Source organism: Wolffia australiana, chromosome 2 (genome assembly GCF_029677425.1).
Source record: "Wolffia australiana isolate 7733 chromosome 2, ASM2967742v1".
Classification (NCBI taxonomy): domain Eukaryota; kingdom Viridiplantae; phylum Streptophyta; class Magnoliopsida; order Alismatales; family Araceae; genus Wolffia; species Wolffia australiana.
Window position 1 is genome coordinate 1,056,711 of NC_135836.1, and position 72,089 is coordinate 1,128,799.

Genomic DNA, 72,089 nt, shown 5'->3' on the forward strand with positions numbered 1-72,089 from the left:
TTCTGTTTGTTAGAGAGTGCTTGTGTGCTTGTGGATTCAAGTACAACCCCTTGTGGACTCAAGGGTTGGAGAAGCTAGTTCTGTGGATTCAGGGCTTAGCTACTTCAAGTAGAGCAAGGCTTGTGGATTCAAATCATGTTCCTACATCGTTCGTGTACGAAGGCTGCATCATGTCCTCCATCTCATCACACGTCCTAGGATTTTAGAAAAATCCATCACACTTGAGTCACACGTCACCAACTCCATCATCCCATCTTTGTCCTATCATCAGACGGCATCATTGTCACATGTGACAACATTTTATGATCTGCAATTAAATAATACAATATTATGTTTTTTAAATATTTTAATACAATTTAAATATTTTTAAATTTCCACCTTCATACTTTAAAATTTTTGTCTCAAAAATCACCTGTGATGTGCGTCTCATCACATCACATGTCTGGGAACCTCCATCACTGTCACATCACCTACACGAGTATTCCATCACCGTCACTATCTTTTTCATGGAAGAAAAAAATGTCATCCATGGCGAATGACGTGACATATGAGATGTGTTGTCCCTTAGCTAAGAATGATCCAAATTCAAATTGCAATATCTGACGATGAAGGAGTTTTGCGCTGAAATTTTGGTGTGTTGCTTTTTTTTTCACTTTCCATCCATATGGTTGTGTCTTTAAAGAGAGCCTCAGATTTTTGGAAAAAATGTTTTTGAACTTACTTTCTCCAAAAGAGGCTGATTTAAAGAGAGTGAGGGTTTCGAAGGCCCATCAATGTGATCTTGGTGTTTTGAGTGATTGGAGAAAATCAATAGAGGGTGATCAACATAAAAAGCACCTTAATGCAAGTGGAACACATGGATCTAAGGTTAGTCTCTTGCCTTACATTGGTTTCTATTTTACACATATCTTTACTTAGATCTACATCCTTATTTTCATCATCATTTCATTGTCATCACCATCTTCCATCAGCCTACCCTAATACAGCCATTTCTGATCTCAATCTTGTCACCCTACTTAATCAACTAGTCCATAGTTCTCTTCTAACTCTCACAACCCCCTATCCATTCTTTTCTCACATCCATTGGATATATCATTATCATTTATTTTACCACTAGTCTGTTTTGCCATCATCCATCCACATCCACTGATTCATTACATCCTCTTCTCTTCTTATTGGTAAGTTTATGTGGCCAATGAATAACCTAAGAGGGGGATGAATTAGGTTCTCTATCTATATGATGCTTTAATTTTTAATTAGCATAGGATTTTTCTACCTAAGAAATGAGGTAGAGGAAATGGGAGACAAATATTTTTTTTAGACGGCTGAACATGGATACCAAGAAAAAGAAAAAGTTGATGAAGCTTTGTATCCTCACCCACAAAGGCTTCCACGGAATGACATCTCTTGATCTACTTTAATTTGGTCCCCAAAGCCTTATTGTGGCCCCAAAAGACTTAACCTGACTGATCACAAAGATCTAGAAATAGCAATATATTTCTGAACGAAGTCTTCTCCTCAACAACACTAAGTATGGAAACTACTTACATTGTAGTCAAGACGAACACAATTTTATATATTTGAACAAGAATACTTTTGTATCAGGAATTTATTCATTCATAGATAAATATTCATAAATATAACTATGATTTCCGTTCATTAATACCTCCTTGTTTAACGCTGTTCTTTTTTTAGTCCTCTTCTCGTCTGCATTTTTCTTTGGATGAAATTCTTGATTCATGTTTGACCTTTGGTGATTTAAACTCAAATATATTTTTCACTTGTACATCAAATGTGATGCTTCTACCTGGAATAGTTTCATATCACAATTTCACCAAACTGTTATAGCACACAAATGTTCAAAATTCAATCAGATAAATCTCAAGCGATCAATCTTTCAATGTTCTTTAGTTTACAGCCCAATCCCTTTATCCAACTTCAAACCCTTGTAACTCTTTCAAAAACTCAACCAAATGATGCGATTTAAACTTCTTTGGTTCTGTGTCGATGTTAGAAACTAATCATAGGTTAAAAGGTATGCTAAAGTTTATAAACTTATCACAATGTCAAGGACATGCGAAGTTCAGAGGTAGCCTTCTTTCCTTTGAATCTTCAAACACGTCGCACCAAAAACCATGATTCCAAGTTCTATGGAATTGGATTGATGTCAGAAACAGTGACCTCTTCAAAGAATGCCAAAAAAATGGCTTCCAAATTGCTCTAGGATTTGAGAGATCTCTCTTACTGTTGGATTGCAAGTTTCAAAGGTCAAGGAGAAGAGGCTTGAAATTAGTGCTGAAAACAGTATATATGGACCTAGGAATCTGAAAGAGCATGATGATAATTTTTCATAAGTCTAAAAGTCATATGCATTCACTGTGCCTATGCAATTAAAAAAATAATCATTTTAATTTTGAATTTTTACATTTAGAACTTTGCCATAAGTTCAAGGATTTCAGCTTTATAATCAACTTAAAATTTAATTTATGTTTACTAAATCATTTTAATAAAGATATCAGTATTTGATAGGAATATCGTTATGTAATAAACTCTCATTAAATCATCAGGAAATTGAGCCTTAAATACTCAAAGGTAGTAATTAGGCTTTTAAAGAATTTATTAAACAAATCAAATGAAGTCAATAAAAAAATGATAAAATATATTTATCTTTATGTCATAGAAAGTAGAAGCCCTAAATACATAATTTGAGTTGTTCACCGTATGATCAAACTAAGTAGCCTTGTAATATAAATAAGGCTGGTATTTTATCTTCACTTACAATCAGTCAACTAGTTCACGGAGAACATATTATTCTTTGATCAAAATTCTTATTGAGGCATGCATTACTGTTAAAAAATCATAAAAAGACACATTAAATCATTGTGTTAAAATGCCCTTAAAACTTAATTTTTATTATTCATTTTCCACATCCATCATCACTTCCCATTTCTCACTCTCATTTCCATTTGATCTATAAATCTCATCCTATCTAATCATCATGTTACTACTCATATCACCATGATAATATAATACTTATCAACACATCACAATCTCCTATTTTATATGTATCTCGTCTCATCCCTCTTGAATCATTATTTATAGAGTATTAAAACCCTAATATCCATTCCCTGTGGAGACAACCATCACTCGTCACTAACTAGTCAAATTATTTCATGAGTAAAGGGTTATAAATGATTATTGATTGGGTCAAATATCAAAAAAAATTAACACCCTAAAAGTGAGTTTATCAACAACCTCATTTGCATCTTTGCGAGTTCTTGGTTGGAACCCCCATGGGCTGGAGACTGAACCTATCAATTGGGTGTTATCGATCTGTCATTTATTAATCTATATATTCAAATAGTTAGTTAATTTATTAGGCCATTAAAGATTATCAGGCCACTTGAGTCATCACTGGACTGACACACACATGCCTAGAGGGTCCAATGCAAATGATCTCTTCAATATTGAAAGATAAAATTCTAGTTTAGGGATTCAGGGTCGTCACCCTTTTCTCCCTTATCCCTTTGGCTCATCTCCATTCCTTATGTGATAGAGTCAACGTAATGATGATGGAGCATGAAATTGTCCCTTCATGGTGGAAGGAGACTCAACATGCCACAACTTCTATGAATATATCTAGGAGCTGCACACTTGAGAAGCTCAATATGTCCCACTCGAGGATCCAAGGAATAAGGAATCAGATCTGCACTCAAGTGATTTGATTGATGCTTTACATTTGATTAATTGTCATTTAAATTATTTTATTAGTCATCTATTACAAGAATCCTTATTTTTTCATCCAGATCAAGGCCATACACCCCAACGCAAGTAAGAGGTATCGAAATAATGAAACTTTAGTTAACTAATATTTATAAAGAAGTAAATATAAGTTAATGAAAGAAAATTAGTGAAAATTATTTCAAACTATTCTAAGATAATCAAAACAATATTTATTACATTTAACCTAATTTATTCCAAATTTATAAATATTTTATGGAAATTTATAAAAAAATTAAATGAGAAATCATTAATTTTATTTAAATTACCTTAACTGGTGCTACTAGAGCATATCATGACAAGGCAGTAGAGTTTGGTAGCTGACATAGATTTACCATTGCTAGTGGCGACTAATATGGAGATTGAGATGTGCTGACAATGTAGGAAAAGTGGCATGTGTGATGATCAAAGATTGACAACGACAAATATTTATAGATCCAAAACCATAAATCAATAGAGGATGTAAAGATGGTTCTACCATTTAATTTGAACCCTAAAAGCACTGCTAGATAACTGTGTATCACGACTTGAGATTGGACCGATCAAATTAGTTGGTACTTCATCTCATCATCATCATATCACCCACATTCCACATAATTTGAAATTTTTATGAAATTCCTGTGTTATAATCTGCATTGGAAAATATTAGTCAATAATGTGACATGACATGCATAAATAACCAATCAAATTCCATCTCTAAATCAGTAGCTCGAATAAGATTGTGCTATGTGTACATGAAAAAATGAACTTTGGTAACTTAAATGAATGTTGTTACTTCGTTAAATCCAATAATGCCACGTCCATCTTTGAGATAAAGTTGGTGTGTTGAATGGATATAAAGGGTTTGATTTTCTCCTCTTTCCACATGTTATGTGCATCAAAGCGCAATTCTTACCAAAAATGGGTTCTTATTTTTTATTGGCTGTGCTTTATGTCAGATAAAAAATAACATCATTGAGGCTTAATCATTAGCGGTTTTCAATGATTGGCTAGCACAATCTTTTCCTCATGCCAATGATTTCTGGACCGCAATCTTTGGTTGCAATCCAAATGAATTGGATTGTGACATAGGATAGAGCACATGAAATATCTAACAATGAGTTTTACACCCAAAAAATATTTAAATAAATCCAAAAAAATATATTATAGTTTATTAAAATATTTTTTATGAACTTCACATCAGAAAATTCCATAAAAGTATTAGAATATCAGAAAAATTCAATAATACCATTCTAAAAACACATTAAACCCCTAAAATTATAAAAAATATAGAAATGGATATTGGGACTTGTAAAATTATTTCATTATAAATTATTTTCACAAAATCATTCAAAAGTACAATAAAATAGGGGATTTCAGAATTGTGTTGCAAAAATAGACCAAGTTATTTGAAGCAACATGGATTTAGAATCATTTTAATGCAATCAAATATTGAAAACACATGAAATTAGATTCAAAATATCATTTTTTTGAGATTATCAATTGTGAACTCGAAATTAAACACTTTAAAGTGAGTTCATCAAACAGTTAACAAGATTTTGTTGCTTGGTACCACTATAGTATTAATTAAATAATAAATAGATAACTGTACATAAGTACGTGGAGTATCTCCCTTGTGTTGAAGTATCCCTGGCATGGTATTCCATGATGGATATGGATCCATGGGCTGGGTTTTGAATGCGGAATCCACATGACAAACGACCTTCCCTGTGAAAAAACATTGGATCTCCATGAGAGACCACAATAAACAAGGGTGCTATTGGAAAGGTGCAAACCATTATGATGAAAATGGTACAACAAAGGATGGCTAAAACTGGCCGCAACGGAGATCATATATGTTCGATGCAACACCAACCTAACCTATCAAGTCACCAATGGCTAGTATACCAAGGTGATTTAAATGGATTACATGGGGAAACTGTCTTAGTTATTTAGTACGCGTAGGCATGAATCTAGGCTGGCCATCAATGAGAAGACCAATGAAATGATAATGTATAATCCTGTATTTTTAAAAAAATTATAAAAATATAATTACATAAATATAAAGATGCAGATAAAGATATATCTATATATTAATAGATTATTAGGTAGTAAAATTGTAGATAGGCCAATCGATAGATACGTAGACATTAAGACCGTTGGGTATATGTCCGCCCCCTTATCATGAGAAGGCAAGAAAGGAGGGCTTTGACTTCTCAATCCTTAAAAAAGGGAGCACGTAAGAAACATAAGCGTGCTCCCCCCTTTGTCGCTTTCCTGTATGAATGGATATTATGGGGCTGTCATGCCAATTACACTACTATGTTTATTTAAGTTAGTCGAATAAACTATTTATGTTCATTATAACTCCGTGTGATGTTTGTAATAATGTCCATGAATTGATAACTTGCAAATTATAAAGGGAAATTGATGAATATTACATTGCATATATGTGTTTTACTAGCCATATTTGCATGTTATCTAAGTAAATGGACTTACATGACTTGCACTATGATTTTATGATTGTTTTTAATTTTTTAGTATTTCTTACATGTCATTTAATGATGAAATATTTTTGCAGGGCATAAAATATTCAGCTAGAGGTCATTAATGATTTTACTAACTTTTCTGGAATTTTACATATTTTTTATATTTTTCTAACAATTATATAGCTCAAAATAATTTTTAGAAGTAACATAATATATTGTGAATTTTTTAAAAAATCATTTTTTCTTAAATTAGGTGGCTTACACGTCATTCATCTGAAATTTCAAACAAATGATTGGCCGCGCCAATCATTTGCTGTAGGAAACCATGGCATCGCAATTCCCAAAGCCATGTTTATCCAATCATAGCGTTCATCATAAGCTACTTATGGCATCGCGATGAGCGATGCCATAATTAACAAATCATTGTGGCTGTTATTACGTGGCACGGGTGGCTAAAAGAAAATGTATGTTTTGTTCTTTTCTGCATTTGGAATTTTGTGTAATTAATACACGCGGAAAATTGATAGCTACATGCAATAAATGCACGGGACGACTCATTATTCGGCGTGTATTTATTAAAAGCTGTAGGCTCACCATTATTTGTTTTTTTATTCATAATGAAGCTGATGCGGCAACATGACGGTTTCCTACCATTAAAATCGTAATACAGTGACCAATAATCTTTAAACATGTACTCTAAATATTATTATTTGATGGATAGTCGAGACGGACATCAAATTATTCGGATATAATAGCATTAGCTCATCCTACTTATACGGGAAGTATGGCTAATCATGTGGCTTCTAGAGACCGGATGCATGAACGGCTTCGGAGCGATCTCAAAGTGAGCATGTAAAGGGTGGAATAAGTTCCCAAAAAGATAAATTCGATGTTTTATTTTAAAGATTGATTATGAATCGATCGACGTGCTTCCCCATCCATGGAAACATGCTTTCCGTGGACGAACCAAGGCACAGAACCCAACACCCATGGGGGGCCCACTCCTTCCCTTATTTAAAGGGTTTTACCCCTTTCTAAACTATAACACAAAATATAGTCTCTGTAGTATGTTTTCATCTCTTTTGTCTTTTCATTCTCTCCACTTTTCCCCATTACTTTCTTCCTTTCTCCTTGTTTTTTCTTTGGTCATCCTTGAGTGTTTATTCCCTCGTGTTGGGGGTCAAGGAGTTTTTTAATTGTAGAATACAACAAGTGCACTCCCAGCGCCACATACCAATGATGTTGGTGTCATGCAAGGGACATACCAAGGTCTATAGTACCTTCTTATACGTCGTCACATTAACCTCGTCCGGATTGGAATTTCCATACATAACTAAAACATATTGGGATTTATTTCAACAAAGATAGATAGAAAAACAGATGGCTATGCATTAAGGTAGGTAGGCAAGATACTCATCTTGGCCGATAGTTAGGTACTTAATAGATTGTAGAAAGATGGATATATTTGTTGTGGAAAACTGACACACGATTCATCATTGCATCCATGACCGTATTATTGCACACTCTTGAATTCTTAGGTGGCAAAGTGTAGCCAAGCTACATTACAAGACGTTTTCTATTTATTCAACATCTGGGACATTATTGAGGAGAAGACATTAGGGTCTTGTTCATTCTCTCGGTTAGAAAACGCAGTTTCCAAATCCTGCAAAGAACCAATTCATCAAGAGTCAGCACTCATTTATTTTCATGCAAAATGAACCTAAAAATTGTGATAGTAATATGTAAATAATATTATGGACTCACTTGGACGCTGGTTGACGATGCGGCCAGCCCCATTGAAGTTGCAGGCAGAGGCTTCGCGGCCGTGCTTCTGATAATAGCTGTTCATGGCATAGGAAGCATGAGCCACCAATGTATTTGGCTCAAAGCACTGTGCCCCAGGCTGTATCGGTCCACAGTCAGCCCCTCCAGGGCCACAAGCCCAATCCAAAGCGCCTTGCAACCTCTCATTTCCCACCGCTTCATTGGCCACGCACCAGCTCTCACCTCCACCACCACCCCCAAAGTCAATATCATAAACTTTCCTCCCATCAGGATAAAATAACCCAAAGTTCCTCTCCTCCTCCGGCCCAGGCTTCAGATTCTCATTGAACAACGCAAACAAATAGAGATCGAGATCACTATCAGGATAAAGAGGCGTGCCCGTCTGCCCATTCAGCACCCTCCTCACCATGATGCTATTATGGGTCTGCGCGTTCTCCACGCTCGGCCCTCTCTCCCTTCCAAGCTTGCCCACTTCCATAGCCGACCTTCTTCCTTCATCTTCTTCTTCTCCTCCTCCTCGGATCCTCCTCCTTGGGGCTGTCGGATGCCCAAACTCTCTCAGCACTAACCTCTTCCCTGCGTTTCCCCTTCCCATGATATCTCCAAAGCCCAACGCAGCTATCCCCGTATAAACCGCATCAATCTGTGCGTCTATAAGGCTGAAGTACATCCGGCCTGTTATCGGATCTCTCACGCCAGAGTTTGGCAGGCCCAGAGCGTAGTTCAGATCGATCTGAGGGTTATCTATGTATGTGAAGTACGGGTAGAGGTTGATCATGAAGTAAGAGTCAGTCTTGGAGATGAAGTCGAGAATTTGTCTAACTGTCGGCTGGAGATCTCCTCTGAATCTCCCTTGAGAGGGGGGGAACGACCTGTCAAACGCGGAGAAGGCCACGGGAGTGGAGACCTTGACGATCCCGTCGAGTTTGAGGTTCTTGATAGCGTTGTAGACGTTCCACATAGCAGGGACGATGGCCCAGTTGAGATCTGACCGTTGATGGAAGACCTCGTTGCCCACGGCGACGGCTATGATGTCGGTAGCAGGGCGGTAGACGCCGATGTTTTCCCATACCCAAGTCCCGGCCACGTTCGGATTGTTCATTGCGGCGAGCCTGTCGTTGGGAATGGCGATGGTGACCTTGATTCCTGTGTTTGCGAGGGCGCGGAGTACTTCGGCGTTGGAGTCGTACATGCCCACTGCAGTTATGCCGTTGGCCTTGAGAAGTTCTACCACTCTCGGAGGTGAAGGAAGGTTGTTGCCGTCTCTTCCGTAGTCCACTCCCACTATCCCTCCCCATGCTGAAAACAGAAGTGAAAGTAATTTTAAGGTTTCTGTTGAAGAATAAGGGTCGGTTGCATTGTTTTCTTCAGTATAAATCACGAAATAACTGAATAGTATATATCTGGAACGATCGTATATTTAAGCATATATAAAAATTTGAATTTAGCAAAACGTACTTGAGATCCTTGCTCTCTTGCTCTTTTGAGTCAACAAGTTGCGATCTTAGTCTTCTTTGAGAGTAATGGTAACTCTCAAAGAAACATTTCACTTGTGACTCAAGGACTCAACCCTAGTTATAGGCAAGAGGAACAATTTCATACTGTACAACCTATGATGGAATATTCCGTATTTATTTTCTAGACATAATCAGCCTCTACTTATCATCGGATCCCCACACTTAATCAGGAAATATTTTAACACCAAAATTGGCAAAGTAAAATCATTTTATGGAGGGGTAAAATGATTGCTTAAATCTACGACGATACATATAATTGTCCATACAGGAAATTACTTCTCAACAGGAATAGCTTGATTCCCCGTAATAAAAATTTAAGCTATAGCTGATTGCGATAGCTCAATTTTCATTCTTAGTCTGGATGTTGTTGTTATTCTACACCAAAATACTCGCCGATTAAAGCAATTGATGTGATCGATCAAAATTCGATCAGTAAGATGAGATGATCAAGACCAATCCAGAGGATGGGAGGGGGATTGTGAGAACTCACCAGTAGATGAAGAAGTGATGATGAGAACCAGGAAGAAGATGGTTGTAAGCTCCATCTCTAATCGCTTTCCCTTGTAACTCGGTCTTCCCAGACCGAGAGAGACGGGTAAGGAAAGCTTATGCGAGTCTTGTTATAGAACGGACAGCCTGGCCTTACAAGTTTGACCAGAGATGGGATAAGATTATATCGGCTTTTTTCAAAGAGGCATACTTTATTCGAGATTAAATATTAAGTTCGAAAATGGGCTTATCTAAATGGGTCGATCTGCATCATTTCTGACGACTCGGGTGCGTTCTATTGGCGTATATTCCATGTTAATAAGTTCAGTCCTCGCTGCAACAGATCGTGGTCGGATCTTTTGCTGAAGTTCCCGATTCCGGCTGTATACTTTAAGTTAAGGGCAAGGATTGGTTGATAGACATCCGGATTTTTAGAGACAGAGAGAGAGAGAGAAAGAGAGAGAGACTTACACCGGAGGTGTAGAGATGAAAGCAAGAGAAGCACAGAGAGAAAGGGAGAGAGAGAAAACATAGACAGGGAAAGAGAAAGAGATAAGACGGTCGAGATATTCAGACAGATGTAGATATATTTAGAGAAAGAGAGAGAGAGAGAGAGAGAGAGAGATAGAGAAAGAGAAAGAGAAAGAGAAAGAAAAAGAGAGGGAGAGAGAGAGGGAGAGCGAGAGAGAGAGGAGAGAGAAAAAGAGAGGGGAGAGAGAGGAGAGAGAAAAAGAGAGGGGAGAGAGAGAGAAAAGAGAAAAAGAGAAGGGAGAGAAAGAAAGCGAGAGAAAGAGAGAGAGAGAAAGCGAGTAAAAGCGAGAGAGGGAAAGAGAGAGAAGAGAGAGAAAGAGAGAGGAGAGGGAGAAAGCGAGTGAAAGAAAGAGAGAGAAAGCGAGGGAAAGAGAGAGAGAGAAAGCGAGATAAAGAGAGAGAGAAGGCGAGTGAAAGAGAGAGAGAGGAGAGAAAAAAGAGGGGAGAGAGAGAAAGCGAGATAAAGAGAGAGAGAAGGCGAGTGAAAGAGAGCGAGAGGAGAGAAAAAAGAGGGGAGAGAGAAAGCGAGAGAGGGGGAGAGAGAAGAGAGCAAAAAAGTTGGGAGAGAAAGAAAGCGAGAGAAAGAGAGAGAGGGAGAGAGAGAAAGCGAGAGAGGGAGAGAGAGAACGCGAGAGAAAGAGAGAGAGGGAGAGAGGGAGAAAGACGGAGAGAGAGAACGAGGGAAAGAGAGAGAGGGAGAGAGGGAGAAAGATGAAGAGAGAGAGAACGAGAGAAAGATAGTGTTAAGGAAAGTGAGATGCCATGATGTATTCAAGAAGAGGGAAGTAGAGAAGAAGAGAGAAGAAGATAGAGGGGCATCTCACAATCCTAACTCAGATCAGATGCCATTAAGGTTGAAACGTTAGAGAACAGAAGAGAGAGATGAGAATCAGAGAATGGACAGGGCGACGGGCTGAGCCGCCATCCTGGGAGACAGATTTTACTAAATTTAAACGGATATGAATTCATTGTGTAAACTTAAACCCGTATTTTAACCCCTCAGATGATCGCCGAAATTCAATACTGAGAAATCATATGTTCAGTGGAGTTAAACAAAACCGCAGAAAGACCCATGGATTTATTCTACACTTGCATTAGACAGCTATGTTTTTTAATACATGCTTTGTTGGACCATTGACTAGAATTTGAACGATCAAAACACCGATAAAAAATATAAACTATAGTGATTGATAGTGACTGATCACCATCTCGATATCGAATCAGATCGGATCGCCGAGGTATATGCCGATCCTATTGATATGTCATATTTCAAGAAAAGTCAGAGATACAAAAGAGATGATATTAAGAATACATCAGTATAACTAGTAAAAAACTTCACATTTGATGTTAACGAATCAATCCCATCACAAATACTATGTCCTGGTTTAGCTACTGTATACTGCACTTATGAGCACGTGAGCTACCTTTGATATCAGATCCAACGTGCTCAAAAGACAATAATCCATTCCTGATATTCTGGCTAAGCCAATCTAGACCCACAAAGCCAGAAAGGTGATAAATATTAAAACGTTTCGACGAGGCTCCACCATGTATTGCCCAACAGAAGAGTAATTTTAATAATTTTCCTAGCAGGGCAGTCCTCCAAAACAAGCGTACACCTTACTGTTGCAAGAGATATATATACACACTTGTATTTATCTTATGAATATGTATATAGTCTTGCATATGACATGGAAATGGCAGTGACGTCCTCTAGTGGATTTAAAATACTCTCTGGGACTACCAAGATGAAGAACAAGTGAAGGATAATTTTGAGGGACAGTAGACCTTCTGACTATGTCTGCATATGAGGATAAAGATTGTGGGGTTCTATAATTCACATACAACCCAAAAGTGGTGATGCGCTTCCTTAAATGTCTAATATCTTCCTGAGCCCTTAATCTTGAAACAAAAAAGATAGATTTATATTTTATGAATTCCTATATTTGATGGCTTTGATAACGAGTCCGTTAACCATCCCAACAGTCAATTTTGCTATTATGTTGTTCACTCTCGTTGAACGGTTCGTCTTGGTTCATCTTCAAATTCTAAACATTTCTCTTTTTGGATTTTCCATCACGCGTGAACTCTTTCTTTTACCGATCCAGAAATTTAGAAGATAGTCTAGAAATTATTTAGAAATTTCAGGTGCGTACGAAACTAATCAGAACGTTGAAAAATATATATGACGGATAAGAAGCAGATCAGAAGTTGTCAGAAAAAAAAAATTGATGCATCTCGAATGGAAGATTTCAGAAACAGCAGATTGATATTGGTGAATGAATAATTTCAGATTTAGAAGGCAGATATAAATGGAAGATTCGACCAGATCGACGATTGGACCCATCGAATTCAGCACTTGATCTGTCCATTTCACCATCAATCCAATTATCAAACAAGTATCTTGATCGTGTATCGAATCCTAGTCATCAGTTGGGCCTGGTGACCAATTGACTGGTGAGACCGATCTTATCTAGAGAATCTTTCTCTACTTCTCTATCCATATCTGTATCTTCCAATTTATCCATCTCTATCGCATTCTTACTGTATCTATCTATCGTTTTAACAGAAGAATATGTACATATATTAATTATATCTATTGATGGCGTGATTTACGTTGTTCGAGCTGCCCCAATGGCAGACTGACGTTGAAATAATTACCTGAGTATTGTTTGTGGGAAGTCATAAACATCCTTCATGGGTGATAGACCGGCTGAAGAGTTTCCCTGCTTTGCATCTTCATCATGAAATATGACCGCAACCATAAACAGAATACGCCTGATTCTTTATTCCCTCATGAACAGCCATGAAAAAGCTACAATGTGTAAACTCTTTGTTGATTCTCCTCTATTGACACCGCATCTCTTAAGCCAATATCTGCTATGCTTCCCGAGCCTGCCATTCAAAATCACAGGTGAAAAAACTGAAATATAAGCAGAAATGAGGAATAAATTCAAATTTGTACATTTTTGCCATGTTGTCATTTTTCTAATTATAATATAAAATGTGATGTACATGATACCTTGAAGAATGTACTTATAATACGAAGCTCAGTTTTGCAAAAACTTTTAGAGAGTATATCAGCAAATCAAAAAAAGCTCCTCTATCAAGGAGCAATTGCACCTGAAAAAGTAGCCTCCCTATAAATCTTGGCTGATTATTCTGGCTAGCCATCGCCTCCTTACTTTGGCCAGCTAGTTGCTGATGGTGGCATAACTTAAGCACATTTAAGGTAGGGTAGTCCCATCGGACCTGTTTGATAGCTTCCTCTTAGTACATGAGCTAACTCTGATCCTCGAAAAGAATTGATTATACTATTCTCTAATAGCATGATAGCTACGGCATCAGCTACTGAATATTATCATTATATGTTCAATATATGGATTTTTTCTGACATAATGAGTCATTTGATTCCAGCAAGGTTGTCATTCTCAGGTGTTACTTATGCCAGAATTTATAAAGTAACATAATGCCCTTATGATCACAAAGGTTCAGGCCATGTAATAGTGTATAACACTCAGCTTCCATATTTATAACTTCAGAATAATAGTGTGATTGCCGTGTTATAATGATAATCTCTCAAAATACTTCCCCCTCCTGATTTTCTGGGACTAACTTTAGATGCCCCATCCACAACTTTTACACTAGCGAGGGTGGTGGTATCCATCAGATTAACATGGTGCTATAAATATAATAAGCTTGACCAACACTTTGGTTCCAATTATTAAATCAAGTATCTCTTTATTGGAAGTATTTTATGTAGACGTGGCGATATCTTCCATATTCTTCATCCACGTCTGTATACTATTAATAATGTACTAAAATCCTCTATTATTATCTTACCATTTTTATGCATTTATTTTCTTACATATTTCCCATTGTAAAAACATGCAAGAGTGTCAGTTTAGAGTACATGATTTACACTCTCTCACTTGTGAGAAAATATTACATCCATTGGATATGTGATAGGTCAAACCATAAAGGAAGTCGCAAGCATTGAGAAACCACCTCCATGTTAGTTTTTTTTCCATTTCCTATTGAAGAATACATGCTCTTTTTCTTCGACCCGTGGCTTCTTAAGCAACAGACATATTTCAAAGCAATATGAATTCCATTTTTTAAACAGATATCTTCACAGGAAACATATTGAAAATACAGTACCTTTGGATAAAATAATACCAGCAAAAATACCATTATAAAAGATTGAATCATAATAAGCATAGATGATTTACAAATAATGCCAGTACAACCATCTTTGGGTTTGTTTTTTTGAAAAAATATCAAGGCCAATTTCCTGTTCATGCCATCTTGATTTGTGATACTCCGAATGGCTCTATCTTTTTCATGTTATAAATTTATAGGTTTAAATCTAATCGGGGTAATTATATTTTTAGTAATTTTACATCTTTTAAGGTATTATTTACCAGTTCAGCTCATGGATATTCTGCATCTAGGGTTGGAACTCAGTTAGTAATACCTGGGAAGGTTTCCAAGAAACCTAATCTAGTCTAGTAATACCAGGCCCTGTCTAACCTTCCACTGGATTAATTCTTCCATTCAAATATTGTCCTTATATTTTGAGTTCTTTGAGGAAGTCACTTAGATGACACATTCATATCCCAGTTTCCAACTTTAGCCCTAACTATTGTTTTTACACTGAGTATCCTTCTCATGAAAGAGCCAGTTTTTCGATATAGTGAAGGCATTTAATTTTGAGTCCATTTTCCTCTTTAAAAAAATTAATTTTTTTTTAAAACTAAAATGTGAATAGAGATGATGTTTATGACAGAGTTAAATCAATATCAAGTCTCATCTAGGGGACAATTACTTATATTTACAACCCTCCAACTTCTGTCTAAACTGTCAACATGGAAAATATGGCAACCCAAAAAGGTAAATGAAAATGAACCTACACGGAAGGATGTGTTTATTTATATTTCATTTTCGTTCTCTACATGGATTTCAGCACATATTTATAAGGAACTTTTATCGTTTTTAATTTGGTGACCTAAAGTATTTTCAGATGTCTATAGTATTTTCATCATGTTTTCCAATGACTATATATTTCATATGTTTAGTAATATTTCTACCAAGTATTTCTTCAGACAAAATAAATAAACTTGGAGAGATTGGGTTTTGCTGTCTAAGACCTAGAGATGATTGGAGAAATGGGGAAGAGTTTCCATCTACAAGCATCGGGAAATGGTTATTTTCAGTGCAGGCTAAGAATCATCACAGTCCAAGTCCCGATCAACCAAATCTTCATGAAACATTCAGTAAAAATGTCAATTCCAACCAATCATAGGTATTTTCCATATTCAATTTCAGAACCACATTATTATAGTGTATTGTATTATGTATACATTGAGAAATCTCTTACACACAATTAGCACTTTTATGTATTGATTTCCCTTTTACAAAGCCACTCTTTTCCTCTGGTACTAATAAAGGTAATAATAGAGTTAACCTCTCATTAAGTATTTTCATGATGACTTGGTATGTAACATCGCATAAGAGAAGACTCAAAGTTTGGAAAAAGAAGTTATTGCACACTTAGTAATAAGTGATATGATTGTATATTTACAGTCTTTAGGTAGTTTTTTTAGATAAAAGAATTTAAATTCCATATAAGCATCTTTTTCAACAACTTTGCATCACAATCTAAAAAAGGGGAGTGAATTCTCCCCACCTAGATGCATTATCAAAATTCATAGCTTTCAATGTATTACAATCTCATCATTAGAAGGTAATTTAAGCAACGTTTCATTATCTATTAGAAATACATAATATGAAATAATTTCCAAAAATTTAGAATCAATATTTCAAGGTTGAGAAGTTAACGTATTTGTATAAAATTCTATAGCACCTCTTTTTAGACTTTTTGGATTGTCATTACACTCAACATGACACTCAAATAGAGTGGATCAAAGAAACACTGCTGCACTCAAGGCTGCTAAAACAGAGTTTGGAACAGAAATTCAGGGATAGTTACAATCTGGGAGAGAGGGGGTATAAATAGGGATCTCATATTCTCAATGTGATGAACCTAGAATGTGAGGCTAGCCAATTTGACAAGCCAATTTCGTGCCCCCCTTTATAGGAAAGTAATAGCAACCGCCACCTTGACTTTCTCAGTAAAAATAGGCCTTTCGTTTGACTGGACTTAAGGTCCTTTTGGAATCCAGATTGGGCATGCTCCATAGTAGGCTTAATTGTGCTTTAGGTACCTCTCTTCTCCACCATTGGTATACCATTAATAATCCAATTACCTAAGTCTTGTCATAAAATGAAGCTCCAAGGAAATCAAGAGAAAAATAAACCACTTGATTCAACAGAATCAGGGGGGGGTTAGTTCATAAGTCAAAACCCCATAAATTAGGACCCATTACAAAACTGAGTGTTAATTTAATTTTCAACATGAATATTTGATAATTGTTAAGCATATAATTGATATAAATGGTAATATAAATCATAAAACATGTATTCCTCTATACATATTTGATGTCATCAGTTTGTTTTTTTTATCACCTTCTTTGGGCCATGTTTTATTTTTTTTTTGTCTTATTAGCATGCGTCATTGTTCTCTATTAATCCCAACTATTTTCTTAAACTATTATATCATGTGTGTTTCATTAAATCCTAGCTATGTAGCATATATTTATGCCATGTCTATTTGATTTTTTCATTTCTCTATTCCTCTTAAAATATTTCTAAATGAAAACCTGTCTCATTTTTTAAAAAAAATACATTAATTGAACATAAGACAAAGCTTTGGAGTAACCATAGAGTAAGAATGTTTGATGTTATTATCCTGATGTTTCGTGATCATCTCTTGAAATTATGGATGTCATCTGCACAGCAAGAAATATTAAAACGTTAGGCATTTAGGCAGGATTAAAGAGCCTAATGTGCAGATAAATAATTTCATGCTTAGGGAGAGGATGTGTATCAATATTCATTAATATTCTATTGTGTCTCTCATATATTCTATTTAAACCTAGGTGACCATTACACCAATATAGTTGATTACCCTTATTCGTAGGCCACTTATTAGCGATCTTGATTGGTGGGGTCGAGTATCAAGGTACTCATTTGGGTAAAATATTTGTGTCTGGGGGAAATATTAAAAATGTTATTATGTTTGTCTTGATGGTGAAATTGGCTTCATTGATTGGAAAGCATCATTGTAGATGCAATGAAATTTATAATTATTGATTTTAATCACCCCTATGCAATGAAAGCATCTTTACTTACCCCCTTTACTTTTATATTCTAAATTTGATTAAGGCCCTTAGATTGACTTTAATGTGAAACATTAACTTAGCATCAGAAATTTGTTTGGTATTTGAATTGCTGCAAAAATCTTTAACTATTCCAATTTAGCTTTGATATATACACTAACAGAATTAGTTGATCCATATTATAATTAATTAAATATACCAAATGGAGTAAGAATATTTATGTTACACACATTTTGCACAATGTAGATTATGATGATGTAGATGTGTCTACATTAAGAGTAAAATTTTAAATAAAGGTGGGGAATGTGGAGCTTCTTGCACTAGTAGAATAATGTTGACCGAATTTCATGGATACTGTAATTAGATCTACATTGCCAATCTTACTATATATGAAATAAACATGTCCAGGCCACCATGTCCAATCCTTCCCTCATGGAAGAAGTTTGATATATTTCTCACAATTATATTCCAATTATCAAAAAAATATATAATTAGTTGGATGCCCCAAAAACAAATGAGAGTACAGTAACCTATAATTAGCACATTTTCAAACGTATACTATTAAAATTTCTAGCTCACGAGCCTCCCAAAAAATCATTAAAATAGAATCCTAAAAACAGTTCAATCACAATTTTGACTATTAAAACTGATGGATTATTTTGATGTCAAATTCAATATTTCAGAATGGTATCCATTATCCATTCCAATCTCATCAGCAATCTCATTATCATTATCAACTAAACAATATCAATATCCAGTTTTGGTATTCAGCTAAAATTATTTAGAAAATTTAGCATTTCAGCATTAAAAATCAATATCTGTATAGATTTCAAAATCTTATATCACCCGCATTCTTATTTCTTAGATAAAAGAAATCATCAGTATTCGATAATGGATATTGCATTCAGGTTGCGATATTATTACCCAACAATATGTTTCACTTCAAAAAGATTTAGCCAATGGCCTAACAACAATAATCTAAAGTTAGTAGGACCAGATAATATTACATCAAACATTAACTGGCTGCCTAACAATATCTGCTACCACCTTATCGATAACATCTAAATTATTGGGTTATTTATGTGAAATATACACCTATTTATACATTAAAATAATGTAAATGTGTGTTATCAAACTTTAAATGATTAAATCTATTTCTAGAGTGATATTCTGGTGTTTTGGGGACTTAATAGTATTTTAAGGATCTTTTTGACATCATATTTTAAAAAAAAAAATTTCTGACTCAGAATATATTTTTCTAATGAACTATTAAAGTATGGCGACCAATTAAGAGTGACAGCAATGTCTAGCTGTGCTAATCATAACAAAAAAGTGCAGTTATGGCATTGTGAATTGCCACATCATAATGCACCGATCATGATCTAACATTTCTATATTTTATTTGCAGCAGGCAAGGCAGACTAATAGAAAAAAGATGTAACTTAAATTGAAATAAATGCACTGGAATAATTGAGAGAGAACAGAATAAAAAAAGGAAAGAGAAAATTAAACAATTGTTGCAGTACATGTGGTGCACACTAGTACTCCTGCAATCGAAAAAAGGAAGAATAAACTTTGATGTGACACGCCAAAACACATGTCGGGTCAAGCAATGATTGGGGAATATTCCCCTTTTGCCGATGTGAATGACACACATCAGTTTCTCATTCACTAGAAAAGAATAAAATGAGGTAAAGGAACAGGATCCTGTGGTGTGTCATGCGACAACGCACCGCCACATCACAAGAATTAAAAATATTTTCTTTAGTTCTATTTATTGTAGGTACCCATGGATATCTCAGAGTGCATGGTCATGGAAGAAGAGACATTTCCAATCACTAGTTACTGAAGATTAGACATCGCAACCATCAACAGTAAATGAGAAAGTGTGACCGTCGATGTTCAGGAGAGAGAGAAAATGGACGGTGATAACACCCTAAATTCGGTTTTTATTTCATGCTATTAGCACAATTTTGCATTTAAAGAGCTTAAAATGGGGTTGTTATCATATATTTACATAAATTTAATGTTTCCAAGTGATTTCTGATTTTTCCCTAATTTTTTGTTAATTTTATGAATTTATGAGATTTATTTGAGCTTGAAATAATTATTTTTAAATGAAAATGGCAGGTTTAAAATTTAATTTTGAGTTCAATTATTATGGGGATGAAATACTGAATTTTCCAGAATTTTATGGAATTTTCTAGAATTTATTTAAGATTTTATTGGATTTTTTGAGATTTATTTAAGTGAGAAATGAATTTTTAAAGAGGAAAAGGATATATTTATAATGAGAAAATGAGTTTTAAAGCCATTTCTACTCTTCTAGGGGCTTTTTCGTAAATTTCAGTTGCAATTATGCCCTAAAAAACAGCTCTCGGTCGTGTATGCAGGCGTAAATCTATTATTTAAACAGTTACAGGGTTTTATTACAATTATTTACTATTTTTTAATGGTTTTTATGATAAATCAGAGGAGAGAGAATGCTCAAGGGGCATTTACAAAATTATTTTTGGGCATCGTTCAGCAGCAATTCCAAGCTTTCTAAAGGGCTTTTCTACAAAAAAGAGAATTAAAAATGCACCCGCCAATGAGAGGACGGCACATCATGATGTGTTAAAAAAACAAATGAATAAATAAATGAATTTAAATCCAATGGCTTAAATTGGTTTAAAATTTAATTATTAATAACTTTTGATCCTGAAGTCCGATTGAGATATTTTTTATGGATTTGCTCGTCTTGATTCCCTCTTTCTCTCTGTATGGTTGGCTTATTCAGATCAAGCCTACATTGATAGATAAAAATAAATTACTAGACGGGGGTAAAATGAAGATTTTGACCATGTAACCTAAGTATAAAAGCTAAATTTTGAGAGGGGGAGCTCATTCTTGATGGTGCTCTATCACAGCTGCAAGACAGAGAGGAGCTCCAGCTTGGATCAACCTATTTGGTACTTTTTCCTTCTTTGTATTTGAACTTTTGGTGTATTTTGGATGTTGTTAGTTGAATTTCTTAATCTTTCTTCTTGATCCCTGTCTGAACTTCTAAATTGCTTGGCTTGAGCTGAATGTACAAGCCCTGACTAGGATTTAGAGGAGAAATTGAGAGATTTCCTAGCTATTCCAAGTTCATATAAAAGAAAACTATAAAAGCCTTATAAAAAGGGTTAACATTCTTGGATATTAAATTTTCCATTTCATTATCCAATAGAGTAGTTATTACTGAATTTTCAAACCTAAAGAACCAACCAAAACACTTCTAAATTTTCTTCTTAATCTCTCTAATTGAATTCTTTGATCCTTTCAATTGGATCAATTAATTCAACTTAGAGCCCCTTATTTCATCTACTCCTCTCATCTCTTCTACCCCCCTTTCCAAATTTCTCATCTAATTAGGGTGATTTAATCTCTGTTGAAGATTAAATTAACCCCAATCAGGTTCAAATTATTCAAGAAGAACATCAATTGGATTCCTTACTAGCTTCCCTTCAACGACACTCGTACTTATCACTACACATCTTAAGTAGAGTTTTTATAAATTTTATTGTACAAGCTAAAATTGACAACGAAAAGGGTTTTAAATTGAAAAAATTTACCCCTATTTTTGGCTTATCAGACGGCTAGGATTGATCCAATTTAAAGCTTGATATCTGATGACCCAAAGGTCATATCGAGCTCAAATTTTCATGGATACTTCATCTTTACTCCCCCTCCCCCCTTTTTCCATCCATTCCCTCTACTCTATAAATAGAGTTGTGGATCATCGTATTCATCCTTTAACTTGCTTTCTAGAGTGTGGGAAGAAGCAACACAAAAGAGGGGCAGCTTACTTGCACTCACAAAATGCAATGATTCTGGTGGACACTAAGGATGTATGGTTAGTATCCTCGCTTTATGGTGTTCTTTCTCGACCTTTTCCTTAGCTTGGATTAATTTAACTACCACTTCACATCATCATGTCACCTCCATATACCCTATAAAACACATCTGACCACCTTCTCATCATTTTTTTATCGTTAACTCACTCGGCATTCACCGTATACCCCTCATTCTCTACCTCACTCGCATCATTCTCTGAAAACTTTTTCTAATTAATCTCACACCTAGAAATTGTTTTTAGGCTAAAATTTCCATGGAATAAAAAAAATTAGTTCCTTGGATCCACATCAATATGATATAGATTCATAAACACGCTTCCAAATGCATAAACAAACTCATGTTGGCGTCAAACAAATTCATAAACAAACTTCCAAATTTAGTGATATTTAAGTGAAATAGATTTTAAATTACTTCCAATGATTGAGGTATTAGAACCCATGAAATTGGGTTTATTAAGGCAAGCTCAAATGAATTATGGACATATTGTTCATAAAATAAAGCCAAAAATATTTTACTTTCCGTAAGTTCAAATGATTTTCTTAGTTTTAATGAATATTGCTACGTTTTTTGAATGTATTCATAAATAAATCATTTTTTTAGTAACAATATATATTTAGAAGGCTTATTTCTATTTATTTCATAATATTTTCAATTTATTATATTCACATTACAGGTTACATGGTCATGAGAGTGGGCTTATGAGGCCACCAAACGGGCTATTTGGTGAGAGTTTGTCAAACGGGCTTCTAGAATATTATTCAGAAGGACAATTCAGCCCACACTGCGTTAATTTGAATTTAATCTGGGGGTATGAGTTGCGGAATGCAAGAAGCAAAATAGGGTGGAGATTCTACAAACAAGATAAATATACATATTCTGATTATTATTGAGGGAACAACAAAACCCTAAACATATATGTCATGATAGAATTGAATTTTTACATATTATAAAGGTAAGACCCAGACAATAACTTAGGGCACAAGATAGAGAGAGAATGCAAAAAAATGTATGATTCAAAAACTCAGCCATTTTTGTTCATTCCTTGAATCAAAAAATTATATTATATTTTACTATTCCAGTGGGAAAGCATACCAACAAATGTTTATTTAGCATAAAAAGGAATAAAGTAGTAGATCAAGCCCCAGATTTCCACTATTTGGTCATTCTGAATTTCTCATTTATAATGATTAGATACCTTTAATATTCCAAATGAGTGATATCATGATATGTTTTCCTGAGTATCATTTCTACTTACCCACTATGCTCTCCTTCTAAAAAAATTGAATTAAAAATGGTTAAACATTGTCACAGCTCGAGGATAAAATTATTTTCTCTTTTTATAAAAACGCCTATTTTTGAAAGTGATTTTGCATCTACAATTTCCTTTATAATTTAATATAATTACTCCAGCATATAAACCGGATAAAACCGTCAAATATGCAAACATCTGAACTAAAGACAAACAATATTTAGTGAAATACAACCCAGCAAAACAAGCGGTTCCTTTTGTCCAGAAGGAGTTCATCATGGGATGTGTATTCTGAACTTAATTTTAGTAAAGTCATGGAAAGAAACTAGAACCCTAACATTATCTAATTTAGGGTCATATTTCTCCCCTTACCTTCATTTTCCATTGGTTCTTCTACAAAGCTAAACAATAAAACATAGTGTTATCAAGAGAAAAAGATACCTTCTGATATATTTTGTTTTTTATGTGTTTGCTTATATTTTGGCTACATAAAATCAAAAAATATAAGATCTTTTATCATAACACACATTCTCTCTCTCGTGGCACCATCTGTTTGCCTCTTATCAATCAAGCTTGATACAAACTAGATGAGCAATTTTTTGGCGCTTTTATGGTTCGGCATGAGCCTGGCCAAGGTCAGATGGTTGGTCCTGGATGGGCATTGACCTGACTTAAAGCTAACCAAAACCCTCCATATTTGCGCGCCTGTAGGCTTAGTTGACCCATGGGTACATTAGGTTGACCGAAGCCAAAGACAACTAAACACACACAATTACGCCCAATATGTGTCTTCTCACTTTACTTTCAAGTTGACTAGGGCCCACACCTTGCCCTCTTGGATGGGTTGTCCTATTCTACCAATGAGTCAAGCAGGACTTACCTATCCAATCCAAACCAAACCAATATTACCCGACTAATAAGTCCAAATTTAGGGGTTTTATGTCGTTGTTTCAATTCAAAATTAACCAACAATATTTATGAAATTTTCACTTACATACTCTTTAATTAATATAGGGCAAGTAAGGAGTCGATCCATAGAGGAAAAATTTTAATTTCAGAATTTTTCTCAAGCTTGGGATGAAAAAATGATTTTAAAAGTAAAAATACCCTTTCTGGAATTTTTCTGGATTTTTAGGTTGTTTATATAATTTCCTATAATTTAAATTGAAGCTGAAATAATGATTAAAATGCAAAAAATGTTTTACACTAATTTTCCTAATTTTTCTTACCAACAAAAATCAAAACAAATATTTTTAGAATTTTTTGTAATTTAATTTACACAAAAAACAATTAGAAATATTAAAAAACGAGAGTTAGAGATTTCTTTTAGAATTTGTTTTGATGTTAAAATCACTATAAAAATTGTTTATACAAATTTTCTGAATTTTCCTATTTTTTGGAATTTTTAAATGCATAAATTAGTTTTTCCTTTTTTTATTTTTACTCATTTTTTAAATACTTTTTATTCTAAAAATATAAAGTTTACCTACTACGATGAACGCCGGCGACGATGGCAGAACGGTGACAGTAGTGCAGTGGTTGCGGAGTGGCGGCAACGGCGGTGGACCGGATGGACCAGCGGGCCTGGTGTGGCCTGTATAGGGCTGGTTTTAGTGGGTCAGCCTACTGACGTTCAGCCCAATGTGACTAAGTCAAGACAGCTAAATGGGCTAAGCCTTATTGGGATTGACCCAATATGGTCAGGACTTAACCAATTTGGCAAAGTCCTGCACAATGCTACCCTGTGCCCTGTGGTCTCATGCGCTACCTGCGTGCAGAACGGTTGGCAGAGAGCTACCCCTGCCACACAAATGCTGCACGACACCACATGGCGGCAGCTATGAGGGGGAAAATCTGAGTTTTGAAAGAGATAAAAATTGATATTTAAATGTGATTTTTTTTGGGATTCAAAGTGGGGAATACTTGAGGATCTAAAGAGATAGGGAGATATTTTAGAGAGATAAAAAATTTTAGAGAGTGAAAAGGTCAAAATGAGAAGATAGAGAGAGAAAATGAAGAGATAGAGAGAGAGAGAGAGAAAATGAATAAATGGTGTAGAGAGAATTTGAGAGTGAATTTGAAGGTGTAATTGAAGGAAATTTTTTTAAAAATTTTCAGGGATGAATAAGGGATATGGATGAAGTTCTAGAGAGATAAGAAATTCTAGAGAGAAAATTCTGAAATATGGAGATAGAGAGAGAAAATTAAGAAGGGGGTAGATGGAATTTGAGATGGAATTTGAAGGTGCAAATGAAGGAGCTTTTATGAAATTTTGAAGGGATGAACTTGGGATATGGATGGAGGTCTATAGAGAGAGAAATCAGGGAAAATGAGTTGTTAGAGTGAGAAAGTGATGGATTTTAAGGGTAAATGGAGAGATAATGATGGGGAAAATGTAAATCTAGATTCCTAATACCTCAAAGCAAGTTGAATGAGCCCTCAATGCTTCTTCTCAAGTCTGATCCTTATATTATTCCAGGATCAAGCATTTTTCAATGCAAACAAGAGATGGGATTAAGATAAAACTTCAATAAACTTTAATTAAGCAGGTTGAACAACCTAGATTCTGAAATGTGCCCTGAATTGCTGGCCAGTCACTTGCTAGAGCACGTCCAGAATGAGGGGAATGAGGGAGAAAAAGACTATTTATACATAGGGAGAATTAAAAATACCCTTTTGGGCATTTTATATTTTATTTTCTCGCTATTTTGCCTCTTTTTTCACCATTGGTTGAGAGCTCCCCCTTGTAATCTTTAGCTTCTTTCTTTACAAGGCTTTTGAGAGCCCAATGGGCAGATCAGGTAGTTGCCCGTCCTCCCCAGATTTCTCTTTTTAAGGTCCACAACTCCACTTTATCCTTTCAAGCCCCTTTGTAGAATCACTAAGCTCACAAAAATTCTCCAACGATTTAAGAGTTACCATCGTCTCATTCCTGTAAATTTCTACACATGTAAAACTATAGAATACTCATCAGTACTACAATTCTTGACTTCTTTATAGCTAGTGCATAAATATTTAATTAATTCGAGTGATACCATGATAAATTCTAAATTAATAAAACCAAAAACATCTAAAATATATGAAAACATACATGCATTTATCATGTTATCGCCGACCCGGCTAGAGGTCTACCGACGAGTCAAGCACGCCTACCCCACCAAGTCCGAACTGAACCAATTTGACCCGACCCAACTTGAGGTCTACCGACGAGTCAACCAGACCGACCCAACCCAATCTGAACCAAACCGATCTGACCCGACCCTACTCAAGGTCTACTGACGAGTCAAGTAGGCCTACCCCACCCGGTCCAACCCGACCCGACTCGAATTCTAACGACGAGTCAACCTGACCGCATCCGACCCGACCCAACTCGAGTTCTACCCTTGAGTCAAGCAGGTTTACCTGACCGAATCCAACCCGACCCGAGGTAGACAAGGCCCACAATTGCTCTCTTGGGGAGATCCAGTTATCGCCAACCCGGCTCGAGGTCTACCGACGAGTCAAGCATGCCTACCGCACCAAGTCCGAACTGAACCAATCTGACCCGACCCAACTCGAGGTCTACCGATGAGTCAAGCAGACCGAACCAACCCAATCTGAACCAAACCGATTTGACCCGACCCGACTCAAGGTCTACCGACGAGTCAAGTAGGCCTACCCCACCCGGTCCAACCCAACCTGACTCGAAGTCTAACGACGAGTCAACCTGACCGAATCCGACCCGACCCAACTCGAGGTCTACCCTCGAGTCAAGCAGGTTTACCCGACCCAATCCAACCCGACCCGAGGTTGACAAGGCCCACAATTGTCCTCTTGGGGAGGTCCAGTTTGTGTACCCACAATTTGATCCCTTTGATTGGGCCAACCACTTGTTTATTATATAATATGTATCTCTCTTTGGAAAGTATAAATATTTATCTCCATCTTCTTCCCCATTACACTCAAGTTGGGCCCGCCCGTTGGAACCCTTTTTTGACAGAGAGAGGAAGAAGCCGTTGGAGTGTCTCATCCAAATGGGTCTCCTTTCCACTGCATTCGCAATAGAAATTTGATTTTTCTTCTCTTCTACGCGCTTCCATCTCTTCCCCACGTCCTTACGCCTTCCCCCTCATCTGTAGCGAGATGGGTTGACGTAGAACAGAGATTTCGTCCAGGGAGTTCATCGTCTGAAGGAAATTTGGGGGAATGTGCGAAATTCCTAGAACTGGGTTACCCATAATTTCTTTCAATCTGTTTCTTCGGTGCTGGGTTCGAATCATCTTATCTTTGTCTATTTGGGTTTGTAATTCTTTCTGGCCGAGGATTTCTGCAAAGGGATGAGGAACGAGGAGGCGTCTTCAGGCAAAAGAGGTGGTTTTTTCTCGCTCAGAAACGTTTCTGGGTACTTGAGAATCGTCTCTTCTGGAGCTTCCAACGTTGCATCGACTGTGAAATCTGCGGGGGCGGCAGTTGCCTCGTCAATTCTTGAGCGCGACGGCGGTGGCGAAGGGGATCAGGTGATTGATTTGAATTCTTTTTGCTTAATTTATCGGTTTTGTGCGATAACACAGATGAATTCGGATAGAATTCAATGAATTTCGTATCTCGATCAAGGTAAGGAAAGACAAACTCTTTCCTATATTTAGGAGTTCCTTTCCGGTCCGTTGATACCTCCTGATTTCTTTCTCTGCTTCAAATGGCCATTTAAAACACAAAGTAACAACATCAAATCAAATTTTGTAACTTACATGTGTATTCTTTCTTACATGTGTAGCAGGTCATTATTGTTATTATTGTAACTTAATCGTCCGTTTATGCGAGAACCCAACTGAATTCTGACCGATTTCAATGAATTTAACGGTATCTTGCCTATATGTTGCGTTCCCTATCCAATCGGTTGATACCTTCTGATTTTCGTTCTCTATCTCAAGTTGAGTTGGTTGGCCTTTAGATTAAAAGTTAACAGCGCTAAATAAAAGTTGCCTTTCTGAGACTGGAAGTTATTTTTTGTGCATCTTGTCTTGGGTCTGTATTTTTAACTCTTTGTAATATGGAGCAGCTCCTTCTCATTTGGTTGCTACCACAGACTTTGCTATCTCTGATTAAAATAGTTGCTAAAAACGATGATTTTTTGAGTCATAATTTAACAGAATAATTTGAAGAAATCGAATTGTGTAAGACTAAGATCTGGGTTTATTCTGAATCTTCCTTGTATCGTCAGTAGAAGTTCTCTAAATTTGAACCATTCTGAACCTTAAAAAGGAATTTTTTTGTTTAGTTTCTCTTGACGTCTCATCTGTTTTCAGGTTAAATGGGCTGGATTCGATAAGTTAGAAGTGGAGGGTGAGGCCGTTCATCAGGTTTTGCTTCTAGGCTTTAGTTCTGGGTTCCAGGTCTGGGATGTCGAAGAGGGAGATGATGTTCATCAGCTCGTATCTCAACATGATGGGCGGGTTTCTTTCCTCCAAATGCTCAAAAACCCATCAAAAGCTGTACCACACGAAGATTTATTCTCTGACATCCGGCCCTTGGTTGCTATTGTTGGCGATAGATCATCTACCAGTGAATTCGACCAGAATCCTTCCTCTGTCCAGTTCTATTCTTTGAAGGCCCACAACTATGTTCACAGTATAGATTTCGCGTCGGCTGTGTACGCTATACGATGTGGTATTCGTGTTGTGGCTATTGCACAATTCAACCAAGTGAGTATGGGATAACTCATGATGGGTTAGGTTTGGTATTCCACGAAGAACTAGTCATCATCATCATCACAATTGTCTTTGATGCTGTCGATGTTGATTTCTTCACTGTCATCCAAAGAAGCAGATGATTGATGATGATGATGATGATGAAGACTTTGTTATTGTCACCATCAGCCTGGTGCAAAAAAATGATGAGGAGAGGGACTATGATGAGTCATCATAGTTAATCGAGGATGATGATCTCTAGTTATCTGTCTTTTGTGTTAATTTTCTTTTGAGTGAAGGCAAAATCATTTTTTTCTGCAGATACATTGCTTTGATGCATTGAACCTTAAGAAGGAATATACTATCCTTTCAAACCCAGTGCCGTCGAGGTCAATTATCTCTGGAAGTGTAGCCAATGTGCCTCTGGCTTTGGGCCCGAGGTGGCTAGCATACAGTGGGAGCCCTGCTGTGGTTCTGGATGGGAGGCGAGTAAGTCCAGAGGATCTCTCTCCGGCCAGGAGCCTCTCGAGCTCGTCAAGCTCTAGCATCGTTGTTTCTAAATTGGCAAAGCTTGGACATATCGGTTACAAGAAGCTATCCAAATACTGCTCTGAGCTACTGCCAGATGGCACGCAAGGCAATGATCCAATCTTGAAGGCGAATGACTTTCATGAAGATGATGACAGCTCTGGAATGGTGATAGCTCTCTCTCTCTCTCTTTGAAAACTGGTGCTTATCTCTCTTTTGCTTCTTTCCCTTTCGAATGGAGATTCTCATTTTTGTGTTTCCATGTCTTTTTTAGGTTATTGTTCGAGATGTTCTTTCAAAATCTGTCCTAGCGCAGTTTAAAGCCCATTCTGGGCCCATTTCTGCACTATGCTTTGACCCAAGTGGAACCCTTCTAGCTACAGCTTCCATTCTTGGCCATAATATAAACGTCTTCTGTATATTGTCATCTTCTCCAGGATCTGAGACGAGACTCTCATATGTTCATCTGTACAGATTACAGCGAGGGCTGACGAATGCAGTAGCTTCCTATGTTTCTTTTTTCTAGACATTGATGTATATTTATGAGCAGTTCCCTTGTTTATGATGCAGTTTGTTTATCTTGGTTCAGGTTATTCAGGACATCAGCTTCAGTAATGACAGCCAATGGATCATGATCAGCTCAGCGCGAGGAACTAGTCATCTATTTGCAATAAAGTCCCCAGAAAACTTCAAACTTCTCTGTAAACACCCAAATGATCAAGAGTCGCCTGGCAGGAGCACCATTCATTCTTCTCTTCCAATCACTCTTTCTGTCTTCAGCAGGATAAGGAATGAAAATTGGTGGCGAAGCACTATGAATGGCATGGTAGCAGCCACAGGTCGGGCTGGTGTGTTTACCGGCATCATCGCCTCGGCTTTCCATGATTGCACACAACTTACCGGATTTAGAAAAGAATTCAATCTGTTGGTGTTTTGTCCTTCTGGTTCTCTGATACAATATGTGCTCCCTGACACGGTTGATGATGCTGAAGTAGTCGTCGAGGCGACTCGAAAATGGGATATTTGTCAGAAGAAAATAAGAAGAGATGGAATTGATGATAGTGACATGTATGGCAAGAAAAGAGGAAGAAGAGGTTTCAGTTCAAAACCGGTCTTTTCTCCTGAAGAAAGGCGGCATTTGTATATCTCTGAAGTTGAATTTTGGACCCACACAGTGATAACTCCTCTTTGGGCAAAATCTAAGGTGGTTTACTACTTTCTCGGAGGGGGTGGTGTTAAGTAATTGTTAAAGTTTTGGAAGGGATTTTCCTGACAGTTTTGTGCTCTTGGCAGATATCTTTTCATGCTTGGATGAATTTGGGTGTGCTACACGAAACAGATGGTAGTTTTGGGGGTGAGACTGCCATTGAACAGATTCCGACTCATGCGATTGTCGCCAGAGCAAAAGATCTGATTCCTGTTATTGGTTCCTTCCAAGTCCCCAGGTTGGCAGAACTCAAAGTTTATCATTAATTCCTCAATCCAGTTGTTTTTCTTGCATAAGTTATTTCTAGTCAGTATTTTTTTTATTCGAAGAACAGAAAGGGCATTGCAATTACTCTATCCTTTTATAATGATGCATAATTTCCTAAAGTAGGCACATTGTTTTTCGTTTTTATTTTTTTTTAGAATTGAAGATAGGATTTCTGATTTTTTCTTCGTTTTGTTACTTGAGAGCTGAATTTCTCATGGTTGGTTGTCATGCATGGAAAACGTTTCATAAGTTTATTTTGTATTAAAGTTTCATCATATATGACGACTATTTCTTGACTTTATTTAAATATCAGGAAGGGTAGATTGGTGAATTAAACTTAATTACTGCTAAGTGACTAGTGAATCTTGAATCCAATGTTCTTGTAGTTTTCTTCTTGTAGCTTTCTGAGTCTCCAATTGGCGGTTTAATTCAAAATTTTAGGCTCCAAAACAAGGGTTCAGCAATTTTCTTGATTTTAAATCATCCAGATTGTATTGACACTCAAAATCCTGGCATTTTCTTTGATCATGCATACCTTTTATTGAGTTCAATATTTTGTTTAATGGTGTTTTCTTCTTCTTCAGTTGATCGGGCCATGCAGCAGGAAAACCCATTCAATGATTGGTGCCCTGTACATATTTTTAAGTTGATGAGTTCACTCAAAAGAAAGGAATTCCTTAATTGTAAATAAGCAAATATAACACTAAATTCAATCTATTTTTTGATCGAGGCAGAAATATTGTTCCTTAAAAATTGTCACTAATTAGAGGCTTGATGTCCTGTGTTGAACACTCTGGGAAATCTTTCCCAGAACTGGTGTGTAGCCACTTTTATACAAAAAAATTGAATTGATGAAAGAGTGCAGTGTATAAATAGGCGAAAGCTGATGCAGAGACTGGCCATATATCTTCATTCTGTGTCTTTCCCTTTCTCTCTATCTTTTTAATAAAAAACAACATTTCTGGGTTCCTTGAAGGTATTCATTTGGCCAAGAACTTCATATGTGAATAAGCATCTATATAATTATCTATCTCCATATCTCTGTGTTTATTTGTCTCTTCCCCTATCTCACCGTTCTTTAGCTCCCTTCTCTCTCTACCTAAATCTATAAATCTACCTCCATTTCACTTTGTACCTATCTGTCTCTCATCCATTTTTTGGCCACCTCTTTCTCCTCTCCACTCTCTCCATTGATCTGTCTTACTACTACCAGATCTCTTTGTACATCTCTTTCCCATATTGTTGTCATCTCATTCTCCTCTCTGCTCCTTCTCAACATATATATGTGTGTGTAAATATAAAAATATATTTTTTATTTTTAAGCCCATCTTTACAATGACCTACTGAGGTGTCTCTTTCTTGGTGATAAACTCAGAAATTATGGTTTAACATGCCGTTGTATGATTTTGAGTTTATTCAATTAAGTTTATAAACCAATGCTTACATAATATTACTACATAGTGAATGAGTATGGGTCCTTTCCACAGTGAATGGAGCTTAGTAATATAATGCTCTTTAAATGATGATTCAAGAGGGATGAGAAGAGATATGTATAGTGTGGAAAGTAGTGATGTGATGAAAGTGGAGAGACAAAAAGGGATGATAATATCTGTTAAATGATGAAAATATGAATAATAATAGGGCTGGTAAGTAGGCTGATGTGGATAGATGGGGTTGAAATGAAAGCAAGTACAGTAGGAAAGGATGTTATAAGATGATGGTGGAATGAGATAATTAGGAAAGAAGGATGTGATAGGATGGATGATTTAGGGTTGATAATTAAATGAGTCTGAAATCAAGATGTAAGATGGAGGAAGTAGGATAGGATGACTGATCAAGACGGTTGAAAAGAAATGAGGAAGAAGATAATATGGATCTAAGTAACGTATGTGGTGAAGAATGAAAATCTAAGACAAGAGACTAACCTTAGATACCTAGATTAATCTGGGATGGAGGCTCTTCTCTAACGCAGATCAGCCTCTCCACTTCTCTACTGACCTTCTCCACACACTCAAGGCACCAATAAAACCTCAATGGGTCTTCAAAAACTTTACTCTCTTTCGATCAGCCTATCTAGGAGGAACCAAGGAATGATTTTTTTACAAATATTGAGGGCTCATTTTATAGATCCCGCTCTATGGATAGGTGGAGGAGAAAAAACCAAAGATGCCCTCAAATTTTCAACTTTCTCCAGCATCTGAACCATTGGATATCAAGCCTTAAAATTGGATGGTTCCTAGATGTTGACTTAAAACAAAATTTTCTCTCTCATCAGTGGCATCGCTTGGTAGTCTTTGTCTTTATCGCTAGCATTGAATGCACTGATGGGTCCAGATTCTCCCTCATCATTCTCTAGAAATGGATATGCTTCCACCACATGTTCCTAGAGGAAAAAGACAAGAAAAATGAATAACGATGAATAAATAAGATACATGGGATGTGACACTGAATCAGTGCCTGACATGTCCACATGTTCCATTTTTTTGCCACTCAAATATCCCCACATGGGTACCACATCATAAATCATGCCACGTGTGTGCAAGGATTTGCTTGTGTATCACACGTGGCCGACCCTGCATCTTTGGTGCTTAAAGTTAAAAAATAAAGTCATAATTTTTTTTCCTCTTTTTTTGATGCCATAATGACACTTTCTGGCACAGATCAACGACCTAATCATTACATAAAATGATGGTTCGTCACCTTTTGAGAATTCAGATAATAACACATGGCATGGTAGATGATTAACCCAGAAAAAAATTACTTAATTCATTTAAATCAAATATAAGTCCAAAACATATAAATAAATATGTATTTTGAGTGATAAGAGGAATATCCTCATGAAGAGGCTGTCACATAAATCAAGAAAATTTATATTTTGACTCAATTTTTTATTACAGAATATAAAATCAGATAAGTTTTTAAAAATACCTAAAAATTCACAAAATATAGTTTATTACACATATGGAAAATCAATTGAATGCAAATAAATATATTAAGATGGTCGAATATACCTACTAAAAATGTTGTTACCACCGGGTTGTTAGTTTATGATTCGTGAAGTATTTATGTTTTCATAATAATTAATGAAGCTGCCTGATTTATCTGGCTTCATCTTGGATTTGTTTCTTATATTTCTTTGCATGATTTTTTGTATCCTATTCTTTTACAGGTCTGTTTGTAGTTGATTTTTAGACATATACCTCTCATTGTGCCAAACTTTTGTCCTCATAATTTTTTGGGTATTCCATCATGTGGTTCACCTGGTTTTGCTTCGATATACCCAATAGACCACCTCTAAACGAGCTGGTCAAGTAAGTACCATTTCTGTTTCTTAATAAATTCCTTCTTTATTCTTTTCTGGTATGATCAAAAGTCAAGCTCTTACGCGCTTTTTATGCAACGTTTCGCACTTCATTCCTCCAAGGTTGGGCAAGACCCTCTACTCTAGACATTTCAGTTGGTTTGGGGCTGTTCACAGTGTATTCGTATTGTGGGTGTTTGATTGTGGAAGCATTAATGGTTTTCGGCATCCGTTTCCTCCAAGGTGCAAGCTAGTGTGCTTTCTGCATGATATGGCAGGACTTTTGAGTTCTACTACATGCAGAAATTCAATTTTTCCAACGCCAGATATCCATTCTTAGAAGCCAATCAGGTAATATATATATATAAAAAAGTTTCCTTCTACATTAATATTTAGCTATCCTATTTTTTTAGATATTGATCGTATCATACATAATACACCATGAAGTCTGTCTTTTCCCTAATCTATCACTACGTAGAGTCTTTTTATTGAAGTCTTCAAAAAGTCACACCATTCATTACTTTGGCCAGTCACTCGCTTAACTTTAAGGTTCCCATTGTGTGAGATCCACTCTATCAATCCAAACCAATATATATGTATATTTAAAATAAATACATTAAATGAAGGTGAAAATACATTTTTACATGGGCAATCATCATTAAAATGAGAGTTACATATGTGGCGAGGACTTGGAAATTAAAAGACAAAGCTTTTGATGCTTAGTGGAGTGGATGTCCCTGATCATGACGTTACCAAAGCTTTTTTGTTCATGTTTTCTACCCAAAGCTATGGGTATATCTTTTTAATTCATTTGTCTTATTTTGTCCTATGTGATGGAAATATATGTGTGATGTAACACGATGATCGGAATTCGATATGCCGTGTAGTGTTAGGAGAATAGGTTTTCCGTACAATGAAATGATGTGAAAATACAACACAGTGATTTTATGAAATTTTAACCAGGTAGAAGGGGCCGACGAAGTGGGGGACGTTCTCGTCCAAGAGTGTCCACACCGTCGACGAAGCGGGAAATTCCAATACCGTCAAAGAGAATCTACTCGTGCAAGCATGCGTGTTACTCCTATATTCCGGTACAAATTCACTCGTGGCAAAGAGCGGTGTAACTATCGGCACTGAAGAAGATAATTAATCTGCAAAATAAGGGGGAAGAATTGATGACCTGGTTTTCTTTTGGTCCAATTCACCGGACGAGTGTGATCATAGTGGGAGAATCACATAAAGGGTCGACGGTCTTATATGCCGGTCAACAGCATCGATCAGGGCCTCCGTGGCTCTCTTCAAATCTTCGACAAGAGAGGATCAAATCTTCGACAATCGAAGACCCTTTTGACACGCAACGTAATCGATCTTCGTATCTCTTTTTTTTGTACGCTCTGGAATCTCTGTTAGCAATTTCACAAAGGGCAACCAGAATGCGTCGATATTTTCCACGTAGAACAAGCAACAGCAAGAACTTTCTTGATCGATAGCATTGGAATAGTTCGAGACAATTTCGACTCCGTAACCCGTGAAATTAGAGCGAGATTGACGACGCAAGCACTTCTTGGGCGGATGGTGACGGCGAGATAGCGTCCTTGATCCGAGTTAGTTTGACGCCGAACTATATACTAACTAATGAGGAGTCGGAGACTCGCAATGACGACGAAGGCCGGAGGAGCGCCGACGGCAAATGTTAGGATGCTAATGAAGATTAGATAGTAAGAATATGATACATACTATACTCGCTAGAGACTTAGATGATAGGATTTAATATAGGTTCAAAGATAGCTAGGAAAACAATAGACGGTCAGGATTATAACGTAGGAGGTTATAACGGTCCAGATCAATTTCAAGAAGAACGTTATAGATTGGTACAGCGGACGGCTAAGATCGGTGTACCACCCCTATTATAACGGTCGAGATTAGATCTCGGTTTAAACTCATATATCCGTTGTAACAACCTACAACGGATATATAAACGGCAACTACTAAATATAGCGTATTATACAGTATAAATATTCAACCAATTGTTATCAACCTTATGAGTTAACAACGATCTAAATTTCTCCAAGCGTGTGTCTCCTCTCTCTCCCTCTCTTCTCCTTTTCTTCTCTCTTCTCCTTTCTCTCTTGATCGCCCACTGCAAGGTCGAGAGCTTTTACTAACAAGCCGGAGTCAGTATCTTGAATGCTCACAAACACCGAACATTTACACGGCAAGGATAGAATCCACACTACCGTGAAAGAATATCAGAGGAGTTATGGCAGAAGATTCAGATAGAAGTTTCCTGCCACGATCAGACAAAAAAAAAATCTACCACGATAGATTCAGGGTAAAATAACTCGGTTTAATCTTCCAGAAACGGAGTGATTCAGGCTGCATTGACGACATTCAGCGGCTTTGAGGACTCAATGGAGAAAGATCTGAACTAACTAGTGATTTTTTCCATCGAGAACACCCACCGTAAGGCTCAGCCATGATCGTCCTTCGACGACTCCTTCTGCTACGGCAATTCCAACGAATGCTGAATCAACAGAGCGGCGGATGGAGGCAAATGAACCGCGCTACTCCACTGTTACAAACTCCGACCGCAAGTGGTCTGTTGAATCGTCTTCAAGCCTGCCGATGAATCATTCCTCAGGAGAATTCCTGTTGCTTGGATGTGGAGGGACCAGAAACAAGAACTGGCCGAAAGGTTCAACGAAGGAAAAGCCTTGTTGGCTTCTCGATCAACTCTCGGAGATACAACGAGAAGGAATAATGGTAACTTCAACGCCAATTTCATTCTTCTTCCTCAGAAACACGGTAGAACGATGAAACCATAAAAATAACTGTCACTAAACAAAGGAGATCTAGATTTTCAAGACAACAATCACTTCAGCTTGGCCTCCACGTCCACTCTTCCCTATTCTTTATAGAGGGGAAGTGGCAGTTGTGGAGGTTAAAGCGGACCCCCATCTAAGGAGAGATCCTATTGGGCTGTCCCCTTAAGAGGGATCTTTAGGGGGAGAAGAAGCCCAACATGGATTTCCTCCCCCTAAAGATGACACTAAAACATAATTAAAATAAAACACGCACGAGGGGAGGCCGGTACTCACGCAGGAGGGGCCTCCCGATAATCCAAAGATGACGAAAGAAAGAAAGAACATAAAGATACACGACGCAAAGCGATAAGACGATGTCGGTTCTCAAGCTTGGTAGTGAAATTGTAGATTCTTCACGTTCGCTCGGGCTTCACGACGTGGCTGGCGACGGATCTGGGCGTGATCGACTGGATGGTCCTCCATCAATGTGGCTTGCAAGCCAATCACACATTCCATATCTTGTTTGATGTTAATTAATATAACATATTCATTATAGTGCACATGTTATGCTTAAAATAAAGTCCATGAATACATAATTGGACTTAGTGAATTATGATGAGATCTTAATATGGAGATCACTAATCTTTAAGCATGTGTTATAAATATTCCTATTCAAATGATACTTAACAAGTGCATCAAAGTATCAAGATAGAATAGTACTGTCTAGCCTCACTCATATGATGAGTATGTTCATTTCCATAGCCATTAGAGTAGAGACACTAAGGATAAATAGTGGGTGCTCTTTAATGGAAACAGTTCAGTGAATTGATCTGTATGAATCCTTGAATGATCTTATAGAAAACTGTCAATCAAGTTGATTCATGTCATGGCTAAGTGTTCCTTCGACCTAAGATACCAAATATTTCTTATGGACGGAATGTTGTACTTTGACTATTGATAACTTGCAAATTAACATGATTAATTAATGAATTTTATATTATATTTATGTGTTTTAATGACTATATTTCCATGTTATCATATTAAAATAAAGATAGATCATTTAACCTTTCATTTTATTATTAATTCTGATTTTTTATCATTTTTTATGGAATTTAACTTCATTTCAGTGAATAAATATTTTTTACAGGGTTTTAAATACTTGGCTAAAGGTTGGTAAGTGTTTCCATGATTTTTCTGGAATTTTCCATATTTTTATATAATTTTTTGACCATTATATAGCCAAGAAATGATTTTTACATATTTAAATAACACATATATTATTTATTTGGCATTTATAATATATTTAAATATTTACTAAGGAGTATCCACGTCATTCGCCCGGGCGAATAAATGGATATATTTATTTAAATAAGAATAAAGAGAGAGAGAGAGAGAGAGAATGAGTGGTTATTATTATATAATAAATAGAGAGAAGAGAGAGAGAAGAATAGTCAACATAAGCGGCTATGATTTAAAATATATAAAAGAGAGAAGAGAGAGAGAAGAATAGTCAACATAAGTGGCTATGATTTAAAATATTTAAAGAGAGAAGAGAGAGAAGAATAGCGGCTTATAATTTAAAATAAAAGAGAGAAGAATGGTCAAAGATTACGGCTAAGAGAATAAAAAAATATATATTTTTTTTAAAAAAAGACCTTTTGTCCTTTTCTTTTGTTTTTATTATTTCAGGGTGACGTGGAGAATTCCTAGCCGTTCAAATGACGAAATCACTTGCCAATGATTGCGGGCGGACGACGCGCACAACAACGTGTCAGGGCGTGATCCGAGAAAGCGGAAAACGAGAAATAATCATGCTAGCCAATCAAAACGCGCCATTTCCAAGCTTATTGGAGGAGAGATAAATAAATCCAACGGCTCAGATTTTTTCTCACTAAAACCTTGATATCTTGAGATCTACATGTCCGATTGGGCTGAAATTTTGAGGGTAGGTTCGTCTTTTCCCCCTCTACAATCCAGACGGTTTGATCTTTAAATGGAGGTCTCTAAAAGGGCGAAAATTACTTTTTGGAGGCTCTCCCCAAGCAATTGGCCAGGAAGGACACAGGATGCATTCTGGAAGTCGTCAGATCTGGATCTCTTTATCAAATTTGTAAGTTTCTGAATTGTATTTGATCATCTTCTAGAACGATTCGAAAACGCCTTGGCATGGGCGAAATGTACATGCCCTAGATTCATGTTTTGAATGCATCAGCACTTCTTTTTGATTTGGATTCGAGATCTGACTTTTGATAATTAATTCTTAATCATTTTAGGACATTTCTGCTTCATTACATTTTTAATTTAGGGTCGAAATTGGGGCTTTCCCCAATTTCTTCACTTTCTCTCTCTAGGTTAATTTGATTTTTTTCTCTCTCTAGATTTCGGTTTTTATTGTTTAGGAATTTAATTTAATATATAAAAAACCCAAAAATAAAATTTGAACCGAAAATTCATCCATTTTGAACTCCAATTCAAAAATCACTTTCTTGATTATTAAATTCCCAATTTTAATTCTGAAAATTATTATAAATTTTATTAAATTGGGAAATTAATAATTTATATTTTTATGAGCTTAAAATAATAATAATATTCTTATCTGGAATTATCTGACCGAAATCAAAATTAAGTTTTACTTAATTTTGATTATTTTAAGAATATTATTTAATATTAATGGAATTAAATATTGCAAAATTCAAAATTACTTGACTTGATTCATAAAAAATTTTGAAAATTCTGAATTGTTGCCTCCTTGCGGATCGACCCCTTGCTTGCTCTATATTCTTATTTAGTAATTAAGGGAATTATAAATTTATTGCATAAGTCTAAAAAGCGCAACGACCACGTAATTTTACGTGATTTTTCGGCTTATCAACTATGACCTACGAATCTTACATTGGGTTCATCAAGAATTTCACGAAGATGATTGAGTGGTCGACATGGAACCATCCACCCTTCATATGAGATGAGACAGCTCAAGGAAGATGATTCGTTGAGGTCCTTGGCCAAGGCATTGAAATATCAAAAAGGAGTTCTCGGATGATTTCTGAATGCACCAGTACTATCTCTGATGACCAATTGGGGTCTGAAAGTTGACTATACCTTAAGTCATCCTAGTGGCATTAAGTGGATGAGGGACATTGTGTACCCGGTGACCATGAGTGAGTCGATACACAATTTTGTGTATATTCTAGAGAAGGAGGTGTAGCGAGGCACCCAAGGGGTTAGATACTCAACATATTGGTTGGGTTAAATCAATATATTAATTAAGCTATATGATGATATAACTAATCAATAAAGGTTAAATCAATATTTGAAATGCCAATAAAGCTTAGTAGCCTTCTAGAGTCATTAACTAGAATAATACATGGGTCTAGAGGGTCACACTCAAATTGTCCTTTGGACAACAGAAGAGTTACTTAATTTTGGGGTGTTTTTATAAAAAATAACCACTTAGTATAAATATGAAAAGCCCCTGAACAAAATTCATGCAGGCCAGAATTTTTCAGGGGTCTTCCCCTTCTCTCTTTTCCCCACAGCTCCACTCCATTCCCAATGTGATTGGGACGGCATAACAACGACCACCATGGTTGAATAGAGCACGTCAAGGCCAACAAGGAGGTTTGACATGCCGAGGATCATGTGGATATGCTTAGAGACTGCACAAATCAGCAGCATAACTCGTCTTGCTTCACGATCCAAGAAATCACATGTGATTTGTGCACAGGTCATTCGTTTCTTCATTTTTTAGATGTCATTATGATTCCGCTATAAGTCTTCCACTACATGGAATCCGTATGTTCATCCGGATCAATGCCTCTATAACCCACAATAGACTCTTGACTTCTATGTATGATTGATTTGTGGGACCATTCTGGAATATAGTTTTCACCAATATCTTCTTCTTGTTGATGTCTAATGCAAGTTGAACAGATGTTTGGTTATGCTCATTTTTTCTCCTAACTGCATAGATCATTGAGAGATGCATGATGTACTATCATTGGAATATGCTCGTTGTTAAGTAGCTCTCATGATATTTAGATCACTGAGAGAAGCCTCTCCTTAGTTCTCTTGGGTTTGTATCCACACATTGTAGATTTTTTGATATATCAGTTCAAATGACACACAAAAGTGTTAGAGATAACTTTAAAAGCCATGCACCATACTAAAACCATTAAAAATTTCTTGGATTATATTCCACATGTCATTTTTCATGTATATATAATACTATTTGAAGATAAGGAAACTGACGATATCTGAATTTACATTTACATTTACCATCATAAACTTATTTGGGCATAAACGTGTGACTTGGAAATAAAACATGGGGTCCATTTAGATGCAGCTGCATCCCCATATCTTAGCAGTAGCCCAGTCTTTACTGCCTTTGAAGAGGGTTAGCATTGACCTTTTTTTGTGAAACAAAAGCTTTATGCTGTTGGCAGTTCTTGAATAGGCGACAGAGACTGATTTTTGAAATTTCTTGCAAATAGTATGGAGGGAATTGTATATGGGTGTTCCAGACATTACCATTTTCACAATCTTTGATTGGATAAAACTGTTGATGGCCTTCACTTTATTTGGCTTTGCAGTTGTGTTGATTTGGTGCCCATGTATTGGAGCTTATGCTTGCCTTGGTTTCTATATTTTTTCTTTTCTCCTTCTTGATTAACAATCCCAGTCCTGGTTCCCTCGTTTTTTGATAATGATGGTGGTTAGAAACTCTCGGGCTAAGACATATTCAATGGCTGATCGTGCACTAAAGTCTATATTACTGCATCCAATATCCAACATCTGCTACTCTCATATGGGCTGCAAGAGCCCTCAACAAGTTCAACATACTGTCGAGATATAATTATACACAATCTACAAGGCAGATTAAAACAAACATACTCTGATCCTCATGTTCAGATATAAAGTTATGCTCCCCTAAGAGGATACCAAAAAAATTTGTCTTATATAAATAAATATATATATATATATATGAATTCACTAAAAATAATTATGGAGACACCAACGAGGCTTATGAGATACCATGTAGTCTTCCAATTTTTTATTAATCTGAAACTTACATCTAAGGTTAAGATTCACCATTTAGCATATTTCTTTGGGATTGTAATGTAGCTAGTTTCTTGAAAAATGAGCGGACATAAAATTTTCTGAAGAGTATGAAGAAATAAAATTGGAGAAATATACATAAACTCCTGTCATATCCATTTATGTATTAGCTTTGATAATGATTTAAAATATGTTTTACCATTTTCAATGATGGCAACCCCAATTTGCCCATGTAATAGCAGCTGTGTCCATGATGTGGCAAGTCAGACGTCCTGCAAAAGAGATTTTTTTCTTGGTAACATAATGTATGTTTAGTTAGTCCATGGGCTTCCTGATTACCTTCTAAATAGATATGTTGCATCTGTTTTATAAGTTGAAGATGTGCACTGGTCTTGTCCCACCAATATTAATCATACAGACATCACTATTAATCATATGGCATAATTCTCTTGAATCGAAGTCCACATAAAGAGCATTAATTCCTTTTTCATTGCATCACTCCAATCCATCAAATAATACCCTGTATCCAATTTTCATATTGGGCACCTCTCTTTTATGTATCAGAGAACGCAAAATTCCTAAGATCATTACATTTCTATAATCTCTCAAAATTCCTTCCTCGTGGCCCCTCCCAGGTTCACATGTGATGGTCCATCCACATTTAGCTTATATATTCTCCTAGGCGACAATGTCAGGTGCTTAAAGGAATGGAGATATTATGATGCATGTTTTGAGGGTTTGATTTACAGTTTTAAATCCTTGTATTTCTTTTTGGGATATAATCTTTATCGATTTTATAATGGGTTCTAAATCTTTGATCCACTGCTGTATATTGTGACTGATGGTCCCCTATCAAACTGTGTCATTTTTCGATTTCCTTAGATTTTTTCCTTCTATGTCTCCCTTAATTGTATCACGGCTAAACATTTTGTGAGAATAAAATGTTCTCACTATAGCATAGTCTAGAAATATTCTATTAAGCCATGTTATTAGCAATAGATTTGGCCTTAGTGTAAGATAAAATTTTCTAAGTAGCAAGTTCCAAGTGACTTTCACCCAATCTCTAGTGGAAAATAGGTTATCACGGTCTTCTGTTTGAGGATTAATGAGCAGAAGAATTTTTAAGAAGTATGAATGTCAATCCATTGGATATTTTTATCCAAATGTAGAATCTTTTCAAAAATTTCCGCTAAGAAATGTTCTTGGATGGGGATATAGGCTCTCCAAAAGGGTGTGGATATGGTGTTTTATGTCTTTTTGGAGCAAAAGTGTTTCCGTTTATATTTTGTAGTAAAAATTATGTGGGTAGTTAGAATCCATAAAATGTCCTGGCTGTATACAAACTGAAATATTTTGTATCAAACCTCTGAAATAATGTGCTCTGATATTTCACTTTGTCTTAAACATAATTCCCAATCATGAGATATCAGGTCTTTAACTTTAAGATCTTGATTCCATAAGATATATCCTAAGAGTTCATTCTGATGGAAATATATGTGGCCGGCAAGCCAATCGCACATTCCACATCTCGTTCCATGTTCATTAATACAACATATTCATTATAGTGCACGTGTGATGGTTATAATGAAGTCCATGAATACATGATCGGACTTAGTTAATTATGATGAGATCATAATGCGGAGATCACTAGTCTTTAAGCATGTGTTCTAAACATTCCTATTTGAAGGATACGCGAGAAGGACATTAAAGTATCCAGATAGAATAGCACTATCTAGCCTCACTCATATGATGAGTATGGCCGGTCCCGTAGCCATTAGTGTGGCGACACTAATGATAGATAGTGGGTGCTCTTTAGTGGAAAGAGTTCACTGAATTGATCCGTACGAATCCCTGAATGGTATTATACCAAACTGTCAATCAGGTTGATTCACGTCACGGTTGTGTAAGTGGTCCTTAGACTTGAGACACCAAAGACTTCTTGTGGATGGACGGTTGTACTTTGGCTATGGCCAACGAGTCTCTAATCATGGGATTCTAAACGGTCTTAGTTCAGGTGCATCAACAAGTACACAAAGATGATTGAGTGGTCAAGATGGGATCATCCACCCTCGGTATAAGAGGTGACAGCTCAAGGAAGATGATGTGATGAGGTCCTTGGCCAAGGTAGTGAAATATCAGAGAAGAGTTCTCCGATGATTTCCGAATGCATCAGTACTAACTCAGATGACCAATTAGGGTTTGACAGTTGACCATACCCTAAGTCGTCCAAGGAGCGTCAAGTGGATGAGAGATTATACATACACGGTAACCGATGATGAACAGGTTCCATGAGTGAGTCGATACACACTCCTTTGTACCTTCTAGGACACGAGGTGTAGCTTGGCACCCCACCTGTTGGAGTCTCGACCTATCGATTGGGTTAAATCGATCCGACGTTAATTAATCTATATGATGATATAGTTAATTAATTTGGAAGGCCAATAAAGGTTATTGGGCCATTGGAGTCGTTAACTAGACTGATACATGGGCCTAGAGGGTCATACGCAAATGGTCTTTTGGACGTTGGAAGATATACTTAAGTTTTGGGGGTTTTTATGAAAAATACCCACTTAGTATAAATAGGGGAAGACCCTGAACGAAATTCACCCAGGCCAGAATTGTTCAGGGGCCTTTCCCCTTCTTCTCCACTCTCCCCACACCCCTCTCCATCCCTGATGTGATCAGGACGACGTAACGACGCCGACGGAGAAAGAACGGGGCTCGTCAACGAGAAGGAGGAGATCCGACACGCTGAGGACCGCGTGGATACGTCTAGAGGCTGCACACTTGAGCAACTCAACTCGTCTCGCTCCGGGATCGAAGAAATCACGAATGAGATTCGTGCAAGGTACGCCGTTTTAATGTTTTTTGTTGATGCCGTTCGATTCGCAAAGAGTCTTCCGCTGCGCAACGTTTTGATTTGTTCATCCAGATCTAGGCCTCTAGAACCCAACACATTCAAGGGTCCCAAACCAGTCCTATTTGAGGACCATACATTTATTAATCCTTTTACTATCTGGCTACTGGCATGTCTTGTCATTTAGTTTTCAAAATTTTAATTCTTTTTTGTACGAGTTAGTTAGTGTTGATTTTATCTCAATCTCCAAATTTTTCTCCAAGTAGTTTGGTCCAAATTTTTGTTTTTATATGGAAGTTCCAAGCTCTTTTATGGCATTTAATCTTCGTAGTTACTTCAAGATATCTGATGCCAATACCATTTTCCTCTTTGGATAGCAGGTATTTGACCAAGAGATCCAATGTCTTGTCATATCTTCTCCGGTACTTGACCATAAAAAGGATGTCATGATTCGATGTGTCAACTCAATCATTTTCTTTGGAACATCATAAACATATAAAACATGGGTAGGAATAATATTGAAGATATCATTAATCAAAATAACCTTACCTCATCGTCAAAGTAATTTATATTTTCATCCTTCAAGTTTTTTTGTTATAATTGTGTTAATGCTATCAAAATATTTGTAGTTTTCTTGACATATAAAGAAATGACACTCCGCACAATTAAAAGAAAAAGATCCTTGAGTAAAAGATGTAATTGTTTTGATATATGTTTGTCAAATAGTTGTATTTTTTTAATACACATCTAAGGCTCTTTTGTGCTCATTCATTCATTGACCTGGTGCTTTTTGTCACCTTTTAATAGATGTATTATATTTTTTAGATCTTTTTTACCTTTAAGGAATACAATTTTATCATCAACAAATAAATTGTGGGCTACGAGTGATCCACCGTGTTTGATAAAATCTGAACCAACCTGATTTTTTTCAATGTTTTTTTTAATTCTGACTAAGGATTTATTCTTCAACAATCAAAAACTTGGTGAAATTAGTCTAACATGTATAAGGCCTCCTGAAGTCTGAATGAAAGGTTTAGAAATATGACTATGATCATACAGAAATTTTTATTATGTAAACAGTAGTTAATCATATCTATTCATGCTTTATAAAACCAAATTAAGCAAAAACATAAAAATAAAATACCATTCTACTTTATCTTATGATTTACTTTGTCAAGTTTCATAATGATACTGTGTACACCAGTTTTACGATTTATTCATTGTAAGATTTCCTCAACAAGCCCTAAATTCTCATGAATTTATATAGGTTTAATAAATAAAAAACTTTTCTGAAGAAATTATTTTTGGAGGAAAAATTGAATATCTATTTAAAATTACACTGATGATTCTGTCTCGTACATTACATAAGTTAATCCCATGTGCTGTGAAAGAGGTTTGAGATTTCATTATTAGGAATAAGGGCTACGAATGTAGCTTTCCATGCTCTCAAAAATGATTTATTAATAAAAAATATTTAAATGCTACATAAACATCAAATTTAAGAAGTTATAAAAAGTTATTATATGCATCCTAGTCGGTTGCACTATCCGAGTTCATATAAGTTAAGTTCTCAAAATTTTCCTTGATACCAGGTGGTTTGCATAACATATCATTTTCGTTGCATATTATTTGGTTACAAAAAGAAATCCATAATATCATGATCGATGTGTACATCCTGGAGGTGAGCAATGATTTATAAAATAATTTCTAATTTATAGCATAAATTTCTAATTTATTTTTTCATGATCAAGTCCATATATGTGAGGATTGACAATGGAAATAAATTTTTTAGAACTTTTACAATATTTTTTTAATTCATTTGTTTTTGTTTCAAAAATCTTAGAATTTTAGTTCCCTGTATTCAAGTTATTTTTTTAGTTGTTTCCATAAGTGGTGTTTTTGTTCACCTTCTTGACTTTCTAATTCGAGTCTCAAGTTGTATGTGTACCTTTAATTTATATTTTTCTTATTAAATATTGCTAAATATCTCTTGATTCCAATATCATAGATTTTTTTGTGATTTTACGTTTACAGTTGAATTCAGCATGGAATAGGCATGACCTACTTGTTCATATTGTTTTCTATGAGTTCTATAAATTTTCGGTGTTTGGTTCACCTATCTTGAAAAAAAAAGGAATTTCTAATCTGGGAAGTAGGTGGATAGTAATGTAGAATCATTACTGAATTCTCTAATACCTGTTTGTAAAAATTTTGGTATGTGTCTTTAGATTCATTAATAACCAGTCCAAATGTTCATAAATTTCGTGACAACCTTGATGTCTACTACACTAGGGAAAAAATTTCCCTCATGTGGTGGTTAAGATGCCCTAAGTTGGATGATGGCCATAAGGAAGATCATCTCTTCATTTCTTTTCCCCATATTTCCCCAATTCAAGGATTTAGTGTAGACCTAACATTTTGCAATATTATTTTCCAAAGTTATTTCTAAATTTCATCATGATATTATGTATAAAGGAATTTCCTCATTACCTTAACAGGTTGCAGAGTAACCTCTGCCATAACAAATTGTGGACATTCATCAATATTTTGTGGGTTAATCTCATTGTACCAGAACAACCAGATTTTTATGCATTGTTCTGCACCACAGCCATGTGTGCCTAACTTGTTTTTGTAGTGGTCCAACCTGCATTTGTGAGCTATGCATTCAATAATACATATAATTTGTATTTTTAATTATTTGATCAAGTTTTTAATTCATAAAAATGTTTCAACCTTTTCTATACTCACATATGAATTTTGTTTCTTCCTTTTCTGATGGAAATTGTAGGGTTTATCGAAAGGACAGCGCCGTGTGCCATTCTAAATGCCGCATATTTTTCAGCCAAGTGCTTGAAAATTCATATTTGTCCTTAATGTAATTATTACATGTCAGTGTGACACAACCAGATATTGGCTAATACATGTCGAATAAACCACACTTCAGGTCCCCCACAAATGACTTTACCAATCAGTGCATTTTCAAAGGATTGTGCCCTCTCTTCCATTTCTTCATTTAAGAAACTTATCATCTTTTGGCTTTCATATGTAGACATGGTTGTTCTGTTCTGTTCGTTTTAAATGAACAAAAAATTTGCATAAAAGAACCGCACACGGCCTTGTTCTTTATTCTGTTCTTTATTTTTCAGAAATGAACAAAATTTGGACATTAACACAAATTCGCACATTCGCACAAAACTAGAAAAATAATCGCACAAAGCAAACAAAAGAACCGCACACTGTGCGATGTTCAGTTTGAATTTGTTGTTGTTCTGTTCGGAAAACCGAACAGAACGAACAATTTGCACAAATTTGCACAAAAAGAACAGACCGACCATGTCGATTCATATGCTGAGTATGTCAAAAATGGTAACTTTGAGGTAACTTTAGGGATTATAAGAGTTTTAGGTATTTTCATTGTTATTTTCTATTTAGTTTGACTCTCATGAGTTTTTCACAAAGTTTCTTTGCAATTTCATTGTTATTTTCCTTTACCCCTTCATGGTTATTAAATATTGGCATGATGGATTCTAATCCTTTTGTAGAGGTATATTCAGAAGAAATTTCATTTATATTCATTCAGAGTTCAATTTTCCGTATGTTTTCTTGAAACATTTTTGAGATATTATCTAAAGTTTAAAAGTAAGAGAATTTTATCAATTTTATGTCTTTTTTACTATTTTTAGGTAGTGTTTTGTATGGATTTTTGTGCAGTTTCATTAATTTAGTTCATTATTTGGAGGGCTTGGTGTTTCATCCAAAAATAAGGGATCAATCTTCCCCCACCATATTGTGAATCACATAAAATGCATTTTCATCTAGGTGATGTGTCTTCCTTTGAGTACTTTCTTCTTGAAAGTTAAACATATTTTGCTTTGGTTCTACACTCCTGTGGCACACATCATTCTCCATCTTCTTATAGATCAAGTTTTTTAAGATTTGTTGGTATCCCATTAGGGTTAGTTCCCTGAAGTAATTCTGGGTTTTGGAAAATTTTAAGTCTTTTCCAAAATAGGCTATCAGATATTTACATGTGTTGGTTGCACCGTTAATCTCACGACCCATAACTTTTCTGTACATTCAATCATACCTATTTTCCGCTCACTAATCAAACTCAATGGTATGTATATCGCCCTCCATTTTTTACGCCATATATTATTCTACCCATTGTTTTCCAGTCTTTCAGTATGTTTTTTTTTCCAGTATGTTTGTTAGTAATTCACTAAGTTCTTTTAAAGAATCTGTCAGTTCCTCACAGCTTTCAGATTTTCTATATTTTTTTCTTGTGAATTTTCTCTTGTTCCCAATCTAGTCCCATGGCTCAAACTAAATCAGGTCGGCTCATAAAAATCCATCTATTATTGATCCATCTTATTCCATACTACGGTTCATACTGTGCATTACTTTTGAAGAATAATATTATTTAACAACATGTATGATTGTATTCTCAAAACTTTGTGTAATTCACACGTCCAGTAAGATTGTGAATCTAGTAAGATCATGACCTCTATCCAATGAAAATGGTATTAGTTCAAGGTTGTCTTCTAGATCAGCATGCCATGGTTGATATTCAGCTGACTGTTTCTTAGATAGTGTTTGCAGTGAGTGGCAGCTGTAGGGGAGATCTGAGGAATAATTTCAAGTTCAATCATTTTGGGATTTTTGGGTTTGTTTTTAAAAAAAATTAACTATTCTAGTCAGCTTAGAAGTTCACTCACCCTCTGGAAGTACAGTATATATTTTGGCTAATATTCTCTGAATGTTATGTTTTTGTGACTAGTGTTAGTTTCAAGGATGTTTTGTTGGTCTGGTTTCTAACTCAAGATTCAAACTATGATCATAAAATGTGACAAACCAGAAACAGATAATACAAAAATCTACTGGCACGTGGAATCACATAAAAAATAGCTTCTCATGTATAATGTTTAAATATAGTGCGCATTTGAATCAACAACACTGAGGATTTAATCTTAATGTGTTTCGAAATACTTGGGAGAATAGCTGATGTTTTTTCTCTGAACGGTCTGTATATAACTCTCTGAATGTTTTTGCTCAGACTTCAGATGATGTGCCAATGCAATGCATTGCCACTAATGCTCAATTGGATAACTTTCAATAAATATTTGGTATTTCTCTTGGTCATTATTTTTCTTTCGGTATATGTGGATGCTATCCAACCAGGAAAATTTCTCTTGAATGCAGAAACCTGCAGAATTCCATGCAGGTAGGAGAGGCGAGGAGAATCGAGCGCACCAGCATGGTTGCTCACGCTGGGGTTTGGCGGCCGGCCTCCACGAACAGGAAGAGAGGTGTAGGAGAAAGAGCGAGGGTGCAGTGGAATGTTATACCTTGACCTAGAATTCAATCCGACGGCTAGAAAGGAATGCGCTTGGATAATTCATCATGACTGTTGATTGATAAACAATGGGTATCCGACGGCTGTGGATCGATAAAATGCCTCTCTCTCACTCTTTTGTCAGCCAATCAGAGGCCAGAAGGGTACATGTAATCCTATTATAGTAGTATAGATAGAGATATATTCCCTTATCTCTGTCTTACTCTCTTACTCCCCCTGTTTCTCTTCCCCATTCCATTCTCTCTATCTATATAAAGCTCTCTCTATATATATCATTCTCTCTGTGTATCTCTTTCTCCTCACTTCCCATTTCTCTATTGGTTGAAAACTATCTATATATTCACCTTTATTTATCTGTCTCTCTGTCTCTTCTCCCTTCCCTTCTCTCTATCAGTATCACTCTCTGTATATATATCCTTCTTTTTATTTCTTCTCCTTGCCCTTCTTTCTATATGTATTCTCTCTTGATATACATTCCTTTCTCCCTCTCTTCTCCCTTCTCTTCTCTCCACGTGTCATTCTCTCTCGCTCTTTATATAAATATACCCTTTTCTCTCCCTCTCTCACCCCTTCCCTTACCTCTATCTGTATCCCTTTCTCTATCAATCTATGTATGCACCTCTATCTATCTATCTATCTATATCTATCTCTATCTCTAGCTCTGTATTTATCTATATCTCTATCTCTCTATCTATCTATATATCTATCTATATATATATACATATACACACATCTGTATCACTCTATACATATATTCCATTCTCCTTTTCTCTTTCTCTGGCCATGCAGAAAAGAAGCATGACAAAACTGAACAAGGGCCTCTCAACCCATCACAAGGACAAATATGGGGAAGCAGATGACCGCCCACTGCCCGTTGACACTTCCTCCTTTTCTCCTCTGACGTTACTGCTGCCTGTGATCTCCGTCAGGTCACGGCGCCGCCGCCAGCCATCCCCCATGACACCACCATTTTGCAACATCATCTCCTTCTCGAGGTGGAGACAGTAGCCTTCAAACACCCGCGAGCCGACGGCCACATCAAAGTCTAGCAAGAAGAGCAGCTCCAGCTCAAGCCTATTTAGCTCCTCCATGCTCACTCCTCCCACTTTGGAATAAAACGCATTGCTGTGGTGCCTGTCCTTGCACAACGGTACACATAACTTAGCATAATATATTTATTCATGTTGCTATATTGACATCTATTACTCCTAAGATCCTCATTTTCTAAATTTCTATAATGTATTAAAACGTTTTCTTGTTTTGGTGATGATGATAATGGTAAGATGGTCACCTGAGGAAGAACAAAATGAGAGGGATGATGGTACTTGTCATAATAATTATGATGATGATCAACTGGTCCCTATTTATGGAGAAAATACATCTGGGAGCATCTTCTTCTTTTTTGAAAAATAATATTTAAAAACATCTGTTTTTACTGATGATATTTTTATTGATGGTCAGCTGTGCAAGAAGAAGATGGTGGGAGTGGTGGTACTTGTCATGATGATGACGATGATGTGGTGCCTGGTTATGAACAAAATACTCTTGCGATCATCTTTTTCGTTTTGTTTTGTTATATTTTTAAATATATCCTTTTAGTGATTATGGTGAAGATGGTATGCCAAGGAAGAAGAAGATGGTAGAGATGACGGTACTGGTCATGATGATGTTGTTGTGGCTTCCCATAAACAAGATACACCTGGGATCACTCTTTTTTGTATCTTACAGTTTACATTTAATATTTCAGTGACGATGTTCATGGCGAAGATGGAGGAAATGATGATACTTGTCATGACGATGTGGATAATCGTTGCAAAGATGAAGGCGATGGTGAGGAAGAAGATCAGGATAGGGATGGTGATACTTGTCTCGATGACGATTAGAGGAATGGCAGTCAAGAATGTGACAAAGAGAAGTTGGAAGATAAAGATGATAATGATGATGATGAGGATGGCAATAATTGTCTTAATGATGATTAGAGGGATGTGAACCAGGAAACTAACTATGAGAAGTTGGAACGTAAAGATGGTAAAGATGATAATGATGATAATGAAGATCAGGACAAAGATAAAAAGAATGGCCATACGCATCATAAAGGATTACGATTATTGGATGGCAAAGTAGATGATGCCAATCATGATGATAATTGGTAACGATGATGATGATGAGTAAGACACTCAAAAACAACGATGATGATAATGAGGATAATGATGATGACATTGATGATGATGATGATGATGAAAACTATAGCAATGACAAAGGCGACTAAAACGATAAAGGTGATAATGATGATGATGATATGGATGATAATGATGTAGATGAGGAGGAAGAAGATGAAAAGTGGTTGGAAAATGATGGTATTCACGATGATAAAAACAGCAGCAATGATGATGACAAGACGGAACCATGACGATGATGATACTATCAATGATAAGGATGACAATGACGGCAATGATAATGATAATGATGATGATTATGATGATGGCGGTGACGATGATGATGAACTGGAGGAAAGGGAAAAAGAAGAGCACAAATAAAGATGGTGATCATGATGATGGTAAGAACAGTAGTAATCATGACGAAAACTCAACGACGACAATGATGACAGAGATGATAATGATGATGATGTTAAGATGATAATGTCAATATAACAGGAACAATAATGATGTAAACGCATAACGATGATGATGATGATGATAGAGATGATAATGATGATGATGATCAAAAGATGATAAGATGATAATGACTATAAAACAACAAGATAAACACATAATGACAATAATGATGTTGATAGAGATGATAATGATGATGATGAAAAGTAGATAAGATGATAATGAAAATAAAACAGCAGCAATAATGACATAAACACATAATGATGACGATGATGATAGAGATGAAATTGATGATATGATAAGATGATAATGGTGAGAAAACAGCAGCAATAATGACGTAAACACATAATGACGACGATGATGATAGAGATGATAATGATGATGAGATGATATGATAATAATGACGATAAAACAGAAGCAATAGTGATGAAAACACACAACGACAACAATGATGATGATATCGATGATGATGGTAAGATGATAATGTCGAAAACAGTAGCAGTAGTGATGAAAACACATAACGACAACGACGATGATGATAGCGATGATGATGATGATGATGATGGTAAGATGATAATGGCGAAAAACAGTAGCAGTGGTGACAAAAACACATAACGACAGTGATGATGATGATAGAGATGATAATGATGATGATGGTAAGATGATAATGACGAAAACACATAACGACGAAGATGATGATAGAGATGATAATGATGATGATGATGATAAGATAAACAGTAGCAATACTGACGAAAACATACAACGACGACGATGATGATAGAGATGATAATGCCGATGATGACGATGATGATGCTAAGACGATAATGACAAACGATGATGATAACGATGATGATAACGATGATGATGAAGATCAGGATGGACGTACACGTCGTCAAGGACCTTGGAGGCGACCATGACAGAGGTGAGGATGAGGCGATGGACATTGAGAGAGACAAGGAACGCGAAGGGGTGGCGGTGGGCGAGCCGATCGATATAAGCGAATCCCAGCACAAAACAAGACGGGCTGCACTCGGCGTACTGATAAAGCCTCTCCAAGTATCTCCCCACGCTAATGCTCGGCACGCGAGCCGCTCTAAACAAGTCCAAGTTTCCTCCAAAGGATAGATAATGGCAGCCTCGCCCTTCCCCCACCGTTATCGCCTCCGTTAGCGCCTCGTTTCGTCTTATCAAACGCTCCAACGCCGCTGTAAGCGCTGCCAGAAGCCTCGGCGGAGTCGCCGGAGACCCCTCGCTATCTTCCTCTATGCCCATCTCCATCTCTCTCTCTACCCACCTCCTATCTTCATCTCCATCTCTCTCTCTATCTCTTGTTATGGGGGTGTCTGTGGAAGTGCGGTTTCCCCTGCTGGTGGGGAATACGGTTGATGGAGTCCACTTGTGTGTTATCTGGTGTTTTTTCAATGGGTTTTATTTGTTTTTAGGGGGAAACGGAGATTCACCACAATAATTGAGAAGAGATAAAGATGGAGAAAAGAAAGACGGAGACGAGAGTTAAAGAGAGGGCGATGTGGACAGAAAGATGGGTGTCCACGGGTGAGGAAAACTTTCATGGTTCTCATGGTTAGAGAGAGAGATAGAGAGGAAGAGATGGATAGATGGGGAAGGATGGAGGTGGAGTCATAGAAATATGAGAGAGAGATGTAGAAAAATATATAGAGAGAGAGAGAGAGATATTATAGAGAGGGAGAGCTGGATGAGTGAGATTCATATGTTTAGGCGAGGAAGATAGGAGAGTAGCGCCGTTTTCGCATGCGTTCATCATGAACTCCAGTTATTCATCTCTCTCTCTCTCTCTCTCTCTCTCTCTCTCTCTCTCTCTCTCTCTCTCTCTCTCTCTCTCTCGCTCTCTCTCTCTCTCTCTCTCTCTCTCTCTCTCTCTCTCTCTCTCTCTCTCTCTCTCTCTCTCTCTCTCTCTCTCTCTCTCTCTCTCTCTCTCTCTCTCTCTCTCTCTCTCTCTCTCTCTCTCTCTCTCTCTCTCTCTCTCTTTCTCTCTCTGTCTCTCTGTGCGTCTCTCTCTCTCTCTCTCTCTCTCTCTCTCTCTCTCTCTCTCTCTCTCTCTCTCTCTCTCTCTCTCTCTCTCTCTCTCTCTCTGTCTCTCTCTCTCTCTCTCTCTCTCTCTCTCTCTCTCTCTCTCTCTCTCTCTCTCTCTCTCTCTCTCTCTCTCTCTCTCTCTCTCTCTCTCTCTCTCTCTCTCTCTCTCTCTCTCTCTCTCTCTCTCTCTCTCTCTCTTTATATATATATATATCATCTCTCTATCCCTCAAATTCTCTATCTCTCTGTCTATCTGTCTATCTCTCTGTCTCTCTATGTCTCTATCTCTCTATATCTCTATTTACCTATCTCTCTATCTCTCTATCTACCTATCTCTCTCCCCACCTTTCTCTCTCTTTCCCCCTTCTCTCTCTCTGTCTCTCTCTATCTCTCTGTCCGTCTGTCTGTCTCTCTCTATCTCTCTGTCCGTCTGTCTGTCTCTCTCTATCTCTCTGTCTGTCTCTCTCTCTGTCTCTCTCTATCTCTCTGTCAGTCTGTCTCTCTCTCTCTCTATCTCTCTGTCTGTCTCTCTCTCTCTCTGTCTCTCTCTATCTCTCTGTCAGTCTGTCTCTCTCTCTATCTCTCTGTCTGTCTGTCTCTCTCTCTATCTCTTTGTCTGTCTGTCTCTCTCTCTGTCTCTCTCTATCTCTCTGTCAGTCTGTCTCTCTCTCTATCTCTCTGTCTGTCTGTCTCTCTCTCTATCTCTTTGTCTGTCTGTCTCTCTCTCTGTCTCTCTCTATCTCTCTGTCCATCTTTCTGTCTTTCTACATCTCTCTGTCTGCCTGTCTCTCTCTGTCTGTCGTCTGGCTAACTGTGTTTTCTCCCCTTCCTAAAGGGAACACGATTGAAGTCCACCTGTGTATTATCCATTCAGTGGGGGTTGAAGAAACAAAGGCCAGGATAATATATGTTTCATAGATACAGATAGAGACATGTGGAAACGAATAAAAAAATGGATAGTAAAAATGAGGATGAGAGAAAGAAATAAAGTTGAAGACGAGATGAATTATTCAGTGGGTCCTCAAAATATATCCTTACACTGCCAGAAAGCGACAGAGAGATCTGAAGAAGAGATAGACTGACGCTTATAGTATATAAGAGATAACAATTGAGCTTTGTAAATGGGAATATGGAAAAGATACCCTAATCCTTAAATTATATCTTATTATACTTATTAACCCATATTGTCGTGGAATTAACATTTATTTGAAGAGTACAATGTTGATTAATGGGTTATTTTGAAGATTAGGCCCCACAGAGTTTTGGAATGATGCTTAGGGCCCACAGAGAATTTTTTTTGGAGTCAACCAAACAAAGGATGTGACTGTATGGCTCCATTTTCTACGGTCCATTGACATCATCATTGGGAAAAAAATTACAATTTTTTTATTAGATGGATTGGCTTTGAATCCTTGATGACGTGTAATATATCTGTCATAATAGCTTGGAGATAGCTTTCAAAACATGCAGAATTACTATAGAATGATATGTTGTCAATATTAAAACAAGGAAGAAGGAATTTCATTCCAAATTCATGAATTAGGGCTTAAACTTGACTATTTACCTTATAAATATTATAGTAGTGAACTTCCGTGGTTTCTCTGAACTTTTTGATGAAATTTGACCAAATCATTGCAAATATATTTTCCCTGTTTCTCCTATTTGATCAGGAACTTAAGAGGTCATTTACATGGGCTTTTGGGCCGTAAAAGTTTCATTGAACTTTGATAAGTAATATATATGTATAATTATATATTTATATACATATGGGCTTTGACTGGCCGAGGAAGGCCAATAAACACCCCATGTTGGACTGGCTGTTCAACATGGACCACACCTAGCTAGGGCAGTCAAAGGCCCATCATACATTGACTGAATTTATTTTTTGCTTCAAACAATGATAAGGTATAATTTTGCATTATGTATGTTTTATGATTATTATTATATAGTCACAGCTTAGGAAAGAAACCAATTCACCATCACTTATTTAATTTTTAAAATCCTTTATTAGCATTATGATTAGATCCTGAGGAGATGGAAGTTTTTGGTGCTCATGGAAACTATCTACTTGCTATTTCAGATATTTTTGGATGTGTCACCTGGCTGATTGTGTAATAGCCATTTAGAGAGTGCCATCAGGAACATAATATCACACCAAATGATATGGCTATCTCATCTGACCACTGATGATGTGCTAAGCAGCTTGTCAAACTCTATCAGGGGTTGCCACATAAGCCATCTGTTTTTGGACTGATATAATGGGGCCTGTGAAAAGTTAAATGGGTCAGTCAGGTCTACATGCTAGACTATATATAGAGTAGTGCAGTCCCCTATCACCCATCCATCCCAAGTCTGCAATTTTGTTATGCTCCTACGCGAGGGACTAGAGAACTGTGTCAGGAGGATATTTGTAAACCTACAGTAAATTGCCAAAGCGCGAGAACATGACATAACAGAACAGAACAGGAGGTACAAACGATTTCACCTTATTTGTGTTCACAGTTCAAGACAAAATACTAATGAAAATAAGGGACAAAATGAATGATGTATCTTCATCTGAGATTTACTCAATGCACTTAGGCAGGCTTAACAAAGGGGAACGCCAATTCTACAGTATAGTTTTATGTTCATTAGATTTCACTTACTTCCATCCTTCCTTTGACAGATGCAGTATCATGTAGGCTAACAAGAGGATGGCAAAAGCTTGGGACATGCCCTCAAATAACATAAAAGTCTAGAAATTCCCTAACCTTCTCACCTTTATTTCTCTTCTCCCTTATTCACCTTTCTATAACATCTAGAAACACCTTCAAGCTTGTAGCATCAGCTACTGGAATAATCTAGAAAAGTCTAGAAGATTCCATAAGATTCCAGAAGCATTTACAAGTAGAAGACTTTAAAAGGGTCTAGAAGAGGCTAGATGAGCCTATAAAATTCTAGATTCTCCATAATTTTCTCAAACATTAGAGTTGACCAAGTTGACCTTCGGAAATCTCCACCTTTGGCTTGGTCAATACGACTTCAAAAGAACTAGATCATTGTGCTCAAATAATATCTAAGCATTTATTGATTTTTTTTGGAAGAGTCTCAATCAACGTACCGGCTGGGTTATCCTAAGTTATGATTATATTCACCATATTTCCATCTTGTGCCAACATTTCTCTAATAAAGTGATACCAGGATCAATATGCTTAGTCCTTTGAATATGCATACTATATTTTGTCAAATGATAGTACTTTGACTATAACAATGCGCAATAGTTTCATCCTGCCATGAGTGCAATTCACCAACTAACCCTTTTAGCCATTTGGCCTCTTTTATTGTCTCTTCAAGTGCCATATATTATGCCTCAATTGTAAATATAATTTTATCGTGTAAAGTAGCCATCCAATTAACATATAGCTTGTAAGAGACCTTCTCTTGTCAAGGTCTCTAGCATAATCCAAATCAACAAAACCACAAAGAGGATCTCCACGTTTCCCAAACACTAAATAAGTTTCAATGTTACCACATAGATATCAAAATATCCATTCACTACATGCTAATGAGCCTTCCTGGTTTTTCCAAATATCTTATCACAACAATATTGTGAAAATTCTGGATGAGGTCAAACGATTGCATACATCAGGCTACAAACTGCCCCAGATAAGGGACCTTCTCCTTATATCTCTCTTCTTCAACTTTATTTTGTGATAATGAGCTCGAAAGTTTTGAATCCCACAAATGAAAGTGTTTAAAAATATTTTTATCATCTAATTATAATGGGATAAATAAAAGACTACATCTTTCTCTCTATTCCTTATAATTTCCATTCCAAGGATCTTCTTTGTTGATACCAAATCCTTCATCTTGAATTCCTTGCACAGGTTATCTCTAAAATTGTTGACTTCAAATATCTCCTCTGCTTTGACTTCAATTATCTCCTCTGCTTTGACTTCAAATCCTTCTAGTTTTTTCACGCAAATTTATTCATCAATATCCCCATGAAGAAAAACAGTTTTGACATATATTTTCTCTAATTCCAAGTCAGAAGATGCAACAAAAGCCTACAAGACATGAATCAAGGTATGTTTGACAATGGGGAAAATATGTCAGTATACTGTACAACCTCCACTTAATTTTTTCTCTCCTTTTATACTTGAAATTTTACCTTCATTATTAAACACCCAATTGCAAAAAAACCTTTTTGTATCTTTTTTAGGTTTCATGAAATCCCATCTCCTCCTCCATTGCCACCATCCATTTATCAGCTTCATTAGACATAGTCATTTCTGAAAAAATTCTTGGTTCCTCATGAATAGAATCTTGAGCAACAAAAATTATATTAGCAACCATGTTTTCATATCCATACCTGAATGGCGTTCTTACCTCTCTTCTTTCACCCTCTCATGCAACAGAGTAATCATTAATGGAAAGGCTTTCATATGAATCTGGAATATAAATTTCTTATTGCTCTTGTGAGGGCTAATGACTACCCTTATCTTGAAACTCCTCCTTATTTAATGTGTTGTCTTGAATGTCATTTGGAATTAGCATCTTCCTTTTGACGCAAAAAAATGGATTAATTAAAAGCGACATTCCTCTCAATCAAAAGCTTTGGAGATTTTGGATCAAGAAACCATAGGTGATATCCCTTAAATCCGGAAGCATAACTGAGGAAGATGTATTTGTTTGCTGTTGGCTCTTGGTTTCCTTGATCAACACGAACATACACAGGACACCATAATATTTCTAAATCATATTAGTGAGGAGGATTATTTAACCATACCTCCTCCGGAATTTTAAAGCCAATAGCAGATATTGGTAACTGATTCACAAGGTAGCGTGCTGTTGAGATTGTATCGACCCAAAAATCTTTACTACAGCCTGCATTAGATTACATGCAAAGTCTCATTCATTCTTTCAGCCACACCTTTTTGAGGTGTGTGAATAACTCTACGATGTCTTGTAATGCTCTCATCCTTGAAATATTCATCAAATTCAAATGAACCAAATTCTAAAGTGTAATATGTACACATCCATTTGAGTTTCTTACCTATTTCATATTCAATGAACATCTTCCAGTGCTTGAAGACCTTGAATACCTCATTTTTGTGATTCAACATATCCACCCAAACCTTTTGTGAAAATTCATCAATGCAGGTGGCAAAGTAACTAGCACCACCTTTTCAAGGAACTCGAGAAAGAACCCAGATATCATGGTGGATATAGTCAAGTATCTTGATTTCTATGAGCTTCCATTCCCACCTCCAAGCCCTTTATCCAAATTTTCCTTAGACAATAAGTTACCTTTCATATCTTTTAGAGTGATTTAATCTCTTCATACTGCAAATTTTCAAAACAAATATTATAAGAAGGTGATAATCAGGAAAGTAGTTGAAGAGCTTGATCTTCACATCAACACTCTCCAAGTCCGTGTCAGTTGAGTTGAATTCCTCAGTATAAGCTTTGATAGAAGCTCCCTCAGCCATTCTCAACAGAATAATTTTTTTCCTTCAAATATGGCATTCTAGTAAGCATTTTAGTCATATAATGGAGGGTTTGCGCTAAGCTAATTGAACAGTATGAGTAAATCTGGGGCCAACATATCATTTTTGAAAGAGCCTTTTGTGAAGAAGTGACACCATATGTAGGTTAGTCCTTTGGTGAACTTGATTGTTCTCTTTTCTCCTTTTTTCCTTGCTGTTTCAGACCTCTATTGTGAACATTGACAATCTCATTCAAGAATGTTGTTTTTCTCCTACAAGTATGTGGATTTTGTTACTTTCATCCTAGACTCATGTTGGTTCTTCAGCTTGGTCAAATACATATTTTAGGCTCCATTAAGTTAAGATCCTCACCAAACTGGTATCAGAGCTAATTTGAAGCTTGTTGGAAAAATTTAGGGTCTATTTATGAGGTATTCCTCTTAACCTAGTATGATTGGAAATTTTGATATTGAGAAGCTTTACGGAAACATGAACTTTAGCATTTGGAAAATTAAAACGAAGGCTAATTTAACCCATCAAGGAGTTCATGATGCCCTATTAGGGATTGAGAAGATGCTCAAAATGTTATCATTGGATACAAAACCTTCACGATTCGGATGATCAATGTTCACAATAACGATGAAAAAGATTGAAGACAAAAGGAGAAAATAGTACAAGTTCATCAAAGGGACTAATCAACATGAAGATCCACACATGGTGGCATCTCCTCACAAGAGTCTCTTTCAAAGAAGCTAGTTGGCCCCAAAACTCCTGCTCTCCAATTAGCTTAGCTTCAACCCTCCAAGGTTGGTCCCAAAGATTCTCACCAGGGTGCCTCAACTTCTAGAGACCCCACTATGAAGAAGATTTCTTCACATTCTAGAATTTTTTTGTATAATCCATTATCTTCTAGAATAATCTAGAGGATATTGTGCACGATCGTTCAGGACGGGACAAAGATCCTCCCATCCTTCGTCCTAATTTTTAGAAGTTCTCCTGAATCGTCCCGTCCAGGGTTCGTCCATCCCTAATATTTTCGTCCTCATCCCGTCCCCGAAACCCATCCCCTCCAAGGTATTCTCGTCCCGTCCCAGGTCTGGGACGAAGCAATCCATTAGGTCACTTGGAATTTGACGCATCGCACGACACATGTGAAAATCCAGACAGAACTATCAGGCGGATACATGACTCTCGCAGGACGCAGAAATAGTCACGTCTGCCGTCCAAGGCCCCAGGGATGGTTATTTCATCCATGGACGAAACAATCATCCCGTCCGGGGACGAACAGACAATTCTTCATCCCGTCAATCATCCAAACTGAGGGATGGGATTTTTTTCGTCCACAGATGAAATTACCGTCCCATCTGTGTCCATGGACTACTCCACAAGATTCCAGAAGCATCTAGAAGTAGAATAATCCTGCCTTTAAAAGCATCTAGAAGAGCCTAGAAGAATTCTAGATCATTCGGAAAGTTTCTGGAGTATTACAGTTGATCAAATCAAGCCTCATGGATTCAAAAGAAACCACATTAATTAATTTCAGTCAGTTAGTTTTATAAAGGATTTCATGATGAATTTGTTCATTTCCACTCAGAAAACAAACATCTATCCCGAGACTGACCATATTATGAAAGGCCCCTGATCTACCATTATTGCTGGATATATTTATATTTCTTAAATTTTACACTATTTTTATAGAAAATTATTTTTTGTAAAAAATCAGTATTATTAACAAAAATATGCTCAGTAACCACTTTTGAAACATTATTTGGTAGAAATCTCATACATATGTGACACAGGATCAACGCTCTTCAAAAGTAGTGTCGACATAGATGAAGTGGTCCATTTAATGTGGATGGCAACCATGCTATTTGTGGATGGTGGTGCACAATTCAGTTTATATAAACATTGCTAATGTGCTCCGGAAATTTATAGATTAATAATATCACCCATCGGAGGAAATGAGGACATTGAAATTTTGGATTTACTGCAACTAATTACAAACTTATATTTTACTGTCTTTAAATCTTTCAAAGGATCTCAAGTCACATTAGTGGTTCACCACTAATGTGACTTCAGATCCTTTGAAATTTTGTTTTACAAAAATTTTGGATGGCAAATTTTGGATTTACTCCAGCTTTGGAATTCTATTTATGAACACCAGATATGAAGGGGGCAAGCATTTCACTCCGTGTATTGAACACCCAACAATATCTAATTAAAAATCCATGGGTACATGCGACAGCAAAAAACTTACAAGCAGAGACCGAATCAAGCAAAGTATGAACATAATCACAAGACGCCATATGAACCGACACTTACATAAAAGGCAAGCCGCATATAGCCCAGAGAGGGCTGGGCTTAGAAACCGTGAAGCTTGATGTTCTCCTTCTTCACAATCCCCGCCTGAATCAGAAACGTTGAGACATTTTTCCTCTGATCCCCTTGCAGCTGGATTACCTGCGTAACATCCCCCACACAAAATTAGCCAGATGCAATCTGTTGTAACCCAAGAGTTTCAGAACTATGAAGAATTATACAAAAAAAATGTATAAATGGCGTATGACGTGGGATGCGAACCTCGATAGTTTGTATCGAGGTTTCGTCTAGGGCGGTGTGGGCTACGACTAGACATGGAGTGGACATTGCCTTCTGGTCGACAGCGGAGACGAGCCAGCGGAACGAGGATGACGCCGCGGATCGGCAAACTACACTTAATACTTCTTCGCTACCCTCCTAAAGCAAGCGCTGCCTTATTTAAAGTGAAATACGTAGTAGAACGCAGAAAATCCTAGGTTAGACGGGGAATTATACGATAGAGTTTCCTGAATTACCCAAACTTTAAAAGTATGGAGATCTTTAATTTCTAAATTACACAAAATGAGTGTAAATTTCTAAGTTCAGAAAAAAGAGATTAATGACCTCAACAACAATAATCCGAAGGTCTAAAATCTAACCAATGGAACCCTTGATATTTTAAGGTCTTCTATATTTCTGTGAAACTTTCACCATCGAAGAAAAACTCTTAGTGAACTAACAAAACAAGAACTCCAGGGAAATTAATACCCATGAACACCGAAAATTTCATAAAAAATTCGACGTATAAATACATTTTCAAGAACAATAAACCAACAGAGCAGAAGAGTGGTTTCTGTGAGTACCTGGCCCAGCTCTGGATCCTGAACAACGGTACCATTACAGCAGAACTCTTTCTTAAGGTCCTTTAAGATCTTGCTGTAGCTGTACTGCTTCTTCAGCCCTTGAACAGTAGTTAAGCACTTTCTGCCGTTCCTCTGCTGCACGCGGACATGCACGTATTCCTTTGTGCCCGCAGCAGAGTCCACAGAATTCGCATCAGCAAAAGGATCTGTCAACACAGAATATAAATCCAAGTTAAAGATGAATAAATCCAGTTATAATTATATAATGGGCAAAGAGGAAAATTAAACGTACCGAAGGCAGAGGGGATATGGACGTCGAGCTCAGACATGAACACTTGGCTGAGTGACAGAGACAGAGTAACTTTCCGCTGCAATAAAATTAAAAAAAGAACAGAATGAATAAACCGCAGCCTAAAGAAAATCTAAGTTGAGGAGCTGAACGCATAAGAAAAAATGAGATTCAAACGAAAAGGTGAGATATTGTCCGTTGCCACAGAAAACATCCAAATAAACCTAACCAGAAATGGAACTAACAAATAAACAGATTTCACGGTTCTACAGAAAATATGAAAACTTTATTTCATTCTTTCACTCTCAAATGAGATTTATCGCGATACCAAAACGCGAAAAATTAAGCAGACAGTAAAAGCACAATCATAAAAGAGCGTGATCTACAGTCGTGATTATGACGGTTTCTAAATATTCACCTTCCTATTCCTAAAAAAATTAAAACTTTTTATAGGCCGCAACATACTTTCGATATGAATAATACATCCATCGAGATCTAAAAAGAGATGAAAACATATAAAATGGATCTCCAACTAAGAGCCTATGAAAATATGGAGTACGATGGATGGCGAGTTCTGTAATCGTAATCAAGGCGGTTTCCATAATCCTCACTTCAACTACTTAATAAACGAAAACTCTTACGACCCCGCGAACAATCGCGATAGGATAACACGGAAGAATCAACCAGAAGAACTTCAAAAAAATCATCCAATTAGAACAAGACTCGGAAAAATAGATCCCGAGCCAAAGAAAGGCAGGATCTATAGTCGTGATTGCAGTGGTTTCCATGATCCTAACCTTCGTAAACCTAAATAATTGAAACTCTGCGTGGCTTCGAGACCTATCCGCCACGTAAAAGTACGAAAGTTTTAAGCATAATCATAAAAAAAGCGGTCCGACGGGGAGAAATCCCTAACTGATACTATCACGATAGGAACGTACGAATAATCAACCAGGAGAATAAAAACTCAATGACAAGATGACAACTCCGACAAAAAATCCGGATCTACAGAATGGCAAGATCTGCAATCGCGATTGCACCGTTTCCTTATATCAAAGCCTACGCAAACCTAACCAAATCAAAATTTTCAATGACATCGAGATAATCCGACAAGTAAAACTACGGAAAAAATAACGAGATGAATAAAAAAACTGCCCGACAGGAATAAATCTTAGACAAAGAGAACCTGATCGATCTAAGGGAGCGAGATCAGCAACGAAACCCTAGAAGACTGATATCCAGAAGCATATATGAATCAAAAAGTATAATCCGCAGCCTAACCTGACCGATCGAACGGATAAAAAGAGCATCCGAGAGAGAGAAATAGAAAGTACCTGAATTGAAAGATCTAACCGCAACCTTCGCAGACTCGGAAAGACGAAACTGATCAAGAACACGAGCGAAGACTAACTGCTTTAATTCTGTCCACAAGATGCTATTTATAGCGACAGGAACGTGTCTAGAGAAGCCCCCCTCCACCGCCTCTAGGCCGTGTTGTCCGGGGCTCCATCCTGCACCTTCCGATGAAATCGGACGGTCCAGAATGTGTCGCATCTTCAGAATAAGATATCATATGATCCGATTTTATATTTGACAATAGACAAAGCCCATATATGATAAGATTATATTGATTTGGCGACGTTTCGCCATTTATTCAAATAAGGTTGTAATTATAAGAACAAAATAACCAAATTGAGATTATATATCGTTTATTTTGGAATTTTTTTCGTCAGTCTGTTTTTACCTCTCTGTACGGTCCATCTCTATGTATAATTCAGCAAGGTTTGGCTATCTTTATGTATAATTTAGGTTGTAATTATAAGAACAAAATAATTAATTTGAGATTAAATATCGTTTATTTTGAAATTTTCTCCTCCAGTCTGCTTTTACCTCTCCGTATGGTCCATACTTTTGTACACTTCCGCAAGCTTTGGCCATTTATTTCAAATAAGGTTATGAATAAACTTTTTTTTATAATTTCGCACCAGTCTATTTTTACCCCTCCGTACGGTCTCTCTTTTTTGTATGCTATATTTATTTCAAATAAGTTTATGAATAAAAAGAACATATTAATTTGAGAACAAACTCTTTTTTTGAGAATTTCGCTCCAGTCTATTTTTAGCCCTCCGTATGGTCTCTCTTTTTTGTAGGCCATATTTCATTTAGCGAGTAAGGTTTAGGAATTTATTTCAAATACGGTTATTAGTACAATACCAAAAGTAATCAATTTGATAATAAATAAATTTTAGTTTGATAATTTTTTGCACCAGCATATTTTACCTCTTTGAGTGGTCTCTCTTTTTAGTGTACTATATTTAATTTATCATACAAGAATTGGGAATTTACTTCAAATGAGGTTATGAGTACAAAAAGGAAATAATCAATTTGAAATAAATATCTTTTATTTCGACTATTTTCCACCGGACTGTTCTTATTCGTAGGTCTATTATTTTTGTATACTAGACTTGTTTTGGAAATATTTTACCATTTGTGCCAAATAAATTTATGAATATAAGGACAAATGAATAAATTTGAGAACAACTATATTTTATTTTTACAATTTTACACCAGTCTGTTTTCACCTTTCGTGTACTATTTGATTCCGGAAGGGTTGCCTATTTATTTTAAATAAGGTTGTGAGTGAAAGAGGAAATATAACCAAATTTAGACTAAATACCTTTCATTTTGGATAATTTCCACTGTACTTTTTTTCTATGCTCTTAGTATAAGAAGAGCCGTGGTCTGATTGGATTCTAAATGATATTCCTTTAACATGCAACAAAAATATGTTTTGTCAGTTTTCTTTTACTATTCAAAATTTTAATATCATGACAACGACAAACTGCTTTTTATGATCTACAAGTTTACTCCATTGGATTATTCAGAAGTCTCTTCTGAATAATATATTGAGATAAAAAATGAAGAAGCGTCTTCTGATTTGATTCAAAACGATAATTAAATTAATATGTTTGAAAAATAATTTTTCACAGTTTTCTTTTTCTGTTTAAAAATAAATTATTATTATGATAAAAATAACTAGTTCTTAAACCTAAGAGTTTGCTCCGGTGGATCATCCCCCATACTCTTTTTCCATATTAATCCATGACAACATTTAAGAGTTGCGCCCAGATATAATCTACTATGTGCATAATAAATATATTTTGATTATGTTAATTTTCTCATGTTAAAAAACAATGTTATTATTTCAAAGATAATATTTTTTTCCTGGCTACAAGTTTACTCCAATAGTTCATTCACCAGACCCTTTTTACATCTTTTGTATATCATTCTAGGATAACAATAAAGAATAGTGGTCTGATTTCACTGTAAAATATAATTCAACTAACAACAAACACGCTATCAAGATAAACACTACCAATTTTTTATACCCACTAATCTTCCTCAATGGATAATAACAAACATTATATGCATAGAAATTTCAAGATATTTATAGGATCTGTACTGACTCGTGATTATTTTTTAAAAATATTGATAAAATTATTCATTTTGAGTTCTTATGGATACATATAATATCGGATTAATGCAGAATATGTGGTCCACCGGAGATTAAGTCTACCATACCCTATAATGGCGTGATCTAGAAATTTCCTATTGACTTTCCCTCATTATCTAACTATTTATGACGTGATATGTCTGCGAGAATTGGTTATTATATTTATTATGAGGAATACTTGGGAATCACAGTGGGGCCCGCATTTAATACACGGCGAAAGGTTATTGGCCAGGACACGTGGAAGAACAGAAGCCGCGTGAGTTCACGTCAGTTGCGGGCGGTGACTTAGTCGGGGCAATATCGTAACGGCGTTACTTGACGGCGTGAATTCTGGAGTCTTCGAGAAGACGGCAGCTCTAGCCTATAAAAAGGGAAGCCTTTCCGTTTTGGCCTGATCCAGAAACCATTTCCGATCGCGTCGCGTGAAGTTCATTGCGGAAGACTCCAATCGAAAGTGCGTTCATGTTGCTGTTCATTTCATTTGAATTCGTTTGTTCATGCGTGTTTGATTCTGATTCATGTTCATTTCGTTCTATTCGTTCGTGTCTGTTTGATTCTAGATCTTGTTATTTTGATCGACCTCTGGTTGTTGAGGGTTTAATTCTTGACTATTCCTAAATCGCGTTCCGGTTCATGTTCATTTCAGTTGGATTCATTTGTTCGTGTTTGTTTGATTCGAGATATTGTTATTTTGATCTACCTCTAGTTGTCTAGGGATTTATCTTGATAATACCTTAATCGCGTTCTGATTCCTTTCAATTTCATTTGGATTCATTTGTCCATGTTTGTCTGATTGTAGATCTGGTTATTTTGATCGACTTCTGGTTTCCGATGGTTTGATTATTGATTATTCTCTTATCGCCCCATGATTCTGGTTCATTTCATTTGGATTCATTTGTTCTTGTTTGTATGATTCTAGATCTCGTTGTTTCGATCGACCTCTGGTTGTCTAGAGAATAATTCTTGATTATTCCTTCATCGCGATCTGATTCTTGTTCATTTGAATTCCGTTATTCATGTTTGTATGGCCCTTGATATCGTTATTTCGATAAACCTTTGGTTCTGGAGATTTAAATTATTGATAGTTCCCTAATTACCATCTGAATCCTTTTCGTCTTTTTTGGATTACTTCGTTCGCCTGTTTATTATTCTTGATCTCTTAATTTTGATGGCCTTCTGGTTGTCGATGTCTAATGTCCCGATATTTCAGAAAATCTCTTTCTGACTCTTGTTTATTCCGGATGCGAAATCTTGTATATATTTGTGGGTCTTGTGAATTTCGAGGTCTCAATTTTCGGCAATTCCTGTTCATTTCATTCGATTCCGCTTGTCCATATGGTCATTAATCCGGATATCGTAGATCTTGATCGTCTCTGGTCGTCAAGATTTAAATTTTTGATAATTCCTAAAGGGTGTTCTGATTCGTTTTCATTACATTTTAGTCCGTTTTCATATGACTATGCTTCCAGATCGTCTTGTTCTTGACGTTCGAATTCCTCTCGAGTTCTCCTTTTCATTCCGTTTGATTCGTGCTCTGTATGTTTTGAATCGTGTTCATTCTATTTGAATTCCTTTGTTCGTGTGGTTATGATTCCCGATCTCATGAGTTGGCTAGTTCTAATTTCACATTGGTTCCTGGCTTCGTTTTGGCTTGGGTCCGGCTTTTTTTTTTCATTTTCAGATTGTCTAGCCATGGATTTATGTTCCCTTCCGTTGTGATCTATACTTCTTGGCACAGATATAAATTTTCTTCTTCCTGATTATATCTGATGCCTATTGGTTGAATTTTAAAGAGTTACTCAACCCTTCCATATAATGAATCGAGTAGCGGTTTGTGGTTATGTTCATTAGGCACCATATTCATATTCATTATTTCCTTACTAGTTTTCCTTTCAAATTTGCAGATGCAGATCTTTGTCAAGACCCTCACTGGCAAGACTATCACCCTTGAGGTGGAGTCATCGGATACGATCGACAATGTCAAGGCAAAAATTCAGGACAAGGAGGGTATCCCTCCAGACCAGCAACGGTTGATCTTCGCCGGCAAGCAGCTCGAAGATGGCCGCACCCTCGCCGACTACAACATCCAGAAGGAATCCACCCTCCACCTCGTCCTCCGTCTCAGGGGAGGCATGCAGATCTTCGTCAAGACCCTCACCGGCAAGACGATCACTCTCGAGGTTGAGTCGTCTGACACGATCGACAATGTCAAGGCCAAGATTCAGGACAAGGAGGGCATCCCCCCGGACCAGCAGAGATTGATCTTTGCCGGTAAGCAGCTCGAGGACGGCCGCACCCTCGCCGACTACAACATCCAGAAGGAATCCACTCTCCACCTCGTCCTCCGTCTCAGGGGAGGCATGCAGATCTTCGTCAAGACCCTCACCGGCAAGACGATCACTCTCGAGGTTGAGTCCTCCGACACGATCGACAATGTCAAGGCCAAGATCCAGGACAAGGAGGGCATCCCCCCGGACCAGCAGAGATTGATCTTTGCCGGTAAGCAGCTCGAGGACGGCCGCACCCTCGCCGACTACAACATCCAGAAGGAATCCACCCTCCACCTCGTCCTCCGTCTCAGGGGAGGCATGCAGATCTTCGTCAAGACCCTCACCGGCAAGACGATCACTCTCGAGGTTGAGTCCTCCGACACGATCGACAATGTCAAGGCCAAGATCCAGGACAAGGAGGGCATCCCCCCGGACCAGCAGAGGCTGATCTTCGCCGGCAAGCAGCTCGAGGACGGCCGCACTCTGGCCGACTACAACATCCAGAAGGAATCCACTCTCCACCTCGTCCTCCGTCTCAGGGGAGGCATGCAGATCTTCGTCAAGACCCTCACCGGCAAGACGATCACTCTCGAGGTTGAGTCCTCCGACACGATCGACAATGTCAAGGCCAAGATCCAGGACAAGGAGGGCATCCCCCCGGACCAGCAGAGGCTGATCTTCGCCGGCAAGCAGCTCGAGGACGGCCGCACCCTCGCCGACTACAACATCCAGAAGGAATCCACCCTCCATCTCGTGCTCCGTCTCCGGGGGGGACAGTGATTGAAGTCTCGTGACGCTCATCGGCAGCCGATGCTCTGTGGCTCTATTACTCTGGCCTTCTGCTTGGTCAGTGATCCTCTCTTCTAAGAACTCTCGGTTTTCTTTCTGAATTAGTATAAACTCTCTCAAATATTATGGACATCATCCGGTTATGGAATGTGGATGATGCGGCTACTGTTATCTGCCTTGATTTTTAAATAAACTATCGGCTGCTCGCATCGTATATACTTGTATTCTGTTTCTTTCTAAATTTAATAGTTTATCGGAGAAATGTCATGAATTTTTTATTTTGAAAACAGAAATGTCATGAATGTTATTGGGTAACTTGTCTTATATCTCCTGTTGGCTAATTAGAACTTTTTTACTTTCCTATTCCAAGAACACGTTAAAGGTTGAATCTTTGATTTGGAATGCTGTATGATGGCCAAAATTGTAACTAAAATTTGAACAATAAGATAATAAGATAATGTCAATAAGATCTTGAACACATGAATGCTGCTTTGCTCTATAATCATGTTTAACAGCATAACTCATATTTTTCTAGATGTTTCTACTTAGCTACTCTTTTCGAAGCTTAATCCTTTATATCTTTGAGGATTATACATAGTTAATATACGCATACCATTGTTTACGACTTTACCATAGTTGGAAATGCAAACTGATATTGCTCTAGAACTAAGAAAAAGCTTTGGAAACAAGGTCAACATGATTTGCCACTCAATATGATAGCTCATAATACAATTAAAACCTCTAATATTCTAAACGCTGATTACATTTCTCCATACCAATTCCAAATATAAATAAATGTTCATGATCTTGATGTGGGGGGGGGCGTTGCAACCTATGTTCCTTGATAAATCTTCCCATCTTCAAAAATCTCTCTGAGAAAACACTTCACCGCATCATCAGCAAAAACAGATTCTGTGGCAGTCTGAGCCAGACGATACATTTCTGATCTTGAGAGCTCTTCCAAGTTCAAAATGCATCAGAAATAAAAGAGAATAAAAATGATAAGTTCATAAAATTTAAATTATCTGTCAATTAAAATACTAACATAGAAGAATAATAAAAAATTAAGATCAGCCCAAAACTTGGCACAAAAGTAAAGATATTTTTAAAAATATTAGGAAATGCATACCAAAAGTGGTGGCTGCTAGGTAATATTCATTTGAAACGCTAGAGGAGAATAGCCCCGGATCGTCCGTACAGAGTATCATGGGATGATTAATGCTGTAAAGATCAACTGCAGAATTTTCCAAAAAGATAATTAAAGTGCGTTACGGAGAGAATTATTCAGTATATTTTAAAATTATTTTAAAAAGCATCAAGTGCATACCAAAATGGTGATCTTTGATGGACGGGACACAGTTTGTTTTATGGTTTGAAGTCAAGCAGATTTCAATCTATAAAAAGGGGAAAAATATCATCAGGTTACCAAAAGAGTATATTTCCATCTATTTAACTACTAACATCTCCATCTACCTCTATTTATTTTTTAACTATCCATATATCTATATATCTAACTGACTATCTATCTGACTACATACATAACAATCTATCTCTATTTTTTCTACAATTATCTAAATACCGATAAATCCAAGTATCTATGTTTGTTCTATAACTATCTCTATTTATTTTATAACTATCTATACATCTATATAACCACTGACATATCCATCTTTCTCCATTTGTTTCATTACATCTACCTACATATAACTATCTCTGTTTATTTTATTGCTATATATGTGTATATCTAAGTACAAACATATCCATCTATCTATTTATTTTATTTCTACCTACAAATTTATCTACATATCTAGAGAAGATACACATCAGTTTATTCATATACATATGTATCTATTTAGTTTATGTCTACCTACCTATCCGTCAATATATCAATAACATATCCACCTGTCTATTTAATTTATACCTACCTACCTACCTGTCTATCTATATATATTTATGT

At 36.7% G+C, this 72,089-nt stretch overlaps 6 protein-coding genes across 9 annotated transcripts in view; 2 read left to right on the top strand and 4 right to left on the bottom strand.

Annotated features, from left to right (window-relative positions):
• Window positions 1-7,737: 7,737 nt before the first annotated feature.
• LOC144716483 (glucan endo-1,3-beta-glucosidase 13-like) lies at window positions 7,738-10,199 on the bottom strand. Its single transcript, XM_078591602.1, has 3 exons — window positions 10,041-10,199; window positions 8,013-9,332; window positions 7,738-7,911 (listed from the first exon to the last, which is right to left on the bottom strand). The coding sequence occupies exons 1-3, from the start codon at window positions 10,093-10,095 to the stop codon at window positions 7,889-7,891; spliced, it is 1,398 nt and encodes a 465-aa protein (XP_078447728.1). The 5' UTR covers window positions 10,096-10,199; the 3' UTR covers window positions 7,738-7,888.
• A 16,701-nt stretch (window positions 10,200-26,900) lies between these two features.
• On the top strand, window positions 26,901-31,360 carry LOC144716484 (autophagy-related protein 18f-like). 2 transcript variants are annotated; one of them, XM_078591604.1, is made up of 7 exons: window positions 26,901-27,435; window positions 28,225-28,278; window positions 28,927-29,301; window positions 29,408-29,632; window positions 29,723-30,337; window positions 30,427-30,578; window positions 31,192-31,360. In XM_078591604.1, the coding sequence occupies exons 1-7, from the start codon at window positions 27,256-27,258 to the stop codon at window positions 31,193-31,195; spliced, it is 1,605 nt and encodes a 534-aa protein (XP_078447730.1). In that variant the 5' UTR covers window positions 26,901-27,255; the 3' UTR covers window positions 31,196-31,360. The 2 variants fall into 2 exon arrangements, with proteins under 2 accessions (XP_078447730.1, XP_078447729.1); XM_078591603.1 differs by having other exon boundaries at window positions 26,903-27,435; window positions 28,225-28,620.
• Window positions 31,361-50,729: 19,369 nt separating this feature from the next.
• LOC144716485 (cyclin-U1-1-like) lies at window positions 50,730-53,982 on the bottom strand. Its single transcript, XM_078591605.1, has 2 exons — window positions 53,476-53,982; window positions 50,730-51,111 (listed from the first exon to the last, which is right to left on the bottom strand). Exons 1-2 carry the CDS (start codon window positions 53,865-53,867, stop codon window positions 50,808-50,810), a joined length of 696 nt encoding a protein of 231 aa, XP_078447731.1. The 5' UTR covers window positions 53,868-53,982; the 3' UTR covers window positions 50,730-50,807.
• Window positions 53,983-62,305: 8,323 nt separating this feature from the next.
• Window positions 62,306-65,050, bottom strand: LOC144716487 (protein translation factor SUI1 homolog 2-like). 2 transcript variants are annotated; one of them, XM_078591606.1, is made up of 5 exons: window positions 64,894-65,050; window positions 63,563-63,638; window positions 63,271-63,476; window positions 62,690-62,845; window positions 62,306-62,569 (listed from the first exon to the last, which is right to left on the bottom strand). In XM_078591606.1, exons 2-5 carry the CDS (start codon window positions 63,597-63,599, stop codon window positions 62,471-62,473), a joined length of 498 nt encoding a protein of 165 aa, XP_078447732.1. In that variant the 5' UTR covers window positions 63,600-63,638; window positions 64,894-65,050; the 3' UTR covers window positions 62,306-62,470. The 2 variants fall into 2 exon arrangements, with proteins under 2 accessions (XP_078447732.1, XP_078447733.1); XM_078591607.1 differs by lacking the exon at window positions 62,690-62,845 and having other exon boundaries at window positions 64,894-65,048.
• Window positions 65,051-67,377: 2,327 nt separating this feature from the next.
• LOC144716488 (polyubiquitin) lies at window positions 67,378-70,346 on the top strand. Its single transcript, XM_078591608.1, has 2 exons — window positions 67,378-67,527; window positions 68,978-70,346. The coding sequence occupies exon 2, from the start codon at window positions 68,978-68,980 to the stop codon at window positions 70,121-70,123; it is 1,146 nt and encodes a 381-aa protein (XP_078447734.1). The 5' UTR covers window positions 67,378-67,527; the 3' UTR covers window positions 70,124-70,346.
• A 507-nt stretch (window positions 70,347-70,853) lies between these two features.
• The window catches only part of LOC144716489 (adenosine/AMP deaminase family protein), a 4,453-nt gene continuing 3,217 nt past the window's right edge, over window positions 70,854-72,089 (bottom strand). For both annotated transcript variants that reach the window (XM_078591611.1, XM_078591609.1), the window contains 3 exons: window positions 71,460-71,526; window positions 71,262-71,366; window positions 70,854-71,089 (listed from right to left, as the gene is read on the bottom strand). In XM_078591611.1, coding sequence (XP_078447737.1) covers window positions 70,965-71,089; window positions 71,262-71,366; window positions 71,460-71,526 — 297 coding nt within the window. In that variant the 3' untranslated portion in view covers window positions 70,854-70,964. The remainder of the gene's footprint in view (window positions 71,090-71,261; window positions 71,367-71,459; window positions 71,527-72,089) is intronic.

Coding starts and splice junctions, on each gene's coding strand:
- LOC144716483 (XM_078591602.1), bottom strand. CDS start 10,095: ATGGAGCTTACAACCATCTTCTTCCTGGTTCTCATCATCACTTCTTCA. Junction 9,333..10,040: donor CATCACTTCTTCATCTACTG/GTGAGTTCTCAC, acceptor TTCTGTTTTCAG/CATGGGGAGGGATAGTGGGA. Junction 7,912..8,012: donor CATCGTCAACCAGCGTCCAA/GTGAGTCCATAA, acceptor GGTTCTTTGCAG/GATTTGGAAACTGCGTTTTC.
- LOC144716484 (XM_078591603.1), top strand. CDS start 27,256: ATGAGGAACGAGGAGGCGTCTTCAGGCAAAAGAGGTGGTTTTTTCTCG. Junction 28,621..28,926: donor CTATTGCACAATTCAACCAA/GTGAGTATGGGA, acceptor TTTTTTCTGCAG/ATACATTGCTTTGATGCATT. Junction 29,633..29,722: donor AGCGAGGGCTGACGAATGCA/GTAGCTTCCTAT, acceptor ATCTTGGTTCAG/GTTATTCAGGACATCAGCTT.
- LOC144716488 (XM_078591608.1), top strand. CDS start 68,978: ATGCAGATCTTTGTCAAGACCCTCACTGGCAAGACTATCACCCTTGAG.
- LOC144716487 (XM_078591606.1), bottom strand. CDS start 63,599: ATGTCTGAGCTCGACGTCCATATCCCCTCTGCCTTCG. Junction 63,477..63,562: donor CCATATCCCCTCTGCCTTCG/GTACGTTTAATT, acceptor CTGTGTTGACAG/ATCCTTTTGCTGATGCGAAT. Junction 62,846..63,270: donor AGGATCCAGAGCTGGGCCAG/GTACTCACAGAA, acceptor CGCTTGCTTTAG/GAGGGTAGCGAAGAAGTATT.
- LOC144716485 (XM_078591605.1), bottom strand. CDS start 53,867: ATGGAGATGGGCATAGAGGAAGATAGCGAGGGGTCTCCGGCGACTCCG. Junction 51,112..53,475: donor TCCAAGGTCCTTGACGACGT/GTACGTCCATCC, acceptor GTGCAAGGACAG/GCACCACAGCAATGCGTTTT.